The 57,347-nt window shown below is 40.9% G+C and overlaps 1 protein-coding gene across 5 annotated transcripts; it reads right to left on the bottom strand.

Annotated features, from left to right (window-relative positions):
- Nucleotides 1-26,120: 26,120 nt before the first annotated feature.
- Nucleotides 26,121-56,025, bottom strand: LOC139461786 (ETS homologous factor-like). Of its 5 annotated transcripts, none has more exons than XM_071243248.1 (7): nucleotides 55,874-56,024; nucleotides 44,199-44,245; nucleotides 38,206-38,338; nucleotides 30,392-30,520; nucleotides 29,813-30,031; nucleotides 28,155-28,353; nucleotides 26,121-27,574 (listed from the first exon to the last, which is right to left on the bottom strand). In XM_071243248.1, exons 1-7 carry the CDS (start codon nucleotides 55,875-55,877, stop codon nucleotides 27,472-27,474), a joined length of 834 nt encoding a protein of 277 aa, XP_071099349.1. In that variant the 5' UTR covers nucleotides 55,878-56,024; the 3' UTR covers nucleotides 26,121-27,471. The 5 variants fall into 5 exon arrangements, with proteins under 5 accessions (XP_071099349.1, XP_071099346.1, XP_071099348.1 ...); XM_071243245.1 differs by having other exon boundaries at nucleotides 30,392-30,544; nucleotides 55,874-56,021; XM_071243247.1 differs by lacking the exon at nucleotides 55,874-56,024 and adding an exon at nucleotides 48,205-48,327 and having other exon boundaries at nucleotides 30,392-30,544.
- Between the last annotated feature and the right edge of the window lie 1,322 nt (nucleotides 56,026-57,347).

Raw genomic sequence — 57,347 nt, 5'->3', positions numbered from 1 at the left:
GTGCTAGTGGGTTTCACCGAAGTGGTAAACGTCTAAGACCTGCACCACTTCGAGGCTTTCCTCCCGCATTAAGCGGACACGCCGTGATATAATTCGAATATTGTTAAAGGCGGCGTTAAACCCTACTCACTCATTCACTCTCTTACTCACTCTATCCACAGGCCCAGGCAGGCGGTCTTAAAGTAAAAGGTGCAGGCATCGTAGTTGTAGTGGTAGAAGTAGAAGTTGTAGTGGTAGTGGTGGTAACGGTGGTATTAGTAGTAGTAGCAGAAGTTGCAGTAGGAGTAGAGGTAGTGTTAGTAGCAGAAGCAGTAGCAGCAGCGGCTGTGATAGTAGCAGTAGTAGTGGTAGTAGTTCTACTAGAAGTAGTAGTAGTAGTGGTAGAAGTTGTGGTAATGGCAGCACTAGCAGTAGTAGTAGTTGTAGCAGTAGCAGCATCACCAATATTAGTGGTAATAGTAGTAGTAGTAGTTGTAATAGTAGTAGTAGTAGTAGTAGTAGTAGTAGTAGTAGCAGCAGTAGTAGTAATAGTGATAGTTGTAGTGGTTTCGGTGATAGTAGTATAAGTAGCAGTAGTAGAAGTAGTAGTAGTAGTAGTAGTAGTAGTAGTAGTAGTAGTAGTAGTAGTAGTAGAGGTAGTTGTAGTAGTAGTACTGCTACTAGTAGTTGTGCTAGTAGAAGTAGTAGTAATGGTAGCGGTGGTAGTAGTAGAAGAAGAAGAAGGAGTAGTGGTAGTAGCAGTAGTAGTTATCAAGGCTGATATGTCGCTAGCACAAGCGTGATTCCCGTGTGTGTCAAGCGGTATCCAGAGGTGACCCCAATCACTGAAAGTTGTTGTGTGTTGACAGCTGGATTAGAGTTACCTCCCTTACATCAGTTGCCGCCATCGTGTCACCTCTTGCAGGTAGCTGGAGGCCAGTTTTCAGGACATTGGGCTCCTGGTCACAACATCAAGTCAACTATCTGAAACGACATAAACACTGTGTGACCTTGACATGGCCAGGGTTAGAGGTTACACCACCCTCGGAAATGAGCACGTTTATCCTCAGGGTACACATGTGTCATAACAACTCATAAACAACAATGATATGTCTTTGTGCATGTTCACAACTGTCATGGTAATATTCATGATTTTAAATTGTGAAATAAAGCGACAAAGCAGCGTGAGTTGTATACTTCCCAGGGAGTACAGACTGATCCATTGAGCAGGTTAATAATGTCAGCGCTTTGGGTGTGCGCCGCGTGTATGGAGGCAAGTGCGAAAGATGTTAACGTATTATTATCATTAATAGTAGTAGTAGTAGTAGTAGTAGTAGTGGTCGTAGTAGTAGTGGTCGTAGTAGTAGTAGTAGTAGTAGTAGTAATATCACCAGTAGAAGTAGTAGTAGTAGTAGTAGTAGTAGTAGTAGTAGTAGTAGTAGTAGAAGTAGTAGTAATATTACCAGTAGAAGTAGTAGCAGTAGTAGAAGTAGCAGTAGATGTAATAATAGTAGTAGCAGTAGTAGGAGAAGTAGTTGTAGTAGTAGTAGAAGTAGTTGCGGTAGTAGAAGTAGAAGTAGAAATGGTAGAGGTGGTAGTAGTAGAAGAAGAAGAAGAAGAAGTAGTGGTAGCAGCAGTAGCAGTAGCAGCAGTAGTTATCAAGGCAGCTGGTATGTCGCTAGCACAAGCGTGATTCCCGTGTGTGTCAAGCGGTATCCAGAGGTGACCCCAATCACTGAAAGTTGTTGTGTGTTGACAGCCGGATTAGAGTTACCTCCCTTATATCAGTTGCCGCCATCGTGTCACCTCTGCAGGTAGCTGGAGGCAAGTTTTCAGGACATTGGGCTCCTGGTCACAACATCAAGTCAACTATCTGAAACGCCATAAACACTGTGTGACCTTGACATGGCCAGGGTCAGGGGTTACACCACAACCAGAATTGAGCACGTTTATCCTCAGGGTACACATGTGTCATAACAACTCATAAACAACAATGATATGTCTTTGTGTATGTTCACAACTGTCATGGTAATATTCATGATTTTAAATTGTGAAAGTAAAGCGACAAAGCAGCGTGAGTTGTATACTTCCCAGGGAGTACAGACTGATCCATTGAGCGGGGTAATAATGTCAGCGCTTTGGGTACGCGCTGCGTGTATGGAGGCAAGTGCGAAATATGTTAACGTATTATTATCATTAATAGTAGTAGTAGTAGTAGTAGTAGTGGTCGTAGTAGTAGTAGTAGTAGTAGTAGTAGAAGTAGTATAGTAGTAGTAGTAGTAGTAGTAGTAGAAGTAGTATAGTAGTAGTAGTAGTAGTAGTAGTAGTAGTAGTAGTAGTAGTAGTAGTAGTAGTAGTATGTACAGATTAAATTAAAAAATGCAGCAAAGAGGGTTTGGGTGATCCTGGCACAGTCTGGCTGGTTAGGCTCATCATCAGCTCAGGGCCCATCATTCGAGTAGGAAGTGACTGGTCCTGAGCAGCAAACGGAAAGCCTTCTGTTTCACTTTTCAGGCCAGCAGACCTCATCCAAGCGAAGGACTCTTTAGGGTTGCTGATCTTCTCAACACACTGCACATAAACTCGATTTTCAGAAAGCCTCTCCTTGCGCCGATTTGATATGGCACTTCACATGAACACTCATTGCTGTACCGTACCTTAGCTCGTTTACGAAAACTGTGGAATGCCTTGTTTTCATTATGAGTCTTGACATGCTTCACTATAGGATCATTAGAAAATTAATGTGTGCAAAAGTGCACAAAACAATTCTATCATGAAGAGCCTCCACATTAATCAAACCACGCCCTCCCATCATAATTGGTAAATATAAGCGATTGAGGGAAGAGCGAGGGTGGTGGGATCTATTGTCTGACATGATTCTTCGTGTGAGGCTGTCAATACCCTGAATTTCCTGTTTCGTCCAATCAACAACACCAGAAGAATACGAAAGGACGGGCACAGCATATGGTATTATTATTATAATCACCCATCATCATCATCATCATCATCATCATCATCATCATCATCATTATTATTATTATTATTATTATTATTATTTAACGCCACAGTCAGCAATAGTCAAGCTATACAAGGCGACCTGTAAATGATCTACTCTGCAACTGGCAACACTTTAGCATTCCATCCAAAAGGATATGTACCTTTTTTATTTTTCTAAACAGAAAAAAAACTAAAACAAAAAAAATACAGGTATGACAATGAAATTAAAAATCGTTCGTGTGAACAATAATTCATGAAACGGTATCTTGTAATTAAAGTTGAGCGCGTCTCACGCACTGTCTTTATCTGTGTCAATATCAGCGAATATAATTGGGAGTTAATTTAGAACCGTTTGTGCATGATTGGGTAATTTGATTTATTGGGGGTGTTATCCTAAATGGCTTTAATCCGATCGGAAGCATGTCGACCCCTTTGCGCGGATTGTGACCTGTTCTCAGTTGGTTGTTACACACCACCGCACACTGACAAAACAACTGGTTGTTCGCGCCAAACACACGTCTAATTGTGATAGAGCATTGGGTAAACTACGTTATTGATCCCGGTTTGAGGGCTGCAATCAGTCTCATATTGCCGCAGTTTAACATGGATACCCAACACAGTATACTGACGGTATAGCCGACCAGTCCCTATTTGATCAGAACATCCTTCTTCACGACTCTCTACTCTCCCAGAACCATCCTTCTTCACGACTCTCTACTCTCTCAGAACATCCTTCCTTCACGACTCTCTACTCTCCAGGAACATCCTTCGTTCACGACTCTCTACACTCTCAGAACATCCTTCCTTCACGTCTCTCTACTCTCTCAGAACATCCTTCCTTCACGACTCTCTACTCTCTCAGAACATCCTTCCTTCACGACTCTCTACTCTACCAGAACATCATTCCTTCACGTCTCGCTGCTCTCCCAGAACCATCCCACTTCACATCTCGCTACTCAATCAGAGCATCTTTCCTTCACGACTCTCTACTCTCCCAGAACCACCCCTCCTCACAACTCTCTACTCTCCCATAACCATCTCTCTTCACGACTCTCTACTCTCCCCGATTCATCACTCTTCACGATTTTCTACTCTCCCAGAACCATCCCTCCTCACGACTCTATACTCTTCCAGAACATCCCTCTTCACGACTCTCTGCTCTACCAGAACATCCTTCCTTCACGACTCTCTACTCTCCCAGAACCATCCCTCCTCACGACTCTCTACTCTCCCAGAACCATCACTCTTCATGACTCTCTACTCTCCCAGAATATCCTTCCTCCACAACTCTCTACTCTACCAGAACATCCTTCCTCACGACTCTCTTCTCTCACAGAACCATCCCTCCTCACAAGTCTATACTCTCCCAGAACATCCCAGAACATCCCTCTTCACGACTCTCTGCTCTACCAGAACATCCTTCCTTCACGACTCTCTACTCTCCCAGAACCAACTCTCCTCCCAACTCTATAATCTCCCAGAACCATCACTCTTCATGACTCTCTCCCAGAACATCCTTCCTCCACAACTCTCTACTCTACCAGAACATCCTTCCTCACGACTCTCTTCTCTCACAGAACCATCCCTCCTCACAAGTCTATACTCTCCCATAACCATCTCTCTTCACGACTCTTCACGACTCACGATTTTCTACTCTCCCAGAACCATCCCTCCTCACGACTCTATACTCTTCCAGAACATCCCTCTTCACGACTCTCTGCTCTGCCAGAACATCCTTCCTTCACGACTCTCTAGTCTCTCAGAACCATCCCTCTTCACGACTCTCTACTCTCCCATAACCATCTCTCTTCACGACTCTCTACTCTCCCCGATTCATCACCCTTCATGATTTTCTACTCTCCCAGAACCATCCCTCCTCACGACTCTATACTCTCCCAGAACATCCCTCCTCACGACTCTATACTCTCCCAGAACATCCCTCTTCACGACTCTCTGCTCTACCAGAACATCCTTCCTTCACGACTCTCTACTCTCCCAGAACCAACTCTCCTCACAACTCTGTACTCTCCCAGAACCATCACTCTTCATGACTCTCTACTCTCCCAGAACATCCTTCCTCCACAACTCTCTACTCTCCCAGAACATCCTTCCTCACGACTCTCTTCTCTCACAGAACCATCCCTCCTCACAAGTCTATACTCTCCCAGAACATCCTTCTTCACGACTCTATACTCACTCACTCACTCACTCACTCCCTCTTCACGGCTCTCTACACTCCCAAACCATCACTCCTCACAACTCTGTACTCTCCCAGAACCATCCCTCCTCACGACTCCATACTCTCCAAGAACTTCCCTCTTCACGACTCGCTTCCCTGGAAATTTTACCTCCGTGTACAAAGTAACGAAATAACACAAGAATGGAATTAATCTTGATTCTGACAAATACATTCCTTCATTTAGATAGGTTTACACTATTTTTGCTATCAAACTCTTTCCAAAGTTATTCACTGACTTGGTCATATGATAGAGTAACTGTCTTGTTCTTTTGGGGATTCTGGGTAACAATTGACAGCAACCTATGTTTATCGTAAGAGGCCCGGTGGCTGCATAACATCGTACCCAGACGATGCAGAACCATGTTGATTATATCAACCACTGAATTGTATGGTCCAGACTCGATTATTTACAGGTCGTTGAAAAGTAGCTGGAATATAGTTGTGTGTGGCTTTAACTAAAAAAGTGAACACTTGATCTCTTCGGGTTCTTGAATTTATTTGATCTTAGTTTTATTTATGAAATGCTATCTTGAATCTTGTATTTACGTTTATCCACGCTCAACAAGTGTTTATTTCCCCAATACTCTCATTGATCGAGACTAATCGTCTGTCCTGTTAAAACAGATATTACTACTTTATTCGCATAAATAAGGCATTATTACAATTCCGTACTAAAGAAATAATATGCTGTGATCAACGGCCTGTAACGCAAGGAAGTGTCATTTTAGAAACAAAACAATTGTGAACAGGACACCGACTGTCTGTCTCAGTTGTCATCATATGACCTTGACCTTGTTTGACACTGCTTGACACAAAGGCTCGTTCTATCCTGGGGAAGTTTGAAACTTCGCAGAAGATCACTCATGCGTTGATTCTCGGAAATTAGTTGTGTCAAGAAGACGAGGGGGATATCATGGGAAATCCCCTTATCCATGTGTATAACTGTCTGAATCCTCCAACCTAAAAACATGCATTCTTTCCTCAAGTTGTCCGCACAAGATAAAGTACGAAGAAATATTGTCGTGAAGAATATTTCACTCTGAAGTAACTGCAGATGATATATATATTACTGCATTGAAAACGGAAGGGGTTATCATCAGATGATCAATATTGATGCCCTTTTGTGGCAAGACAAATGCAAACTTCACAAATTAAGAGACTAACGTCAACCTTTGTCTGTAAATTGTTCAGCGTCGTAAGATTTATCTGTTTATGGTTGGGTACAGCAAGATTTATCTGTTCATGGTATGGTATTTGCTTTCAAGCTTAATCCATGATATGGCTGGGTATTTTATCAACAGGCTTATGGTTTGGTATTATAACAATAGGCCAATGCAAGCTCTTTCCGCTAATGGTTTGACATTAAATCAACATTTCAACTTTTAGCTTCATCTGTCAATGGTTTGGTATCGTATCAATAGGCCAAGTGCAATGATCTTTATCTGTTAATTGATTGGTACCGAAAGGGACTAACTTTACGCTCGATCTCGTAACCTTATAAAATAATATTTTGTTCCGGAAAAACACAGGGAAAATATTTTTACTCAGGTTTTAGTAAAACTACATTGTTCTCTGGACAAGATACTGGATGTTTTGGAAAAAAAGTTGTGAATAAATGTGTGTTTTAATGTTGATTTGAAAACATATATTGAAATAGTATTATCAGAATCAGCCAAGTGGACATATATTCCCCAGGAAGATAAAAGTGCATTTGAATGCACATTGGTCTGTAAAGTGAGTGAGAGTATGGTTTTACGCCGCGTTTATCAATATTCCAGCAATATCACGGCGGCGGACACCAGAAATGGGCTTCACACATTGTTCCCATGTCGGGAATCGAGCCCGGGCTTCGGTGTGACGACCAAACGCCTTAATTGCAAGGCTACCCGACCGCCCCCTGGTCTGTAAACCTGTGGTTTGTATAATGTGTGATCGTGTGTACACTGTCGGTGTTGGTGGCTCCTCACACATTAAATTAATTTAATAAATAATGGATTTGTATAAAGCATTTTCCAAGTTATTACCACTCAACAGTATTTCTCGGGATCAGTGTGCATTCAATTTTCAGCCCCTCAAGCAGCATGTTAGGCGATATGAAGTTAACAATCACATTACCATCTCATCCTACGGGTGCCCTGAGTTAACAGAAGGATAATTTGAACAGACCGAATTACACACGACCAAAATATTTGCCGGCATGAAACTTTGCCCAGTCTTTGACATTGACCCTGAGACGTGGAGATGTTTGTCCCGGTTTTTTAACTGTAACCTTTTGGTTGTTGTCTGTACATGTGACATGATGCCGTCTTTTTCCGATTCTGAATCAATTTATCTGACAGTGTATTTCCATATCTTATTGACACGGCCTTCCGACTTCTTCTGTTTATTTCCTTCATAACCACCCATCTTCCGTCAAACATTTCATATCCGTCCGTTTTCTAGCTGGTTATCTATATCATGTGCGCGCGTCAAGGTCACAGTTTAAGATTGTGCGCCTGCGCAGTGAGTGTCAAGCGGGAGTACGTGCAAAATCGACCCGCCACCAGATGGCGCTTTGCAGGCGAAATAGGTGACCGTCTCTGCTCCTGTTGCCACTCCATCCGCCACTCAACACTCATGCGCAGCAAATGACCCAAATACAAAGACACTCCCATCAGTCGCGTCAGATGCACTTTCAAGAGGCCATTCAACGTCCAGGATTCCAAAATCTCTGTACGATTGAACGGAGCACTCAGACAAGAACTGTTTTCTGAATCTCGTAAAACGAATGTAATTGGGGAAAGACGAATACAAACAGTAAATACGTGATATTATATAATTGTTTTAGAACGTTTGTGAGCGTCACGACTAATCTACCTTAAAGGGTGTATTGTGAAGGGCAATTTTGCTTTGTTAAGATCGAAATATCCCAATCGAGATGGTAACGAGATTAAGCCGAATGATTTGAGAAGGCTGACATCTGATTGGCTGAATAACTCAAGCATGCTCCATTTAAATCGGGAGGTTCGCTCAGGGTTCTCCGGAAGAAACCCCTGTGGAAGCATCCTCATATCTTCCCACAGCGAGGTTTCAAACATCAGATTTTAATGAGATTGAAACTTAGATTTGCATATTCCAAAAATGCGACCAATGTCCCTTGTCCCATACACATCACAGAATTCATTTTGCAGGCGACATATTTGTCAGATGGGAAACTTTGATAAGGATGAACGTTTCTATCTGCCGGTATATTCTTACCACATCCGTGAAAAAAAGGAGATCTCTCCCGATAAGAATGCAAGTAGGTCTAAAAGCACTCTCCAAACGGAAAATGCATTCGTATTATCGTACGTATGCCAAATATGTCCAGGTTTGTGAACATTCCAGCCATTCAGGGAAACAATCGAGCCACAAAGACTGAGTGGCGGTCGGGTAGCCTAGTGGTTAAAGCGTTCGCTCGTCACGCCGAAGATCCGGGTTCGATTCCCGACATGGGTACAATATGTGAAGCCCATTTCTGGTGTCCCCCGCCGTGATATTGCTGGAATATTGCTAAAAGCGGCGTAAAACCATACTCACTCACTCACTCACTCACTCACTCACAAAGACTGAAATACTTAAAGTGACACGTGACATAAATACGCACGGGGCCCACTACTATAACTACCACAACACAGCGATTGAATTGTTTTACAAAACAAGGTCTTGTCGGCAGAAATATGGCTATGGCTATAAACAGTACAATAGCATAAGCCTCGCTTTGATAAGCGTTTTGACACAACGCTTGCAATAAAATCGAGGGCTACCTTTAAAGTACTCGTTGGGCTTTCGGTTATTGGATAACAGGCATTTAAAATCCGGAATAATCGTCAATAACCAGGCGAAATCGGTCATTCATTGTTTAATGTAAAGTCAGTTGACGCTTACGACGCAGTTATGAACATAATATCTTTTCTGACTTCTCATAGATAAAAAAGGGATATTATCGCAATAATATCTCGCGCGGTAGCAAAAAGCCCATACAAGGGGAATGTCGAAAAGCATGTATCTACTTTTGTTGTACGAGTGATGGTAATCTCAAACTTGGTAAGGGCCATACAGGTGAAAGAGAAGTGGAATCGGCATGCTTTTGCATTATTTCGAGTGGTATCTTAGGTTACTAAGAGATTGACCTGCTGACAAAAAGGAAGTACTTTTGTGTGGTGTTACGTGGCTGCATGCTGATCCACGTGGCTGTATGGTGGCAGGGTGTCACTGTGCTTAACAAACGATACCACCACCTACGGTAGAGTAACATCTCGCCCATAGAGGAGCCGACTCGTATTTGTAGCGTTTACCAGTGAGCATGAGGACACACACGTGAAAGTAGAAACATGAATATATTGGCAGGTGCAAGATGAAATGGGGTTTAACGTTGTGTTCGACATTATTGTACTTATGTACCGACGCCCGCGCGCGTGCGTGCGTGTGTGACTGCTTGTTTTGGTCCCGGACGCATGACGGTTTTTTAGTGCAACCGCACTGAGATACAATGCTGCAGTTGAACATGGATACCACACTGAGACACAGTACCACCTTTAACATCTTTTTGTATGATGCGCCCGCTCCCCTTACAATTAAGCGGATAAATGAGTTATTACTATCCAGATTAACGACTCATTGGTACGCATCGCCTTGTATATGTTATATGCAGGACGCTACCAACCGAAGCCATAGGACAGCAGATTAAATGGGTTAGAACTAAGGGAATTCCACCACATCATGTGTTGTTCAATACATGTTCCAACGAAGACGGCAAACTAGACTGGGAGTTATGTAAGTTTGAGTTTCTGTATGTTAATATCAGGCGAATAGTCATGCAATATGTGACAAACACGCAACGTTGCCTGGTTTGTAGGTGGCGTATTTTCATTTGAACGTTTTCATGTTGAATAATGAGTGAGTGAGTTTGATTTTACGCCACTTTTAGCAATATTCCAGCAATATCACGGCGGGGGACACCAGAAATGGGCTTCACACATTGTGCCCATGTCGGGAATCGAACCCGGATCTTCGGCGTGACGAGTGAACGCATTTACCACAAGGCTACTCGACCACCCTATTGAAAAATGAAAACACCTTTAATGTCATTGTTTTATTTGCCTGAAGGAAGTTCTGATGTAAAACAGCTTTGTGATCATGCCATAATTGTTAGAAATCTCCACTAAATGAAGAGCTTATTGTTATTCCGACTATACCATAAGCTTGCGTTTCTGAATCACTATGAAGTACTGATGACGCTGGGGACACGGGTGGCCCAGTCGTCTAAAGCGACGCAATTCGCTGTGCAGAGTTGCGTCCCTTGGGAACGCCAGAAACCTTCGATAGTGGGTTCGAATCCCGGTTCGCCCCGATTATGTCTCTAGGTTTGTCAGCACCATACCCGTGCTCGTGGGTTTCACCGAAGTGGTAAACGTCTGAGACCTGCATGACTTCGGGCTTTCCTCCAACATTAAGCTGACACGCTGTGATATAACTGGAATAATGTTAAAAGCGGCGTTAAACCCAACTCACTCACTCACTGATGATGCTAGGCGTTAGCGACAAGATAAGCGTACCCTGCCCCACGAGCACTCCTTTGTGAACTTGACCGGGTTTATAATTTACACAAACTGACGTTATTCATATTTTCTGGAGGAGCATTTAGTGCGACCAAGCGTGTGCTACAATATATTATCATTAAATAGCAACTATAATGATAACACTGTGGGATTGTCAGTCTTGGAATCCCGTTGAATAAATATTTCTTTGTGCCACAACTTAGAAATAGGGAAGACATCATGTTAAATAAAGCATGTACAAATACGTTTTATGAAATGAATACATCAGATGTAAAAACAGCAGCCTTACTGAAAACCCCAGTACAAAGATCCTTTTCCTAGGGAATGCATTAATATGTCAGCCGCCATTCATCCTGTGATGTTCATGAATGCATACATGCATTGCTGATCTCAACATTCCATTGCAGTTTGGTTTTAGTGTGTGTTTTGTCGTTTGTGTTACTACACAGAATAACTTACAATGCCATCTCTGTCGTTTCACGCGAAGATCAGGTAAATGTCAGACACTCTAGATGGCAGTCTGCTTGATGGTTTGCTGTTTAACGCCGCGCCAAGCAATAAATGATCCTGTAAATAATTGAGTCTGGTCCAGACAAACCAGTGCTTCATATTATGACCAACCAGTCACGCTTGGTTGGACTTCTCACAATTAACTAGGTCACCGACTCAGACTACCCGATCCCGTTACCCGTCTCTGACGACAAGCATAGTCCCTTAAGTTACCTCGTACGACAAGCTGGAAACCAAATGTAACCCAGTATCCCCGCGGGAACGTCACTACTAACACTGCTGTATGTTATAGGTGGTCGAGGAGAAATGGGGTTCAAGATTATTACACTTATATACTCTTCAAAAAAAGAAACGCTATACTGATATTTTTGGCCATAAAAGCAAACTTAGCGGACCATGAGGTGCAAAATGACGAGGTTTAGTGTGCTCTAGTGTCAGTGACAAATTTCCCGGATCAAAATGAGGACAACAAGGACATGCAAACCATTAGTCGGGAAACGCGTACGAATCGAAAAAACGCACACAGTGCATTGACAAAAGGGCCATGGAGCTGCCCGTACTGCACGTGCAGCAGCACTATGAAGGGTATTAAAGTGCAGGTTTTTTGATTGCCTGGCATCTGCGTCAATCGAACAGTAACAGATCAACAACATGCCAAGATTATCAGAAGTACCAAGAAACAACGTCATAGGCCGCTTGCAGGCTTGGGAATCCCGATCACCTGTAGCCAGGGTTTTCTTTGTAGCGCCCAGCACCATTACAAGGCTATGGGATCGGTTTTAGCAGCAGCGGTCAACACGTAATCGGCCAAGGTCGGGACGACTAAGAGTAACCTGTTCCGCCCAAGATCGCTATATCCGACTGCGCCACCTTACGTGAAAGGACGACCACAGCCACCTCAACCGCATCCCAAATACCCGGACTGCGCAGAATCTCCGAATAGACCGCAGGAAACCGTTTAAGAGCAGCAGGCCAGAAGTCGTCCTGTTCGACGCTTCATATTGAGTCGATAACATCGACAACAGCGACTGCATTGGTGTCGTCAACACAGGGTATGGCGAACAGGTAACTGCGATGGAGAGGTATCGCGTTCAGCGACAAATAAAGATTTCTCCTCCGTCGAGGGGATGGAAGAGCACGGGTCTACAGACGTCGGGGAGAACGTTACGACGGAATGTGCGTACAGGAAGTGGACAGGTTTGGTGAGGTTAGCGTTATGATGTGGACGGCTATCTCTCATCATGACAGGACAGGTTTGGTCCATATCCAGAGCACTCTTACGGCTCAACGAAATTCTCCTACCACACGTCCTCCCAATTGCAGCCAACGGCAACGGTACATTCCAGCAGGACAACGCTCGACCGCATACAGCACGGATCACAAGAGCCTGGCTACACAACAACGTTGATGGTCTCCCCTGGCCCTGCAGATCCCCGGATTTGAACCCGATAGAGCACCTGTAGGATGAATTGGATAGACGGCTACGCCGACGTCAACAATAGCCCCAGACGTTGTAGCAGTTGGCCTTTGCGTTCAGGCCGAGTGGGCTACCATTCCGTAGGATGTGATTCGCATACTCGTCTCTTCCACCGGCAGGAGGTGTCATACGCTAACATACGCGTTATAGATGGTTGTTGACCTTCACCTTGGACTTTTCCGATGTATTGATAACTGAGATGACTACAATCACCAAGTGTTTTCTCCACAACATTTTGGTTCAATACCTTGTACGGTTACTCGTATAAATGCATTTTCCTACCTCACACAAATCTGGCTTTGCTACTCTGTTTTTGAAGAGTATATATATTATAGCAACGTGCGTGTGTGGATGCTTCTACTTGTTTCTTTGTTTGTTGTTTAATGCCACACTCAGCAATATTCCATTTATATGACGGCTGTCTGTAAATAATCAAGTCTGGAACAGACAATCCAGTGATTGATATCATGAGCATCGATCCACGCAATTGGGATCGATGACATGCATCAAACCACCCGATCCCGTTAGTCGTCACCCACGACGAGCATAGTCGCCTCTCACGGCAAGCATGGGTTGCTGAAGACCTTTTCTCTACCCGAATCTTCCCGGGTCGGCTGCTTGAACTAGTAAGTACTAATGCCATTGATTTACCAAGCGATATTTTAACATGGATAAAAAACTGAGCTAACAATCCCTTATTTTATCCCTTAATGCTGAGCTCAGGTGAAAACGAAAAGCGCTTTTGATCTGACGAGGCTGGAACGAATCACCTACCATCCGCTCCCCTGACAGACGTTCTGTCCACTAAACCAAAGAAGCGGTCCTCATCGTTCAGCTCAGGAACGAGTTCATCTCTCCATTGCAGTTTGTCTCCGAGTGATCCCTTTGTCCCGTTCAGCAAAAAACAACATGACATGCGATTAACTACCTCATGTTATGTGTATGTGTATGTTGACAATTCGTTCAAGCAGAGCCTTTTCAATCTACATTTGATCATGTATCTCACTGTTACCACATGCGAAACTATAATGTCATACCATTGACAAAGTTTGTAATGTGTGCCATGAGAAAGGATTGTTCGTCAAGTCGGCGTTTTGTTATACTTCCTGAGGGGATTAGAAACGAAGGGATATACTGTCCCAGCTTTGGGCTTTTTCGGGTTGCCCTAAATCCATGATGAGGTTTCCTATTTCTTCTCCATCTTAACACGACGTTAGGAACAAGATTCTCCTAAATTGGAGCTCGTCTACAATTCGCCTTGCCTTTGCGTCTCTTGTCACCCTTATTATGTTTTTTGCACTGTCAGCACCATACCCGTGCTTGAGGGTTTCACCAAAGTTGCCAACGTCTAAGACCTACATCACTTCGGGCTTTACTCCCCCACCAAGCTGACACACCATGATAAACCGGAATACTGTTCAAAGCAGCCTTAAACCGAACACACTCACTTTTCATCTTAACACAATATTATGAATACGTTTTTTTTTTCTATATTGGTGACTCTGATATCCAAGTCATCTCCAATTCGCAGTGCAGAGTTGCGCCCCTTAGAGGATCAATACTCTTACGGTAGTGAGTTCGAATCCCATATTTGCGTTGATTATGGTTCATTGTCTGTCAGCTGCTACTGGACGAGTTTCACCTCAGTAATTAACGTCTAATTCCTGCATCACTGTGGGCGTTCATCTCCCATTAAGTGATATGATACTGTTGAAGATGACGTTAAACAAATTATTCACCTAATATAATATCGTGATGTTTACCTTACAGTTACGCCTGTCAACGACATGGTTGTGTACAATCCTATACCAGAATCGGGGCGTTCGGGTTGCCTAGTGGTTATAGCGTTCGTTCGTCACGCCGAAGACCCGGGTTCGAATACTGACATGGGTACAATTTGTTTAGACAATTTTTGGTGTCCCCCGCCGTGATATTGGTGGAATATTGGGAAAAGCGGCGTAAAAACCATAGTCATTCACTGACTCACTATCAAAGAATCGTGTTTCAACCTAACAAAAAAAACGAACAATATATTCAAAAACCTGAACCTATTGCATTCCCGACAATACCAACACATACATTTAACCCCAAAAAATCGTTTTGTATTGAGCAATGATTGTTGAACCACATCTTCCTGACCTTTAGCTGCCTTATATGTACCAGGAAGATGTAGCGCACTTGCATATCTCACAGTAAAGTGAGCCAATGAGGCTTTAGGAAGAAGTAGCTATTCAGACAGGATGACACTTGAACACATCACTATGACTGTGTTTTGAGATAACCCATGCGAACAGGTGTCATCTGAAAAGTTCTTTGTAGTTGGCATTTGATTTTTTAATGCTCTTATCTACCTTTCAATGTTCCGTTCATTACTTGTTCACATACATGATATCACAGAAGAAGGATGCCATAACAGGTTAAGAGATAGGAACAAAATCAATGGCATGTTTTAATAATGAAGTGTTTTGACGAGGGACGTCCGGGTAATCTAGTGGATACAGCGTTGATATTGCTTCCCAACGTGGGTACAATGCGTTTCAACTCTTGATATAGGCGGTCATGTTGTTGGTTACAGCGTTCGCCGGTCGGTTAGCCTAGTGGTTAAGGCTTTCGCTCGTCTCGCCGAAGACCCGGGTTTGATTTCCGACATGGGTATAATGTGTGAAGCCCATTTCTGGTATACCCCACCGTGATTTTGCTGGAATATTGCTATAAGCGGCGTAAAACCATACTCACTCACTCACTTACAGTGTTCGCTCGTCACGCCTAAATCCCTGGTTCAATTCCCACATTGCGTGAAGCCTATTTCTGGTAGGACACACCGCGGACATATTGCTAATAGCGACTTACAACATATCTCACTCAAATTTTATGTGTCATTTGGAATGACAAAGAGACACTTTCCAGAGCACAAACACATGCAAAGGCAAGTCAGTTGTTCACCTGAAAAACACAGCAGCATATGGCAAAACTTAATAAAGGGAATTGCGTCCAACAAGTTACCATTATCGTTGAGCATTCCCTCCTCTCAGCGATGATCCAGGACCAAGTTCGAGTTTTTCCAGCTTTGACGAATCCCACTGTCAGATCCTTGTTGTAATTTTTTAGTTATTTGAGGAGTGTGTGGTTTCAAGAGAACATTACTGCTATTTAACTCGTTGCTTTGCACCATCCTAACCAAAAAGAAGTATACTTTATAAATTCATTCTTCAATCGACCCAGCCAACCGAAAACAATATAATCTACCCATGAATATTCGCCCCCGTACATCACTGAACGAGTCATATACCCCTTTCATGTTCAGAATTCTGCCTTCACAAGCGCACCGTAAGCATACTCTTAAGATGCAATGACAATTGTCTCAAGTATCAATAGGATAATATAAGCACTGAGTTAACTGTGGAATAAAGACATGGCACGTCTTCATCAATACACAACTATATCACATGCTGGGATCAGGAGAGTCTTATGTTTAATAAGATTTGAAGTTGAGCAGTTCAGTCTATATCAAATGGTACATGGATAATGACAGTATGGTTCAATGTCGGTTACATGAAAAAGCGAATGCAATTTTAATTTTGATAGTCATTAACTACAGCATACATATACAGTCAACTACCTTTATAACGAACACGCTTACACCGTACTGACCGATAAAACGAACTTTGTTTAAGTCCCGACCATTTGTTGTATATTTGCTGTATGTATGCTTATAACGAACTACGGTTATTACGAACTAAAATAAGTGGTCATTTCGAGTTCTTTATAACCGTAGTTTACTGTATTACCTTTCGAGCAGATGTGGATCAGGACAGTCCATAAAACAATGAGCGAGTGGGTTGGGTTTAACGCCGCTTTTAACAGTATTCCAGTTATATCACGGCGTGTCAGCTTAATGTGGGAGGAAGCCCGAAGTGATGGAGGTTTCAGACGTTTACCACTTTGGTGAAACCCACGAGCACGGGTATGGTGCTGACAAACCTAGAAACATAATCGGGGCGAACCGGGATTCGAACCCACAATCATAGGTTTCTGGCGTGCCTAAGGGACGCAACTCTGCACAGCGAATCGCGTCGCCTTAGACGACTGGGTCGCCCGTTTCCCCTCCATTAAACAAGGACAGCGGGATACTGATTTCATTTTATATAATACACAGTTGTTATGTTTTATCATTTATGTTCGTAGTTTAAATTTCCTCCCCTCAAACCCCGACCCCCAGCCCCCACTGCCCCTATCAATCTTCATCGAGGTCCTTTCTCCTTTCTTAAGTCGAAATGCCATCATTGGTTTGTGAGTGAGTGAATATAGCTTAACGCCGCTTTTTAAACAATATTACAGAAATACATTGATGGTTGACACATGAATTGACCCCTTCAACCAAAGATTGTTGCACATCAATCATTGATCAATGTTTGAGTGAGTGATTTAAGTTTAAGTGAGCAGGCGAGTTTAGTTTAACGCCGTTTAGGACAGTATATCATCGCGCGTCATCTTGATGTGAGAGAAATGTTCCAATGGAAGCAGGTCTTATGATAAGACATACACAACTTACCCACGAGCTCGTGTAAGGGGCTTGCACCTCTTTACAGCAATTGCACCACATTACAACAATTGCACCACTTTACACCAATTGCACCACATTACAACAACTGCACTACATTACAACAACTGCACCACATTACAACAATTGCACCACTTTACAGCAATTGCACCACATTACAACAATTGCACCTCTTTACAACATTTGCACCACATTACCGCAGTTGCACCACTTTACAGCAATTGCACCACATTACCGCAGTTGCACTACATTACCGCAGTTGCATCACTTTACAGCAAATGCACCACGTTACCGCAGTTGCACCACTTTACAGCAAATGCACCACGTTACCGCAGTTGCACCACTTTACAGCAAATGCACCACATGACAGCGAATCGCGCCGCATCAGGCGACTCGGTCACCCGCGCCACCACACGTAATGCAATAAAGGCTGGGTACAAGAGACTATAAACTTTATACCACGTATAAGAGACTCTGTATGTATTGTGTATACCAATCAGTCGCGTCGATTACTTCAGGACACGAAGATATGTAGACGATAAAAGCGGTGTTTGCATTTCATGCATGCCTCTGTGTATTGTTATATCAACCCTATCTGTCTCAATACAGCACAAGACTAAAACATTTAGGTATATGTAAACACGATAATCAAAGACATGTGTTGCCGGGTGTGTTTACATGCAAATCTGCAAACACCAGCGTTGATGTGGGCTTATGTAATCACCCTGAACTCAAAGTCCAAAGAGGTTTCGTGTCATGTGTAAATACATTCAAAGGTATTGGATTGGCCCTTTGTTCCTGCGGGCGAACGGTAGGCAACTGGTTAAAGCGTTCTGTCGCTTCGCCGAAGGTCAGGGTTCGATTTCGCACATGAGTAAAATGTGTGAAACCCATTTCTGGTGTCACCTGCCGAGATATTGCTGGAATATTACAAAAGCGGCGTAACACGACAATCATTCTACGGAAGCCTTTCAGGGCCGTTTTTTTTGTCTTGAAATTTCAATATACTAAGTTGAAATTTCAAGATAATAAGTTGAAATTTCAAGAAAAGAAGAAAACAATGTTCATAAAAGGCTTCCGTATCATTCACTTTATTCCTGACTTCTTTAGTAGGAAACCTCTCATAATGGTCGATTACTGCTGGTAAATTATTGGGACGTTACTTCATATATAGGAATGAATATGAATACTGAAGCTTGGCATGATGCAGAATGTAACACTGGAATAGATAAATACTCATTATCAGATCAGTTAAGAACAACGGGAGATGTCAGCTTCTTGAGTCAGCATGGCTTTGCTCGTAATAAATACAGAGAAATTTGTCGCGAGAAATGTTTTTATCACCACGCGTCTTTAGCTGTAAATCTACTTGATACATTTAATCGCAGAAACTGGGAAATGTTTGCTCTGACGTGAACTCCTTAAGTCACGTTCCCCAGCTTCGTGTATAAGCAGAAATCAGTGGGTTGACATTATAAAAATATTTTGAATATTCGGAATAATTTACTGAACCGCAAAAGAAACATCACCATGGATAGATATATGAGAAGCCTTTTTTATCCAAACACTGTAAACATACTTTGAGACATTAAAAAGATGATATTTGGCAAAACTGATCACAAAGGTGGAAATTAAAGTGTGTGATGTTCTTGTGAAACACAACACTAGTCTCTGAGCAAATGTCATCACAAGTCAGTATCTCGTGTGTCCGCCATGTGCATTGATGACTGCCGTGCAACGTCATTACATGGAATGGATGAGGCGGTTGATGAAGGCCATAGGCACTTGAGCCCACACTCTGATGAACGCTTGATGCAGGTCAGCTGCAGTTATCGGCCTTGGTCGGACGTCATTCAGTTGTCTTTGAATCTCGTCCCAGGGGTGCTCAATGGGATTTAAATCGGGACTGAGGGCAGGCCACTGCATGGTTCTGATGCCATTCTGCTGAAGGAAGTCTCTTGTTGCTCTCGCATTGTGGGCAGGGGCGTTATCATGCTGAAACTCGTGGTTGCGGCGAAGTGCCAAAGAGGTATGGCGTGTGTCAAGACTTGATCAACGTACCGATGTTCTTGAAGACCGCAGGGTCGACCCTCTGTGCAAGACCAATTCCACTCCACACCATGATTCTCGGACCACCCCAGTCTCTCTCAACAACACAAGCATCCGAATAACGTTCCCCACGGCGGCGTCAGACTCTCAGTCTGGCATCTGCTGTTGAGATACAGTAACGGCTCTCGTCTGAGAAGAGGACTCTTCTCCACTGCTGGTGGCGCCAATGCTGGTGCTGTGTTGCCCACTGAAGACGGTCCCCGGCGATGACGTGGTGTCAGAACGGGTCCTCGGTGTGGCCTGTGACAGTGGAGGTGTCTGCTCGTCAATCGTCTACGCACGGTGTCCGCTCTAATGTGTCGTTGGTGTGTCCCCATGGTCTGTCGATCAGTTTCCGCAGCAGTAATATAACAATCTCTTGAAGATGTTGTCGCACAATCTGACGACCCTGACGTCGGGTTGTGACCCGTGGTCTTCCACTACGTGGTCGGTGATCTGTAGTGTTGGTGGTCTGGTACCGTTGCTGGGGCCTGTATATGGTCCTTACGTGGACTTGAAATGCATTGGCTACTTGCCGGGCGGTTTGTCCAGCTTGCAACGGTCCAAAGGCTTGATATCGCTGATTTCCTGTCAATCTTCGCATGTGGTAGCAATTCAATATCGAATGAATGTTATCCGATCATGGCCGATTTTTACAGGGCAAGAAATTTGGGAACGCATGTGCATTTCAATTTGCACGGAACTCACGTGCATCGGGTTTTATTGTCATCTGCTTTGTTTTTTATCATCAAATTTCATTTTTCCGGACAAGGTAATGTTAACTTTTAGAAACCTTTAGCTCTATGAGCAAAATATTTGTCTAAACATGCACTCTTATTTATATCTCACCAACAACTGTTTACCTTTGATGTACCACATGTGACTTAATATCAAGTTTATACTACTTTATAACATATATACTAGTGCTTGTTCGAATCTTGATGGGGAGAGATATTTCTATAGGCTCTGCCTGTTTAGCAATCCCTTTTCACTGTACCAAGTGGAAATAAATATCGTTTGAAAAAAAAGAGACGTGGATGTTGTTTCGTTTATGGGGCATTACATATTCCAAGATATATCTGTTCCTATTGATGATGACATTAATAATATCCTAAAATAAAGAAATATAAGAGAAGAAATAGTTCTGTCTGCTTTAAAATGTGGTAAAACCGCTGGACCGGATGGACTCTGGAAATTAGGACACAGGGACTTATAATAATGTGTATAATTACTACTATATTTACCAGTTCTTTAAATAGCATTTTTAATTCTGGTGATTTTCCATCGCATTGATCTTACAGTATAATTTTCCCGCCTCATAAGAAAAACAATACAAATGATGTAAATAACTAATGGGGAATTTCTTTCATGGTCATCTGTGGTAAACATATTTACGTGTGTTTAAAATAACCGACTGAAAGGATTTTATCGATTTAATCTGTTCAACAAACTGCGAGTGTCAAACGGTATTTTGTACCGGGTATTCTAGTACTGACACTATTTTTACACAACAATCACCAATCCAGAAATATTTATGAAAATCCATTATTTATTTATAGATTTTCATAACGATTTTGATTCTAATGAATTATTATACCATTTGTGGTATATGTTAGCTCAACAAGATATTAAAGGAAAATGCTGAATATAATTTATGATATGTATTCAAGACAACAGCAGCTGTTAACATGCCAAATGTTAGCATTTCTAAATATTTGTATTGTTTAAGTGGAATAAAATCGATGCCCCGCATATTTACAGGCTATAAACAGTGAGAAATATTGGAAAGATTACCACACGTTGTTTAGGATATGGTACAATGTGTGAAGCACATTTTTCGGTATTCCCCCGTTGGATTTTGCTGGATATTATTAACAGCGGCGTAAAACCATGCTCACCAACTCACTCACCCAAAGTAAGACCTGCATCGGTTCGTGCTTTCCTTTCATATGAAGCTGACATGTCAAAATTCTGCTTATCTAAGGGGCGTGTACAATTCGATAAAATACGCAATAAATGAAAGTGTCAAAAGCATTTCTATAATCAAAAGCAGTCTCTCTTATGTCACAAGCATGTGTTTATGAATCACCATATAATTGTGATCATACCAGACGTTCGCAAATAGGTGAGCGTATCCTGGTCCACCGCTGGCAGCCATCACAAACACAAGCAAAGGCATTTCAATTGTTCAACTGATAATAAACAACAAGACGGTAATATAAGTCAAAATAGGGAATTCCATCGAACAACATTATTGTCACTGACAAATTTGGATATGTCTCCCAATGGATACCATGTGTGTGTGTGTGTGTGTGTGTGTGTGTGTGTGTGTGTGTGTGTGTGTGGCCATTTGTACTAGTCCGGACTAATGCTGTTTTATAGTGCTAGCCCACTGACATACCATGCCGCATGAATAACCCACTCAGATACAGTACACTGACTCCGAGGCGACCAGTCCTTGTTTTAACCCCTTAACGCTAGGGTAACAACAAGTACCATCTTTTAACGACTTTTGGTCCGCGGCTCTCCGGCGGACGTTCTACCACTACATCACGGTCACCTCTAAAAAACAGGCATCTAAAAAACGATTGAACAATTAAATGGCTGTGTTTCGGAATCTTAATTTAGCACTGCTGAATATATTGAATTCTACCATGAGTTTGGTAAATATACGATTTCGATTGGTCAACCAGAGGTCTCAAATCACAATAAACCACCTCTGATGGAAACGGAAGCTAATATTTTCAGAATAGTACTTCATTAAGTGTCATTGTCGTTAGGCATATTTAAATAATCACATGTACCATTATATGCTACATAATGCAATAATTACTACTATATTCAAAGGATGTGTGGCAATATTTGCATTCAGAAAACACGATAGAAATCTGCAAGGAGAATGTATTTCAAGCTTTGAGGACGACAGAGAACTTGCTATTTGGCGCTTTTCTTTGTACGACTGAAACGTCAAATCTTTTGCATCACAATGAGAGATATGACGTCATAATAGAGCGAAACCTTTGGAAGGTTTTCTTAGATTTCATTAGGGTGCCCACCTCATGCTGGCTAAATTTAACATTTGAAACGTCACACTGCGCGTTCGGTTCCAAATTATATATATCGCGGTTATATCTACAGGTAACCTGGCTCCACATTGCAAACATACTATGTTTGTCTCCTAAATAACAGTTTCTAAGTGAAGCGGGGATACAGGTGTAAAATCAAACACGGGAACATATGGTACAAGTCAAAACAGGGAATTGCATCAGACATCATTTTTGTGACTGATGCGTTACGTTTGGAAAGGTCCTCCATTATGTCTACCACAAAACTCTTTGAAAACTTTACTCAGTCCTTGAATGTTGTAATCCTGTTTAAACAGCTTTTGAGAAAGAGTGATACGAAGCTCTTTGAAATGTTCGTAGAAAGAGCAGTACAGTTATAATGATAGCTGTATTTACGTGTGAGTATGTCCTCTCTTGATAAATAAATTGAGAAACCCGTGCCCATTGATAAATAATCTCTAGACAGCTCACGAATCCATTCACAACTAAAGCTGATGCGAATGTCTAATCGAGAATACTATTATACCGAATGTATATTCCATCAAACCCGGAAATTACATTGACATAACATTTGTTTGTCTTTCACTCATGTCTGAACCGAATGTCACGTTGTCTATTTGAATCTGCAGATAAATGTGTTCGTGTTGACCAAGGGTGTTCAAAGTCGTGAATCTCTAAATGGTAGTGTGTGATATACCTCCTTGTGTTATTGAAACTGTCGTAAAGTACAAAAACTTATGATAAAAATATGACCCTTTCTTTGTCGATATATACACGCTTCAAGAGAGAGAGAGAGTGAGTATGGTTTTACGCCGCCTTTAGAAATATTCCAGCAATATTACGGCGGGGGACACCAGAAATGGGCTTCACATATTGTACCCATGTCGGGAATCGAACCCGGGTCTTCGGCGTGACGAGCGAACGCTTTAACCGCTAGGCTACCCGACTGCCCTTATACACGCTTAAAAAAAAAAGAAACGCACAGGTAGTATGTAGTTCATTGAACCTGACAGTCCGGTATATAAATAGGATATATGTTATTGCCCAAACGCAGCCATTGTCGATTTGCAATGTCTTAAACGGCATTGTTGTTACACTTGTTAAAAAAGGTCATGGAGGAAAACAGTGAAGCAAAATGCACGTGCAAGTTATGGTATTCGTAACTCGTGGTAGTGGCTATAAACAGGCAAGCATAAGCCAATAATTTGTCAATTTAATAGTCAACATTTTTCAAGTTCGAAAACTCGGAGACTCAGTGCTGCCGATCGGAACATCGCCATAGGACGTATCCAAAGAGGGGAATTTGTTCTTCTGTTCCACGCCACTTCAATGTCCTCAACAGCACCATTTGCCACCTTTGTGACCGATACACAGAGTTCAATTCCACTGCAGACCATCCGAGAACCGGCCGACCAAGAGTTACCACCTCTGCAAAGGATCGCTACATTCTACTGTTCCATCTACATCATACCAATGGACGTCGAGATCTCCAGATCTCAACCCAATCGAACACCTCTGGGATGAACTCGATTGTCGTGCACGTCAACGTCAGAACATGCCACAGACACTCCCACGACTGGCCTACGCGTTTCAAGCAGAATGACGCAGAATTCCTCAGGACAGAATTCGTACATGTATCCAGGCAGTGCCGAGGAGATGTAGAGCCGTGATTGCTGCTCGGGGCGGTCACATGAGATACTGAGTTCAGCGCAATCTTGTGGCCTTATGTGACAAGTTGTCAATGCTCCAGTACAACGACAACATATGACTATCGAGCTCCAAAACTTCGCATTTGTATCTATGATATTAAATCAAATATATCGACTTATCAGGTACAATAAATTTACTAAACATCTACCTGTGCGTGTTTTGTTTTGTTTTAAGAGTGTAGATATACAAAGACGTACATGTAGTTATTTGAATTACATATAGATAGTATTGAGTTTTGTTTATCTCCGCGATGAAACATTCGTTATACAGTTAAACAATTATATCATGGCGTGCCAGCTTGATGTGTGAAAAAAATTGAAATGATGAAGCCTGAGACGTTTACAACTTTGATGAAACCCACGGATATCCTGGAGACAACCCCACTTTGTAATCAAGGCGAATCAGGGATTCGAACCCATTAACCCAAGTCTTATCTCCTTAACAAAACATAAAGGTGACATGTCTAGTTGTGTTCATTCCCCATTAAGCCATTCATCAAAACAAAAACACGGTACGCTGGCAACCGCATACCTTGGTGATTAGGTGTGTAATCATTTGGATTAATCCTTACCCTCATTGCTTTTCAATGTCATACAGATAGGAGCATGCGTGGTCTGTGCAAAGTTGCGTCCCTTAGGCGTTCACGAAACCTGTGATCGGGGACTCGAATCCTGGTCCGCCCCGATTATCTTTTTCAAGTTTTTCAGCACCATAACAGATTTTACTAAAGTGGTAAATGTGGTAAGACATCACTTCGGGGTTTTCGTCAACATTAAGCTGACAAACCGTAATATAATTGAAATACTGTTCAAAACGGATTTCAAACCAAAACTCACTCACTCAGACAAAAAAAGTTACATGATCGTCTTTACTTTGGCTATTGGATAATCAGAGAGTAACAAGAATTACTGATGACCTGGATCCATGGAGCTCAATGGAGGTAAGTCCCGAGCATTGGCAAGTGGCTTACAGCATAGGTCAGACAACTCGCCATTCCCAGCATCGAGTACGTGATTCTGCATACTTCTCACTGTCATTTAAGAAACAGAATAAGAAAAATCGTATAAAATTCCACCCAGCAGAGAATCGTTACTTACGTCAATCTTTTGGTCAGATGACATAATGTGATCAATTGGTGACGTCATTAACAATATATGACGTCATGACAATATATGACGTGACATCGTGTTAAAAAAACTGACGGATCACCACTGGGAATATCCACAGGCGCCAATATCGGACAGTTATATCATTTTCCTTTCTTGTTCCAGGTTGATATAGTACACGCGGTTGGTATTGGATAAATACGTGAAAGGTTGAATGTCACTTTATAAGCCTTGCAGAAGGTGCACAAGAACTTGTCTCCTATGTTATGGACAAGTGCATGTTTGAGACCAGATCCCCAGGTTGATGATGCAGATCGACACTGATGACAACAATGCATCAACAATCTTCTACCCTGTGCGGTTCCATAACCGCTACGATGCGGGTTAGAATTGGTCATCAGCAACCCGTGATTGTCGTAAAATGGCAACTATGCTTGTCGTAAGAGGCGACTAACGGGATCGGGTGCATGTCATCGTATTCCAGTTTCGTAGATCGCTGCTAATGATGTCTATCGCCGGATTGTCTGGTCTAGACTCGATTATTTCAAAACCGCCCTCATATGGACGGAATAATGCTGACTGCGGCGTTAAACAGCAAACAAACAAACAAACAAAAAAGAACACGTCATCGTATCCAAATTGCCTTGATCCGTGCTCATGATGTTAATCACTAGATTGTCTGGTAAAGACTTGATTATTCACATACCGCCGTCAAATCGCTGGAATATTGCTGAGTACGGCGTTAAACAAACAAACAAACCTTCCAGAGCATATGCAGTATAAAAAAACTCGAGAAATGATTAACGGTAATAAAACAATAAATTTATTTTCAAGACAAATGTACAAAACAGTCTCATTTCGAGCAAGTGTCGTTTGCATAGGAAAAGGTTGAGCAAATTCATAGATACTCTATAAATACCGGTTGTACGGGTAGGAATGCTTCTACGACCACACCATACCCAGGAAACATGAGGCACTTTGATGATATAATATCTAGATTCCCAAAGAGATCGGGATCTCACAGAGATTGAGCTCTCCTGGAGATATAATCTAAGCATCTTAAGTGCAGTGCTGCCTTGACAATATCGGAAACATTCGTTTAAATCCGGTAAACTTACGGAAGTTGGCGAATAGTGTCGAATGCAAGAGGCAATGCTGAATCTATGTGATATATTGAAACTCGTACCAAATACACTGAAACTTCTTTAATCCAAACCCGTTAATTCGAATCCCTCTTCAAACGCACCTCCCAAATACTCAAAGAACACCACTATATAAGAGTAATTCGTATTCCGGAAACGTGTTAAACCAGACGATATAACTTAAAAAGGTTTCAATGTATATACACATAAAAAAGGTTTTGATTCATGGTATCATAAGGCACTTTTGATTCAAGTTCCCATCGACATTATTGCTATATGGACAAAACAGTGCACTAACCACTGTTTCTTTCAGATATGCAATTGTATTCAAAGCACCAACAGGAAATTACTTGTTCTAAACAACATCCCGGCAATCAAACCGCAATGCCCGCGTTGTCACAAGACTTTCCGTTCTTCTTGAAACGCGTTAGCTCAAAATTGTCTGACAAAGTGACATATACTAACAGTTATCAGATCTTAACGGCATGACAGAATTATATATTTCGTAATAACAATGATAACGGGATCCAATGAAATGAATGTATATGACAACATGAGACAGTTTGTAAATACTTATATCAACAAAGTTTTGCTATGTGCATGCCAGAAGATGTACTTTCCATAGATATCGAACTTTGGTTTTGGTGTGCATATGGTGATTGGTATGACAATAAAATGAATATATTAAACTATGAAAATATGAAAATATGTCTGACAGTGCGTTATGTACAGAGTGTGGAAAATGGAAGAATAAAATGGAATGAGCTCTCAACAATCATCCGCCTTGGACATGTACTGTAAAGCCGTGCTGTCAGCATTTGAAAGTTACTGTCCGCGATTGACTGAGGAACGTCGTGAACTAACACCCGCCTTTCAAACACAGAGCATCATGGGATTACCCACTAGCTAGTCACATGTCACATCCATCCAATGAAAAACGTTCCTCATGACTGAATGACGAGAATGGCGTCGAGGTTCTTGACTGTTTATGAATTCACACGAACGTGTCATGAAATAGTCACTGCCAACCAGTCGATTTGGGTCCGAACCGGAAGCAAAGTTTTTTAGGGTAGCCACTATTCTTAGGCAGGTCGATGAAATAACCTTCTTTTCTTGAATACCTGAAGAAATGAAAGAAAATTGATGTTAAATAAAAATTACACCATATATATATTTATATCATGCCTCATCGCGGTATTGTTGAAAAACTCCTTGCCCACTCAGTAATTAAAGACTCTTCCGATCGAATATGCATGGTCATATATACTGTCAAAAGAACACCAGATTCTTCAATATTTCTATGTTTAGTCTGCCATCACAATCTTTAACTTTGTTTCAGATGTATACATCAAATCGGCCTGGAAATTTAACATATTGGCTATAAGTGAGTGGATCCAATTTTAGGCCGCTTTTGGCACCATTCCGGCCATATGGTACCAAATTTGAGACGAACACTTTTGATGATTTTGTGGCAAAACTACACATTAACGTGTTCATATCGAGACTATTATTCAAAATAGTATTGATAACCCTACAACCCTAAACAATCGTTTCCATTTCGTTTCTATTGCCCAAACAGCAAAAGCGAAATAAGGTTCCACTCGAAGCGCCCGTTTAATCGCCCCATCTATCAATGACTTAGACGAGAGTTCCATGGAATAGTAATGTAAATTGCCAGTTTTCTAACTATCAGGTGCATACCTCATGGACCTGCTCATCTTCTCATATGTCATCTCCTTCTTATTCTTCTTTTTCTGACCCCAAAGAGTTGCAACTTCCGAGGATTTGACAACTCTGAAGACGCCCTCGTCCCTGTTCTCCCACTGGATGATGCTACCGTTGAATTTGGGATCCTTGAGAAGGTCTCGGATGAACTCCCATAAGTGAAGGACTTTGGATGCTGCAAGGAAATAACACATTGGTAATACTTGCTTAATTTAATTCCTAATTTTACGACCTCGAAAAAGCTTTCGCTATCATCGTAATCTGTCATGGGGTCAGCAATATTGCAGCTTTATAATGACGGCTTGTAAATCATTGAACGAGTGATTGACACCATGAGCGACGTTCCGTGCTGTCGGAGAATGGTGACACACTATCAGTCAAATCACATCGTGCAACCAGATCCTCAACTCAGCTTCAGCAGCTGGGAAGAAATTGCTCAGGAATCCCAGCAAGGATGTAGTAACTCGGAACTCATCACGTAAGAATTTGAAGATACATTCCCAACAATATCAAACTAATATCGTTTTGACAAGTGAGTTATCATGCCCTGCAGACTGATATGAGGTTATCATGATTGTGCAGACCATGCACCTTGCAAACGAGATATACGGAATGCATTGACCCAATTCATCCTGAATCCCGGGTTATTGATTGGAACGTCCACATGAGACTGAAGAGACAGTTTACCCATTATTCAATAATACAGACATTTGCTAATCAGGACGAGTTCACCTGGAACAGTACCGTCCGGATTAATGGTGTTCCACTGTATATTACAAATAATACAGAATTGATATCTGAACTGTGCAAAACATGACGTATCCGAACAAACTAGGTTCTACTTTAATATGATATGTTACAGATAGCATTGTAACCTCTGACAGGCTTGAATCAGGTATGTCACAAGGTGGATGACTGCAGTCAAAGTATTTTGCATAGTGGCGGAGATCAGTGGTGACAGCTTCCGCTCGTCAGGCCGAAGGCCTTGGTTCGATTCCCCACATAGGCATAAAACGTAGAGCCCGCTTTTGGCATCATGGTGTCATCCTGTATCAAGCGCATCTCGTTGGAATATTACTAAAACGGCGTAAAACCATACTCACTCACTTATGTAAAACGGTGTGATCTAAGCAGGGTTACATTCACAACAGTTCGGTGTTTAGATAGAAGAACAACTTTAAGTTTACTTCCGGGTATAATAAGGTCATATCAAGGACCGGAATTCCTCCTTGTGTTGCTTTCAGATAACAGCACGAATTACAAATATTTCAACGTATGTTGATTGTGCCTGAAAAATATCTATAACATTATCTTCTTACCCTTAAAGTTTTCATAAAGTTTTCTTTAATGATTCAAATTATTACAAGAAGGGTAGAACAAAGTGTACACTTCCATTTGGCTACACGGTTGAAACTGACATCCATCTTAGCTGATTTGCATTGGCATATTAAATTTCAAAATGACACTTACGAATGTAAACTTTATAAAATGTTTATATGACTGCACAACGTTCTAATGTGAAATTTAACAAAACGTCACATACATGATTATTCATAGACGTAACACATGCACGTAGCCCACAGCCACAACACGTGGTATCACAACAATTTCCACAGATATTTATGTCAACTCACTCTGGCCCTTTTTTCGTCCCGGCTTTTTCTTCTGTGGTGGCCTCGCAGGGTCATGACTTGGCATGTCAGACGCGAAGACTTGACTTAGAGGGGGGCACTGAAAGAGCTCCTCTGGCTTGTAGAGGGGTTCGCTGTAGAAGTTGCTTTCGTCTTTGATGCTCATCATACTGGCCGTGTTATCATAGGACTCGCTGTAGCAACTACCGGGATCACTATAATCTGTGGAGGACAGACGGTAAGGCCTTACTTAAAGCTGCTGATATTCCACCCAGAAAGGTCTGAACCAGTTTCCTGTACATTTGTAAATACATCAACAAGGAAGTGTTTTATTGTTGATAAAATGTAACGACACGACAAAGCAGATGCGTGACCCAGTTAAGGTAAGGGTATTTCAATCGGTATCCACTCAAACTACATAGTCAACATTTACTTAATACAAAGGTGTCTATCATGCACTTTCTTATATGTATCGTGAGAAGTGTTAAATATTTACACAGACGCATGTGTACATATGAACTGTTATTCTGTATAAATGTTCTGGATAGTGACAATGAATACGATTATATGTAGGCTGCCTACCAGAACCGCTGTCATCAACACCATCTGAACCCAAGTCAGCTCGTTCAGACATTAATTCAGATTGGGGCAGCTGAGACATGTCTTCAACGTCTGTCCAAGAGAGATGGGCAAGGGGTGTGTAGTCGGTTCCTTCAAAACCACCAAAAAGTTCTTCTGCAATACAGGACAAGCGGATGAGAAGACATGGTTCATACATTCATCATGTTTGCTGCATTCTTGGTTCATGCAAGGGTCATATATAATCACACATACTCCGTACGCGGTTCATACGTGATTCATGATTGGTGAATATCTTGAACAATCATGACCATTCGTATATATTTAATATTAAACATACATTATCATTCAAACATAATCATATGTGGTTCATACATGGTTTAGGCATGACCTATAACTTAAGGTCAGCCATGAACCACCCATGTATCCTCAGTCCTCCCATCGACCCGTGAAGATCAGGGGTAGAATAGGTCTTCAGCAACCCATGCTTGCCGTAAAAGGCAACTGCTTGTCGTAAGAGGCGACTAACGGAATCGCCGTCATATAGCTGGAATATTGAGAAGTGCGGCGTTAAAAAATATAGAAACAACAACAAAAACAATCCTGTGATACATTTTGTGATCTATAGTCTTTATTTTGGTTTGTTGGTTTGTTGTTTAACGCCGCACTCAGCAATATCCCATCTATATGACGGCGATCTATAAATAATCGAGTCTGGACCACACAATCCGGAGATTGATATCATGAGCATAGATCTACGCAATTTGGATACAATGACATGCATCAACCAAGTCAGCGAGCCTGACCACCGTTAGTCGCCTCTCGACATGCATGGGTACCTGAAGACCAATTCTAACCCGGGGTCTTCACGGGTCGATTTATAGCCAATGTATTTTGATTTTACATATCGTCCTTTAGTTGTGTCTCGTGCACAAGAAGCTGTTTTCACATGTGTCCTTTATGAATGGCAAGTTTATCAATAAATGCATTTCGGTTGTGTTTCCGCCTTCTGACACTCATCCTCATTTAATGTGAGTTGTTGGGTTGAGTGCCATATTTTCACACGCAAACAACTTTAAATAATAGCAACGTTAGAAACATGTCGAATCAGTTCCCTTTATAAAATATGCAATAGGTTAAAGCCAAGCACAAATAAATAGATGGATTCAATTTGATTCACGTGATCGTTAACATTTATTTTAAAGGAATTCCGAATGTTTTTAAACACAATAATTAACAACAGCATAGCTATGTCATCGAGCCTGAAAAAAATCGTAATTGAAATTTTGTTTTGTTTGTTTGTTTGTTGCTTAACGCCGCACTCAATAATATTCCAGCTATATGACTTCGGTCTGTAAATAATCTAGTCTGGACCAGACAATTCAGTGGTGTCATTAAAAGCATGAAAACATGCAGAGTATCGGGTTATAATGACACCAGACCAGTCACGGATCCTGACCATCGATCCAGTTTATTTGACAAGGGTAGCTAACGGGAGCTACTTCTACCCTGAACTACCAACACGTAACTTCAAAAGAAACACAGGCGTTGTGGCGGTCCTAAATATATGCCCACACAGGAAAGTAAGCCAATCCAATAAATGCATTATATACTTTAACCTTACACGCACAAATACCTTAAACTGTCGTCCACAAGGTAATATCGGTATCACAGAAATGCTTTAGTTCCCTTGCCCTGAACGAAGGTAGTTGATCCTCATTGCAACGTTAACAAAGAGAGAGCATACCGCGAGGAACTATACGTGGAAGGTAAATGATTTCGATCATGAGATAAGAACATAAGTATCGATTATCTACTGCTAGAGTAACGTTTGCACAGAGAAAACCACACAGTTTTTTTAAACGGAGCATATATCTAATATATCTAAGAGTAACATTGAGGCAACCCGATGAATTATATAGACTCATTACACATCTTTGATAGGGGGATGTACACATATAGAGAAAGTCCCTAACAGGTTCCTCCTTCCCCTTTACAAACTTCGAAGACAAAACGTGATACAACTTGAAAACGTTTTGGTCGAACCTTCACAACATACCTGCCGACAAATCAGCACAGTAAATCTGTGTATGAACTCTTTTGTAACGTTGGTAAGATAGATGTTTGAAAGAAGGTAAACACAGCACAGAGTCGGGCAAGTAGTTTTGACAAGCTGTGGGTGTTAACGCAGAGGCTGTTGTGCAGGGGTTTCCATAATAAGCTTGCAAGAAACATATTACTTCGAAATAAAATGACATAAGTTTTACCTTGTATTCCAATTAATATTCACGATGTTGATACACTATTCCTTCCGTGTGATAGTCCCGATGTGTAATGAAACTTGTAGCATGGATCACATGAGGAACCAGAAACAGTTGGACAGAAACAAAGGCCATATTGTTTAAATTGTGTCACACAACTTTTCCTCAAACAAGCAACAAGGAAGTGAAAACAAATACAAGGATTTTCCTCCTCTAGGGTTCTTCTTGTACCCGGCAAATTTATGAAATTACCCCTTGAGTGGACACGAGATAGGACGCTCTTGAGTGAAACTCCCAAGCAGGAAATTATTTTCTTCAAGAATGAAAATAACGTAATGACTTGTCTAAATTACAACTGTAAAACTTCATTTCAGTGCTCTGGGGTCACTGTTCAATTCATTTTTTGCTTTAAATTAAAAAAGAGGAGTGAAAAGGGCCGACATACCCACGTAGTTCACATCACGAGAGGTGGATTGGAGTTTTCTGTTTAATGCTTGACAAAGATTCTAAATTCGATTGTGTTATATACAATGAGTAACGCCAGAATTGATAGAAGCTTATCTGGGAGTAACTCCACGATGTGTCACTATTTCATGAGTAACGTTCTAATACAACACGACTAATGATGATTTATATTAAGGTGATTGTTTGTTTTCGAGTGCAACATAAGCCATATGGGTGATAAGGTTTCGTGACGAGGAATGAAACACTCAGTGTTAAATGATTGAATCGTCACGAAGTAAGGACAATGTCTACACGTCTTGAAACATTTCCTTGGCGGTTTGTTGGACTGTAAAAATACCTCTGTGACAATTGATTAAATAACAAACTCTGAGCTTTCTTGCTATTCTGGAGGGAGGGAGGGGTGTCTAGAACAAAAATTGTGATGGAAAAATATAGTTTGGTTTATATAGCTCAGGTTTTGTAAATCCCAATCGATCATTGCTTAATGTTATGCAATGGTGTGTTGTTAGTCCCAAATTAGTTTCTTTTAAAGCAAAATATATGTATGTCTGAGAAAAATAATCTCACACAATAACCTCCTCCTTATTGTTTATGGACATCTTAAAACCAAAATGAATATACGTATAAAAGTCCTTATGGTTTAATACATATTTTATCTATTTTCATTTTTTTCATGCGGTTATTGTTTGTCATCTTTGGAGATGCTTTGTGTCCATATGCATCCCAATAAATATCAGCAACAAGTTGAGTCATCACTAATGATGACAACGAATCAGGGCAGTATTTGCTTGCCCCGATATAAAAAACTATGCAATTAAATTTCATGTGCCTAAGTCATGAATGTCGTGCCAATAAATCGATACCCTCAAATTTATGGGATCAGCCAGCTTATCAAGGCGACAAAGAAATCCACGATTTATTAGATTTATCGTGTGAACATAGACATGTGATTTTGTGTGACGTGTGTTCAAGCACATATTATACCTACCGGTGATTTGAGGACAAGCTATTCAATGTTCATATACATGATTTATGTTTTGTTATGTTTCTTTTTTTTATCCGGTGAAGGTACAAACGAAAATAAATACTTTTAAATGTGCATTTCTTGTGATGCTTTGTTACACTATGAAGAGTTCTTGATTGTGACTCAGATACATATTGATATTAATACGCTTGCAGACACCTGTTAATATATTTCCATATGAAAAAGCAAGTGTTATTGAAACTGGTATTCCTTATTTGTTTTCTGATTAAACACATTTGTTTTTGTTCAAAATTTAGTATATTCATAATGAAATGGTCATAGTTATAAGCCTACCCTCTCAAATCCTCCCCATTCTTCTTCTGGGGTAGCCTAGTGGTTAAAGCATTCGCTCACAATGCCGAATATCCGGGTTCGATTCCCCACATTGGTACAATGTGTGAAACCCATTTGTGGTGTCCCCCGCCAGAATATTGCTGCAATTACTTTTCAAAGTGTCACAACTCACTCACTCACCCTGCTTCTTCACAGCATATGTGACTCAGTATTTGCGACCATCTGGAGGAACATACACTGTTCTTGTTCCTTCTTTTCGGCATATAAGGGTGGCATCTTGGACAATTTTTTTAACATTTGATCAAAGTTTCATGTAGATACATGATCGTTCCGGTAACATTAAATACATCGATGCTTGTCTAAGATTGATGACGTTTGTAGTTGTGTACAAATTGATATGAAAATGTACACAGAAAATCATTTACGTGTAATTTTATGATATATAAGTCAGTGATATAGGTTAAACTCGCTTTGATTTATATTCCAGTTATAAGTAAATGTGGGGAAAACCCAAATTTGAACCTATGATCAGCGGATCTCTAACTGATGGTGGTTCATAAGCACATGCATTTGCTAGGAATCGTACAATGGACTACTTCTACAGATATTTCTCAACAGACTGATCTTCGTCGCTTTTATTCAAAATCCTGCTTATTCTGTTTCGGATTTCGACCCAAAGAGGTTTCACTGAGTCGTTAATATACCCCATAAACCTTTTTGTTAACGAACTGAGAATTTTTAGAATTAATTGTGAGTGAATATGTGAATGTTGTAAAATGCCGCATGTATCAGCTTTCACGCTTTGTCACGGTGGCTGGTAAATGATCGAGTCTGGACCAGGTAAAGCAGTGACAGAAAACATAATAAACTATTCGCGGAACACGATAAGACTCAATCTGCCAAGTCACAATCCGATCACCTTCTTACCCCCTGAATATATAAAATATGACATCATATATTATATTTCAGAGTGCACATATCTACCGGCCTGAAAGAAGCTCCTTCCAGACAGACTGCACTGTACGGGCATTTCGTGTGACTGCTTAAATTGCAGATTGGATCAAAGTATCCATAGCGTCTATTGTTCGTTTGTAGTATTCAATTTCCAACACACATCGTAAAACCCAAGGACGAACACAGCCAATCATAGAAGACGATTGAAAAATGCACAATGTTTGCTTGTTCTACTTAACTTCCTGAATCAGTTTTCTCTGTGTATGTATGTATGTATGTATGTATGTATGTATGTATGTATGTATGTATGTGTGTGTGTGTGTGTGTGTGTGTGTGTGTGTGTATGTATGTGTGTGTGTGTGTGTGTGTGTGTGTGTGTGTGTGTGTGTGTGTGTGTGTGTGTGTGTGTGTGTGTGTGTGTGTGTGTGTGTGTGTGTGTGTGTGTGTATGTATGTATGTATGTATGTATGTATGTATGTATGTATGTATGTATGTATGTATGTATGTATGAGTTATTCGAATGTTTAGATGCATAAATTATGCAGGAGAAATATACCCGAGATATTTATTATTTAGGGTGAGGTTATATGCATGAGGACCTTACTAAATCACGCACAGGGCTGCAAACACGAAAACAGGAACACATATTAATATTGTACGTGATTGTGTGACGTGTATGTCCGATTGTGTTTACAAATTGGACAATGTGGGTTTTCCACGAAGTTCCATATTCTACACGCCACTGGACTGGGCGTGTAGATGTATAAAAATAAAATATGATATGTTACAGTATTAATTCCCTTAAAAGATCTTTCGTATTAAAGCAGTTGTGATCTTACAAATATCCTGTCTCTTGTAATAATCGTCCGGTCCCTAATTCATAAACCCAATGAATATAAATGATACATGGATTAGTGATATTTCATATATCCGTTGTCCATACATCCCGAGATTACTTTTATCGATTACTGAAACATTTTGAGCTTGACATTATCATAATGCAATATACGTGCATGTAAAGTGGAGGGTTTAAACTTGACATCGAGGTATACACAACGACGGCAAACGAAACGACATTCCTTAAGGAACAAGGTAACCGGGGGCTTTCAGTGACCGTTATAACGATGTGCAAGAGCTGTTTCACATAGTCGTTAGGTAAACAGCATGCACTGCGCCTGTCCTACTGGTGATTATATTCACCCGCTTACACCCCGTGTGATAATTAAGGGTATGTGAGGTACCCTCTATTGTGCTGCGATATCTTCCTGGTTCGACTTTATTTGTAGTCTTTCACGAATTGGTGTCAACGCTACCTGAATCGACATCAATACTTATGGAAGCACTTGGAAACTGTGTGTGTAACACTGTGAATTATTACTTACGGGTTATCATATCAATTATAAGCCAGTGTCGTATATTGCGTGTACGTGTACGTGTTTATCATGATAATATTCCTAAAAAAAACCGGTGTAAACGCCTTCCGTACCTGTCACTTCACGCATCAATGATTTATCTCCACAGGAACCTACACAAACCATTCATCAGCGGTCAATGCGCATGCATTCATATAGCATTCACAGCTCAATGGGGAAAATGCAAATCAAGATATGTTCATATATGCATGACGTTACGTTTCTGTCTCGCCAGATCAGTATGTCGTGGCTCACGAGACATCGATGTCAATATCGTGTCCTATACAAGAAGACAAGACTGTGGTAGCAGTGTGCTTATGTAAGAATGAAATAATTTATGGTATATGCGACCTCTGTTTATTGCCATGCAGCGTGGTCAAGAGTCCATATCCACTGTCAGGCCCATCCATAAATGAACAACCTCAGTGACAAAGCCGATAAGACCTCAAGACCTTTCCGCATTGACCTTCCGTGCAGCCTCTGTGATATCACAGATATATGTGACCGCACGGTTTGCACCGGCCCCATCTGATATAACTGTAACGACATTGCGTGCACATGTGAAACTTGCACGCAAATGCACAAGAAGAAAATATTGGTCACACGGGTGTGCATAGTTGATAATAGAGATTATATTTATAGGATATTAATAGTAGTAGCGATCACATATCAGACTCGTTACTGGTCTCAATGTCGTTTACTATGTACCATGTACTAAGGTGAAGGTCATCGCGGGATTAACGATTAACGATTTACGTTTTTACACAATCCTGTTCAGTTTAAATAGAAACTTTCTCAGAGACATGCCTTCTGTATTTCGTATGTAAGTGTGTATTACATGACACTTGTTATTTCTCCACTAAATATACGTCGTGATATCAATATATATATGTATCCGCCCTGAGCCTTTCTCCCATCATTTGACCCATCTGGTGATGATACTTCACGCGAGGGACACTTCCGGATATACAACAGTTTCATTGAATTGAGTGTACAGGAAACTGTTCATCGAAACACTTCAACTGTCAGTGTACTCTAGCGAATTTATACACCAAGCTGTCAGACAAATATTCAAAATCTACTTTTCCAGGTAAAACCATAGCAATCTATCAACCTTTTTTGACGTGACTGAACAATTATCATCCATTGTTCAAATCAGATGCATAAATATACTGAATAATACGTTAGAAATACCGTTAATCTAACATTTATGTTAATAGTTATATACATATATGCATACACATGACAAGTACAAACATACTACCGAGTGTGTCATAGATCGCGTTAAAAAAACTCAACCATGGTCCATTGCTCAATATAATATCGAAATGACACGTTTGAACCGTTGATTTAACACTTCAGTTAATAGACGTGGATGTGCATACACGTGTTACATGCAATACTTACCATCAAGTGTGTTGTGGACGTCAGTGTTCATAAAGTCATTCTCTTTGAGGTACTCCATTCTGTAATACTCTGGATGCGGGTTTGGGTGATACTGATGATAGTTGAGGTATTGTTCAGATGGGTACTGAGTGATCTGAAACAGGACCGTCCAAAGTAGGAAGACTTTGTGTATGCCACAACCACTGGCTGCCAGTGTTATGAGCCAGCGCTACACAGTTCATATTATCTTATCAACACAAGGAGGAAGTTCGCCTGCTAGGCCAGCCAAACCAGTGCACACTGTATGGTACATGTATGGGGGCCTGGAGTATGATGTCATAGTATACATAGGCTAGGGTTTCTCAACACACGTTCATGAACGGTCATGAATTGAAGTGAAACCATGATACAACGTATAATATTGTCTGGCTTGTGAGAAGGTGTTGGGCTCCAGTTCATGTTCTATTTGGGGAATTTAAATCGGGTGTGTGTATTTGTGTCTTTGTGTCTTTGTGTGTGTGTGTGTGTGTGTGTGTGTGTGTGTGCACGCGTGTGTGTGTGTGTGTGCACGCGTGTGTGTGTGTGTGCTTGTATCAGTCCAGACTAACGTCAGTTTATAGTGCGTGCTAGTCCACTGAGATACCATCACAACGCTGTGCTTCTACGAAATAATCTTAATCTTCTACGAAATAGTCTTAGACGAAGAGTAGGATCATTTAGAAATGCCAATTCATGTTCGATTAAACTGCATTTACATAGTTATCGAGTCACAAAAGGCCGGCGGATATAACGCGACACGTGGCATAATTATGAGAAACAAGTCCATTTGTGCATGCGTCATAGGTACAGCATCCTGGTTAACCGTGTCGAGCGAAACAGACAATTAATTAAATAAACATTGTGCTTCACTTTAATAAATTGCACCCCCTTAACCCCTCCCCCTCCTCCATGGGGATTCCTCGAGCAGAGTGGGTTCGCAATGTCCCATCATAAAAATCAGGTCACTAGTTGTTCATCCTGCTATCAACCACTGGTTGGCCTTGTTCATACATTTACTAGTGCGGTTGTAGCAGGCCGTGGAATCATCCCACAGATGACATCCTTACCATGTCAGTTTGCTGACGGGATTAACCTCTTTGGTCATGTGGACAAGGCGTCCGCCTCTGATCAGAAGGTCCGTGGTTCGAATCCCATCACGGGACTATGAAATTTTATGGCCACTACACGGTGAACAAACATATGCACTCACACATAAACATGGTTTTAACATGCATTTTATACTTTGCTTTGCATTTTGTAGAGTAATCTGAAATTCATTTACGTCTAACTATGATATCACAACGAGTTTCATATTTGCCAGAATGTGTTCGTTCTCCACTTTAACATTGTCGTTCTGAACAAAATGCCTTACCGGGGCTGAGCACTCATTCCAGAGGTTATGTCAAACCAGTGTGTTCCATGTAATTGTTTTCTGGGCTATGTATAGCTGGTGTAAGAGTATCTGATTTGGGGCTACACAATCAGGAAGTTCTATCACTTTACAACCTATTGTCGTGACGGTCAGAAAAAAAAAACCGTCAACGCCAGAGAATAACCATCTTCGACTATCCACCGAAACAGATTCCATTGGACATAACCCTTAAGACGAAATATGAAAGGGACACTTAAAATCAGAAATGACACCCGGTTTCGCGAAAATGCTGAGCATTAAAAATTTTCCTATCCTGCCTACAGCACCTTCCACTCACACAATTTGCATAAGCAGTATTTGTTTCGTTAAATCTTGGTGTCATCGCTCATATTCAGTGATCCATTCTCTTATTTTTTCATCGCTATTTTGTCTTTCACGCCATGAAGATAATCGAGACTGGTTATTCTCTGGTGTTGCCTGACACCTCACAGCAGTACTCCTGCCAGGCGACGAATGAGTATGGTTTTATGCCGCTTTTAGAAATATTCAAGGAGGACACCAGAAATGGGCTTCAAACATTGTACCCATGTCGGAAATCGAACCCTTGTCTTCGGCGTGACGAGGAAACGTTTTAACCACTAGGCTACCCGACCGCCCCGCCACGCGATGACGGCCTGTAAGCAAACCAAACAATTAGATATGACCCTATTTTCTCAAGAGCATAGACAGACGGGTAGCGTCCAGGTGGCAGGCCCTGTCTGGTGTCGTGTTGTGGAATATTACAACCGACATCTCGACCCTTGCATCGATCTTGCATAAATTCAGCCTGCAGTTGGTAATCGAGCTTCAACTGAAGTCATCCATCATTTCTATAAAACTTGGTATGGTGGACCCATTTGTGTTTTTTTCCGATATTCGATACCCAAATACAGCCTATTCTATTATATGGCTCTGAGGTGTGGGGTACAAACAGATTTGAAAAGATTATAACTGTCATTTTAATTGCTTGCAAGAAATTTCTCAACGTTGGACCCAAAACACCTAATGTGATTGTAAATTGAGAACGTGGGTGATATCCGTTATATATTAATGCACTCTGTCGTTGTATAAAATACCAGCTTAAACGTATCTAAATGCACAATGATAGAATTCCTAAGAAAGCCTGTGATGTGCCTGTGTACTATGGTAAATGTGGATACCAAACCCATGCACCTACTGTACGCACGTTATTGTTTTCACACGGATTTGTATTTGTATGGATTGCTCAGTGTGTTGGAGATAAATTTCCTTTTCTTAGACAGTATTAAAAGGTTGCAATTGATATGTATCATCAATCAAGGAATAGCATTATTGAACAAAACATATTTGTGAAGAGTTTAAAAGCCTAATCGAACCTGACCATTCTAACAGATAGAAAACAACGTAAGACGTTGATAAGACTGAGAGCGGGGTTGTTAGGGTCGAAAGTTAACGAGGGAGATGGTTGGGGTTTGATTTAAGTTTATGTTCTCTTTGTAATCTCGGGATAGAAGATAAATATAATTTTATCTTAACATGTAACTCCTATAAGAACATAAGACACCTCTATCTGCCTTAAATGTATTACCATAATCCGAATATCTACAAATTTAGAATGCTTCTGTCTTCGAACGGTGTGAGGTTATTAAGAAACTTATCTAAATATTTATGTTAAAGTTATGAAGTAAGACAAAGTTTTGCAAACACTAGAATATATACTATGATATAAGTTACTTATGAATTCATGTACCATCGCAATATGTATGTATGCACTGTATATGGGCCAGTGGCCTTCAATGGAATAAAAGACTTGACTTGAGTATTAACCATATGGGGATTCCATCACAGGTTCCCTGTATTCCGTGTGTGTGCCGTAAGAGCCGAAATAAGAGAGCCGTGTGGTTTGGGGCCCAACCGCGGGACTGCATGGCTTAGATTCGATCACTCACTCACTCACTCACTCACTCACTCACTTACTCACTCACTCACTCACTCACTCTGCGGGAAGCTGACAATGCTCACTGTCACGTTGAAACGGAGTAATTGTGTTGCAGAAACATCTGGCTACTTCTGCCTGATCATACCTACCTCGTCCTACTCCTGAAGACATATCGGCCTACTCCTTTCTCCTCTTGGCTACCCCTTCTGAAACGTTCCGCTAACAGCTAATCCTTCTGCTACGATCTGTGTACCCCTTCTAACATGAACTACATCACCCTCCCTACCCCTACTGATACGATCTGTGAACCCCTTCTAACATGAACTACATCACCCTCCCTACCCCTACTGATACGATCTGTGTACCCCTTCTAACATGAACTACATGACACTCCCTACCCCTACTGATACGATCTGTGTACCCCTTCTAACATGAACTACATCACCCTCCCTACCCCTACTGATACTATCTGTGTACCCCTTCTAATATGAACTACATGACACTCCCTACCCCTACTGATACTATCTGTGTACCCCTTCTAACATGAATTACATGACACTCCCTACCCCTACTGATACTATCTGTGTACCCCTTCTAACATGAACTACATGACACCCCCTACCCCTACTGATACTATCTGTGTACCCCTTCTAACATGAACTACATGACCCTCCATACCCCTACTGATACTATCTGTGTACCCCTTCTAACATGAATTACATGACACTCCCTACCCCTACTGATACTATCTGTGTACCCCTTCTAACATGAACTACATCACCCTCCCTACCCCTACTGATACTATCTGTGTACCCCTTCTAACATGAACTACATGACACCCCCTACCCCTACTGATACGATCTGTGTACCCCTTCTAACATGAACTACATGACCCTCCATACCTCTACTGATACGATCTGTGTACCCCTTCTAAAATGAACTACATGACCCTCCCTACCCCTAGTGATACTATCTCCCAACCCTTTCTCATACGATCTCCCTACCCCTTCTGATATGAACTACATACCCCTTCCCACCTCTTCTGATACGATCTGCATACCCCTTCTGGTGCGATCGCTCCGTCAGTATCAAGAGAACGTTGCAAATAATTGAAGAGCCCGTCCATTGTTCATGACATCACAGGAAGCTTAAGGCGACGCCCTTCCAAAAATACTTAAATCAATTTAGAACAATAGGCAAGAATCATATTTTCTGTTTTGTAATGTTCCAGTTATATTAATTTAGTCATGTTATGTAAGTTTGTGAATTGCAGATTGTTAAGAGAAACAAATCGCTGCTGTGGTAGCGATGGTAATTAACTTCTTTCCCCGTTGTGTGAACATGATGCAAAGAGTAAGATAATAGAAAACTATTTAAATCAGAGTAAATGATAAGTAAATGATACAGATCATATTTCCCTCCATCAACCATCCATCAACCATCCACCAACAATCCTTCAACCACCCATCAACCATCCATCCATCCAACATCCATGTATCCAACTACACGCCTACCTATTAGCTCCAGTTGTATTTAGTGTAATTGAAGAACAGACTTTAGACATACACTAGACATAAGGTATAATACCGTGCAAGAACCAAGGTAACTGTTAGAAGCGAGTGAGACACCACCATCATATACGAATCATATTCTAGTCAAGGACAACATAAACAATTTGTTTCCTTGAAATCAAAGTGGGAGGTTAGGTTTTCCTCGTTTGTGAGAGATTATGTTTTCCAACCACCAATCACAGTTAGTTCCGCAAGGGTGGAAAACGGAAGTTTCCTTGTGGAGATAAGTAACCACGTGATATGTCACGTGACAAGTCAGACAACATGCCAGTAGGTTCTATCAGCTGTGAGGAAAATATCCATATTTGGAAAGAATCATTTCAGTGACACTCGCGTTGATACACCATCGTAAATAACACTAGGACAATTGCTAATTTTATAAAAGGCAAATGAATATGTACATATTTCGTTTGGTTTCATAAAAATCATTTGACAACTTTAAAGGTCATATACTTATGCGTGTATTTATATTTTAGCATAGTTTGCACATTAGTTTATAGTGTTTCAAAATAAAGGATTTGAAAGCGAAACGAAATAAACAGCGGCAATAAATGACTAGATACACAATAGTTCACAAATCCATCCAGGAAAGTTTCAGAGTTGTACCTCAATATTTCAATACAAACATAGTGAATGGAAGTCTAGAAAGTTTCCTGAAGAGAACACGATTGAAAGGCGCAGATTACATGCCTTTCCTTTCCAAAATTCAATAAACGGATAAAACCTGTAGGGTAAAAAAAGGCACAATGACACATGAGGATAAAGCGCGTGTTGAGGGGTGATTTACTAGTGCATGTAATCCTACGTTGGGTAATTCGTGGATGTAAATTGATTATCTACTTACCTACTTGATAATTAGTTATCATGTAATCTGTATTCTTTTTCCAATTTAACGGATAATCAAACGAAAACAAACATGCTTTTCGAAGAGCAACCGAAAGAAAAATGCTATAATTTGATCTGTTTAAATAAATGTCGAACACAGTAAAAGTTGGAAATAAAGATGTGGTTGATTGAAAACAATAAGGAGCAATTATGTCTGAATATTCCTGGAATAATTTAAATGTGTACTTACAGCGTTGTAAATGGAATTCGGGAGGGAGGCAGCCATGTTTGTAGAACCTGCAGCAGAATAAATGAAAATATCTGACCTGAGAACATTTATAACACATTATAACAAACTCCAAAGATAAGAAACATAATGTATATTGTTGGGACGTATTGGTTTTTGAGCGTTGTTGTTTACAGTGTAGCTCAAATTATTTCCCAATACTGATAACGTCAGCCGATACCCCAACCCAACCCCTTCTACTGGTGCCTATGCACAAATACACAACTTCTGACAACAAAGGGTATTGATGACAAATTTCCTCACTCAACTTTATTGATGATAAGTCTATTTCTGTTTCTTTGTTGCTGAACTCCGCACGCTAAAATATTACTATATGATCACGCCCTGTAAATAAATGAATTCCGACCGACCAAAACTAGTGATTGATATGATGAGCAACGATCCGTGGGGACACAATGACATGCCATCAACCTGGTCACTAATCCTGACCATCCATTTTTTTAACCAAAAGCACATATTGCCGGGAATAATGCTAACCTGGAATCACCAAGGGGTAGTCCACTTCATCATATGATGAAGAAAGTGTCAAAGATAATATTGTTAAAGTACCAGTCGTTCATATTGGCTATTTGATACAAATAGGTGTTTGCTTATATTTATGGGAGATTCGCCAGAAGGATTTTCAGACTAACTGCGAATAGCTCACAACATGAGTATCCGGTATACTCGGAAGTCTTCGGCGAAGTAGAGTCAACATATTAACATATTATTGAGAGCATCTTCAGGAACAACAGCTTACAAAGGAACAACACCTTCTACGCGTAGTCAAACCACAGCTTCACGTATGAAGCAGGATATTTTGATTCATATACTGCGTATTACTTTCACCGTGCAGAGTATGATTCAAGATACAGTACTTATACACTATGATGCAAGATACGTTAACTATACAGTATGATGCAAGATACAGTACTTATACAGTATGATGCAAGATACGTTAACTATACAGTATGATGCAAGATACAGTACTTATACAGTGTGATGCAAGATACAGTACTTATACAGTATGATGCAAGATACAGTTCTTATACAGTATGATGCAAGATACGTTAACTATACAGTATGATGCAAGATACAGTATTTATACAGTGTGATGCAAGATACAGTACTTATACAGTATGATAAAAGATACAGTACTTATACAGTATGATGCAAAATACGGTACTTATACAGTATGATGCAAAATACAATACTGATACAGTATGATGCAAGATACGTTAACTATACAGTATGATGCAAGATATACAGTACTAATACAGTATGATGCAAGATACAGTACTTATACAGTATGATGCAAGATACGTTAACTGTACAGTATGATGCAAGATACAGTACTTATACAGTGTGATGCAAGATACAGTACTTATTCAGTATGATGCAGGATACAGTACTTATACAATATGATGCAAGATACAGTACTTATACAGTATGATGCAAGATACAGTACTTATACACTATGATGCAAGATACAGTACTTATACAGTATGATGTAAGATACAGTCTTATACAGTGTGATACAAGACACAGTACAAAGTATTATGCAAGATACAGTACTTATACAGTATGATGCAAGATACAGTAATTATACAGTATGATGCAAGATATGTTAACTATACAGTATGATGCAAGATACAGTACTTATACAGTATGATGCAAGATACAGTACGTATACAGTATGATGCAAGATAAGTCATATACACTGTGATACAAGATACAGTACCAAAGTATTATGCAAGATAAAGTTCTTACACAGTATGATGCAAGATACAGTACTTATTCAGTATGATGCAAGATACAGTTCTTATACAGTATGATGCAAGATATAGTACGTATACAGTATGATGCAAGCTACAGTACCAAAGTATGATGATTGATAAAGTAAGTATACAATATGATGCAAAATACAGTAATTACTATGTATGATGAATGGTAAAGTAAGTATACAGTATGACGAATGGTAAAATAAGTATACAATATGTCGAATGGTAAAGTAAGTATACAGTATGACGAATGGTAAAGTAAGTATACAGTATGACGAATGGTAAAGTATACAATATGACGAGTGAGTGAGTGAGTGATTGAGTATGGTTTTACGCCTCTGTAGCAATATTCCAGCGATATCACGGCGGGGGACACCAGATATGGGCTTCACACAATGTACCCATGTCGGGAATCGAACCCAGGACTTCGGCGTGACGAGCGAACACTTTAACCACTAGGCTACCCGACCGCCTAGTAAAGTAAGTTTACAGTTTGACGAATGATAAAATAAGTATACAGTATGACGAATGGTAAAGTAAGTATACAGCATGACGAATGGTAAAGTAAGTATACAGTAAGTACATCGATAATAATGAATAAAAATGTAATGATACATATAATGATGCAAGATGAAGTAAATAAACAGAGTATGATGCAAGATAAAGTATATACACATAATAGTGAATATACAGGAATAAGGCAAGGCAAAGTGTTCTTTTATTGATCAGATCGTGTCTTTGAAATGAAGTCATGCGATGTGTCACAGCTCAACTGATCATCATGACATATATCGAATTATTTTTAGTTGTTAAACACCATAGTGATAAAATGATGGGTTTCTAGTGTCATAATGCTCCTTTACGACAATTCCAAACTAACAGAATAATATATACTTACATGCACGTTGGTGTTGAACAACAAATATGATATGATATGATCTCGAGTTACAATTTCGTACACTCCCACCCAGTGCGGATTTAATTACAAACTGAACGTTTCCAGGGAAAGAAAGAAACGGGAAAATAGACAGTACGCTCCTATGCACAATTAAGTGTCATCTGATGAATGCTAGCGTTGGTTTAGCTCCGAATACTTTGGGAACGATCGTTTCCTATTCTGGCGTGCGGTTGGGAATATTGTTAGAGATGGAATGAATTCAACCCACCATGCATAGTTCTTAGAACATTAAATGAACACTTGTCAAAGTTTATTACAAATCTGAAGTATTTGGCAAGTATTTTGTTTCATATGGACAAGTTACACATGTCTTATAATATCATATTGTTAAACCCTAAACCTATTAATTAAAGTCTGTGTCACGTCTATTTAAATTGAAGTTGTAACAAAATAAACCGCCAAGATTACATTTGTTCTCTTGATTGTACAGGAACTACTAATTAATGCATGTCGCTTAACGAGGGATCAAGAAGTAAAGATGGTCTTTCTTTTTATAGAGCCTATTGTAAAACGATAGTACATTGAACGGAACGTGTTATCTACAGTAAAGAACAATCTCATGTGAAGTAAGCAAAGTCTGTTTTCGTGGTTGGAGAAAAAAATGCTTTTGTCAGTCATGAATTCGCTTTACCATGGCTATTTACATTTTGATATTATTACGTAATTGATGTTTATTCGTAATTCGATGTTTCTTTCACAAACTTGCCATGAACTCATGGTTTGATACAAAGAGTCATAATATAATGTTCGTACACGCTTTGTGTCAGAATTTTTTAATTATGAGCTAGAAAATATCATGTATGCAAAGGAATATGGTTACAAGTTCCTCCTTTATGTGAAGCAATGTCTATAAATTAAGGTCAATAACACAACTAAAACACAATGAGACAGAAATAGGCCACTCGGGTATTACAAAACATAGTAAATAGAGGGATCTGTTAACTCGGAACGCATCCCAACCAATAAACTGCTCCATGGAGGTCTTCCTGGAATTAAGTGAAATGGAGCATGACAGGCATATGATACCACTCCAAGGTCGTCCTCATTGTGGTATCATATTCCCATTCAAATTAATTCCACGGAAGATGTTCATCGTCACCGCCGGCATATGTTCCATGAACATAACAGTGAAGGGAACATTTGAAGAACACAGTTAGTAAGCAAAGGGTCACAAAAGACAAAGAATGAACACGAAATGAAACATTATTCCTAAAAAATAACAACTCCTTACCTTGACGACAAATGAGTATTCGTGGTCCAAATTCAGTAATCGCGATGAATCTGTGAGACTGAATTAATCAGATTTGTTGAAAGTTCTAAAGAACAATGACCAAAAGTGTTCCCACTGCTGCATTTATCTAGACGATCCAGTGGTTGGTTATTAATGACATGGCCTGTATCAGACCAGCGACTTCAGCATCTGCATCCGGAACGGATGGAGAAGTTTCGCTGATATCATAACATACGGTGGATCTACACCAGCGAGTCTCATCGTCAGTCTTGCGACGACTCTGCGGGAAGGATCGACTGTTATCATGAATAATCAAGTTAAAGTTAGATTAGTCTCGAACTATATTGGTAAGACAATAATTATTCATCGGTCTCGAAGATTTCTTGATAATTAGGTTTCACTGTATATAATATTTAGAATTCAAACAGCTGGGTTTTCAAATATTGAAATATTCATTCAAGTTCAGAAACACTAGAACAAAAAATAAAATGTTATGAAATGCTTACACTAATATTAGTGAGTTATCTATATACAGTGAATTGCGGCGCCTTAGTCGACTGGACACCCGCCTCTCCCTAAAAGTAGTTCATCCATTTTTGTAAGGCTTATACAAATAACCTTTACGTCAAACGGTGTTCGATTGGAGATGAAATTACATTTAAAACAATAGTTAGGTTTTTTATTTAATTCGTTATATTTTGGCAACATCCGACACATTACGGCCACGGTTAATATATATATATATATATATATATATATATATATATATATATATATATATATATATATATATATATATATATATATATGTCCTATTTTACGATGACACAGACATGCTAAGTGATTTCCTTCCTGACTGACTCCCACTTACGAGACAAACAGAACTTTCTAGGAATATAGTTTGTCCTGTAAAATATGCATCACATCATAACACCGATGATAACACCGATGTCCTGTTCAAAATGGCGTCCAGCTCACACTGCAACCACGCGCAAGTAACAACTCGTTTATTCGCTGGTTCAGATAGGCATGTCTGCGTGTGCGAGGTGGTAGTACACGATATAATTGCGATAAAATCTTCCCCGCAGGCAGAAATGTTACATGTGACTGAATGTCACACATTATTGAACCATATATTATTTTATTGGTAAAGCATCTTAGTTGTAGGTCTGTCATCATTAGAGTATGTGAGTGTCGACCTTTGGGTGTTCCTGATAAACTGTTGATGAAATTGCGCGTACGTTACTGTCACTGAAACTGTCCACTGTACATGGACACTTAATATATTTACACAAACGCATTTAGAAGTTGGAGGACTTAGTAAGGGTAAGACTTATGGACTAACAACTTCTTTATTACAATTAGGAGCGACGTTTCGCTGTGGCTCTAACTCCGCTACCAAGCAAGTGAAGCACAAGCAAGGACTTTCTCTGCCAGAACTCACACCGAAACGTCGCTCCTAATTGTAATAAAGAAGTTGTTCACAAACGTAGTGTCAATTTGTCGATTAGGCTACAGAAAAATTATTTTTTCGACCCTTTTTAGTGACAGTTGATTGGATTGGGAGAGACGGTGGGGTTGGGGTAGGGATGGGGGTGGTGATGGTTTGGTGGGGTATGGGTAGGGCTTAACAGAACATTAAAGTCATGAATGGCGTTTGTGTTTGGGAGGAGGAAAGTTTGTTTAGAAAATATGCCCCATGAGGAAACATTGACGCGTTATTTCGTTCACATTGGATGAATGAAGGGTGGCGGAAAAGTGTTGAGCTAACTTAAGGGCGTGGCTCCGGGCGGGGATAGCGGCATGGGAGAGATACCATTGGGCGACTCAGACATTTTCTGACCATTCCTATGCATGGATGCATGTCTGTAGCTGTTTGGACGAATGCGCTTTGGAATCCAAGCAGATATGCTATAGGGTGGGGCGGTGGTGAGGTGGGGACGCTGGGGAGGGTTGGGCGGTGATGAGGTGGGGACGGTAGTGAGGATGGGGCGGTGGTGAGATTGGGACTGTGTGGTGAGGGTGGGACGGTGGTGAGGGTGGGGCGATGGTGAGGGTGGGACGGTGGTGAGGGTGGGGCGGTGGTGAGATTGGGACTGTGTGGTGAGATTGGGACTGTGTGGTGAGGGTGGGGCGATGGTGAGGGTGGGACGGTGGTGAGGATGGGGCGGTGGTGAGATTGGGACTGTGTGGTGAGGGTGGGACGGTGGTGAGGGTGGGGCGATGGTGAGGGTGGGACGGTGGTGAGGATGGGGCGGTGGTGAGATTGGGACTGTGTGGTGAGGGTGGGACGGTGGTGAGGGTGGGGCGATGGTGAGGGTGGGACGGTGGTGAGGGTGGGGCGATGGTGAGGATGGGGCGGTGGTGAGATTGGGACTGTGTGGTGAAGGTGGGACGGTGGTGAGGGTCGGACGGTGGTGAGGGTGGGACGTGGGGAGGGTAGGACGGTGGTGAGGGTGGGACGGTGGTGAGGGTGGGGCAAATGTGAGGTGGGGACGGTGGTGAGGGTGGGGCGGTGGTGAGGTGGGGAAGCTGTGGAGGGTGGGACGGTGGTGAGGGTGGGACGTGGGGAGGGTGGGACGGTGGTGAGGTGGGGGTGGTAGGGATTCGTAGACGGAACAATTCCGGGTAAGTTATGTTTGCTGATCTAGACGATTGCTAACTTCCTCTTTGGAGCCAGTGCCTGTCGTGGGGTCACGCATATCTAATAAAACGTCTGTCACAACTCCGATCTGGTTTTCCCCCAAGCCATAGCGGGACATAGCGTGATAAAATATATTAACACGATGCAATTTATTTCCGTTGTGACACAATGAGATAGCATCAGGCACGTTATTCTGGAGATATTTGGGCGTAAACGCCTGTTTACATTATTCCAATCACATCGAATCAACAATAAACCATACCTATGCTTAAGATCGGCACGGTTTTCAAACAGGAATGACTTAGGCGATGAATAAAGCCTTAGGACAGAGAATGGACTTCTTAACCTCATTCTAGAACAAACATCAAAAGTTAAGGACAGACCTGTTGAATAACTTTATAAACTTTAGAAATATAAATGAGTTTGGTTTGATGCTGCTTTTAGAATTGCCAGCAATAATACTGTAAGGTACTTCAGAAAAGGGCTTCATCCCTTGTACAAAGTGGGGATCGAACTCAGGCCTTCGCACGAACGAAGTATGAGGTTCGAATGACCGCGGAGTAGCAAGACGACCCCTAAACTGTTAAGGGATCCCTGTCGGTCAAGACACATGATTTCGCGACGGGCTATGGGCCTGGGAGACAACAAGATATCTCGGTCAGCCGGGGGAATGCAACAGACTGGTGAGGAAACCAACTTAGGGAAAACCGAATAGCCACCTTACTACTAAACTCATACTAAAGATGTAAGTACCAAAATAAAGCGCTGAACATAAGCTATCCCACGGTATCGAGATGACAAAAATGGCCATTAATACATGAGAAATATCTACCCGTACTAGATAATCGCGTTACTGCGTGAACATCAAAGTGACAAATACATTTCCAATACACGAATACGTTTGCATACATTTACGAGATAACATATTTCAAGTCAATACCTGATAAAAGTATGCAATTAAACCGCTAGCGAATACAATTTTCTATCAATGAATGTAAAGACACCGGAGTACGACGACCGCCGAACTTTCCCGAATGGTGATGGAAGCCGAAGATAAAGGGAAGACCGTGACTAGACTGATTTAAGACCCGGTGACAGTGGGTACCCGGTAGGATGAGATGATAGTACTGTGACAGTTAACCTAGCGCCTCACAGCTTGGTTGCTGAGAATAATAATTTATATCCATTGACTGGTTATTCTTATTCTTTATTAAACAGGTAGGGAGGTGTGTAAATTGGTAGGTACGTGATGGGGTTAGTTTCATGTGTGAGTGAGTTTTGTTTAACGCCGCTTTTATCAGACTGTTGCTTGTTTCTGTCATATCACGCCGCGTCAGTTTCATGTTGGAGGAAGTCGTGTAGGCCTCGGGTGTGGTGCTGACAAACCTAGAAACATAACCAGATCGGGGTTTGAACCCACGACCATAGGTTTCTTGCTCTTATAAGGGACGCAACTCTGCACAGCGAGTTCAGTGCCTGAAACGACGGGGCAACTCGTGCCTCCACTCAATATGGAACGACAACATATAAAAGACATTATTCAGATCCTACGATTCGTTATTCTGGATCCGTTTCCGGAACCGTCCGGTTTAACGAGGTTTTATTTTAGATATATATTTACTGTCCTCAAATGACGGATAGTAGAGCGTAAATAAGCCATACATAGATCACATAGAATGTGCACTGACAGTCAAGGCCGATGAGGCATAATAGATCTCAAACATTCGCTTGTGAAACGTCAACCACCACCTGTGCATTCAGGAAAATACAACATTATATCTGTTTGTTGGCTGTGCAGTTACGCAGTGTCAGATAAGCCCTGGACACGTGGGGCTCTTTGCGCGTAGTTTCCCATATAACAGTGGGTTGTCACGCAATGTGCAAAAGAGGAATCTGGCGCCTATACAAAAATGTTCTTTGTCTAGGCGCTCATTTTCCAAAGCTGCGATTTGGTCTCAAGGCCGATTGCGTCTGTATGCTATTATCCTTACAAAACTAAACAATTATTTATTGGGTTATCATGTGCATATGGTTGGTTGAGTGAACATGCATATGGTATACGCAGGTAAGTATAATGCGTGAATTACAAACGTTCAGTTTAGATTAAACGGGAGACCATGTTAGGGATCAACTACAGTCGAACCCCGTTATCTCGAACCTAGAGTGACCGTCTTGTAGCTTTGATATATCCGGACATTCGAGATAACGAGTTAAGAATATCCAGACAGATCAAGTATGTATTTGATATTTTGGTGGGAGAGGGTAATTTCGATGCAGGTTTTAAAATACAACAGTCACCCAAAGCAGTCACCCAAAACATATTGCGCAAAATACTTGAATCGAACTTGCTCGTTCCTCCAGTTTACCCTCGCCTTGTCCGTACCTAAAACTTGTTTTGAAGACAACAAACCCTTGTAAAGAAATTGTACATGTGTTTGAAAAGAATAATATTTTAGTTGTTTATTTTGTCATTACACCAAAACACATAATTAGACATTAGTCACAAGCGTTACTTGTGTCTGATGATGTTGCTTGAAGTATTAAAGCGGAACCCTTAAGCCGCAGAAGTTTTGGGAGTTTTGTGCCTGAGTAGGATACACATATCTATTGGGAGATTGTGTGTAATAGACTTGGCTATTTGGCTATTCTTATTACACTGTAGACAGCCTCCGTGGTCTAGTGGTAGAGCGTCCGCCCGGAGAGCGGCCGCGTCATACCAAAAGACGTTTAAATATGGTACTTGTTGTTACCCTGTCTCGCGCTCGGCATTAAGGGGCTAAAACAAGGAATGGTCGGCTCGGAGTCAGTATACTGTGTCTGAGTGGGGTATTCATGTTAAACTGCGGCATGGTATCTCAGTGAGCTAGCACTATAAATCGCCATCAGTCCGGACTAGTACAAGCAGCCACACAAACACATACACGTACATGCACGTCGCTATATAAGTGCAATAATCTTTGACGCGACGTTAAATCCAATTTCACCTCACCTCACCTTATTACACTGTAGTGCTAAGCGACAGTGGAAGTTGCGTGCCAGTAATGGTTTATATTTGGTAATTAAAGCTCTGCACAAGCGCCTTTGAGTATTAAGTGTTGGTGAAATAGAGCCGATGATTCATTTCACCGAGCCTCCACTCATGCTGAGTATGAAGGTATTGTTTTATGCTGCTTTGACCGCATCCCAGCCAAATCAGATAGGGCGGTGGATACCAGAAATGGTTTGGAATTTTACCATTGTGGGAATCAAACCCGATCGTTCGACGTGATGAGTCAACCCTTTAAACGCTAGGCTATCAACCAAAAAACGCGAATATAGGGTACATCATTTATAATATGCGAACATAACTGTACAAATTTCAACATCACTCTGTGTTCCTGGCCGTCTTACTCAAAGAAGAACACCACCAGCAACATAAGTGTGTATTAAACATTCATCATGCAGTCAAGGTTTTATAAATTGGAATTTGCTTTTTTAGCTTCTCGAGGAAATAATGTATATAATATGAAATGTGTATGCTTGTTCACGTAACAAAGATTGCCCTGGAGAACTACCTGTCTAAATCGTAATACTTTGCCGGATGTACGAGAATTGCATTTCCACGAAATTACATGGGCTAAATGTAAAGCCCGTCAACCGAGATGTTCAGACAGCCATGTAACATGACATACCATCCATTAACTGCACCTGTTTTGTCAACAGTGTGTGTGTGCTTGGGGGAGGGGAGGGGGGGGGGGGGGTAGGTTGTAGGTAGTCTATATATATATATATACCTTACGATGATACTACTGCTACTGCTGCTGCTACTACTACTACCACTACCACTACTACTACTAATATAATAATATCTGCTTTCATTTATTTTAATCTGTACATAATAATAATAATAATAATAATAATAATAATAATAATAATAATACCGCTTCTATTTTGAAAGAAACGTATTCATCGTGCACACTGTTACTAATACCCATGTCACCGGATCCATGTATGTTTAATTCACAGCTCTGGGGAGAGATATCGGGCTCATATAGGAATTAGTGGTCGATAGTGTGAGCGTCTATAACAAACATTCAGTCGTCATTGTGGAAAACCATTTCATATTACAGTCACTCTGGGGACAAGCATGAACAACGATGGAGCTAGTCTAGCCTGATACCCTCAATAGTGAGGGTTTGCGTCAACTTCCATAACCGCAGACACATGCGATAACATCTGGACACTTAAAATGACATATGAGAACGGAAAACAGTAATTTCACGAGCTCTTAAGAAAACCATAATCACAATGTCAAAAGCTTTCTCAAATAACAGATCACTTGTCAGTTGCACACCTGCACAAAACAAATCTATCGTTCGCAATGGTATTTACATGTTTATAACATCAAAACAACATAATGATCGGTTTCATAAGATGGTTAGACCCTGTCGTTCAACGGTGTACTGGATCTAGGGCAAACATCATAATGTGTTGTCTTCACAGTATCCAGTTCCGTTGCCTGTACTTAAAATGCACGCTCGACTGGCTTTCTAAATAACCAGATAACGCGCATCAGACCGACTCGTCTGTTGTGAAAGAGGAAATATACTCTCTACTCCAGATCGTAGACAGTGATGAAGATATCTTTCATTTAGGTTTATGCATAAGACGTTGATTCGCTTAACGATGCATGTGTCTGTTTGTGCCAGTATGTACGTGCATCTCCGTATATATTTCACGAGAAACTTGTATTAAAGAATCTTTCGCTCCAAAACAATGACGTTTATTAAGACATTTGATATATTTGAACATATCTTGAGTTATATATATCAATAAGTTCATAACTATATTTGTTTATTGGAACGGAACAGCATTCAAACTCAATCTGTAGTGAAAATATATCGGAAAAGTGCCATGCTGGAGAAGCACCGATACAAGGTACCCTTATAGCCATTCCGCGATCACACCCCGTTCAATGGTTAGATATGGACAAACCGCATGAAACGAACGCTTCAAATATATTCAAAGAAAGTAAATACTACTTACTCATATTTTGTATGTGAGATGCACTGCAGATGCTGATGATAGTAACTGTTTACTTCTGCACCGGTTGCAGTAGCAGACGACAGGCTCACTTCCGTTATAAGGAGCAGCAGACGACACTACAAACTGATGGTATGCTCTTTCCAAGTCAGTGACGGAGATCGTTGATCCAGAATTTGTTAGTCTTTATAAAGCGTGGGAAAGGCAAATTTAAACAAAAACGAGGCTGACAATTCCAGATTATTAATTAGTAGGAAAACATGCATGTATAACGCGGGGAATTTCCCATTATTCGATCTCCATTGTAGAAGACGAGTAATGATTGGCCCCTCAACCTTGTGTTTACCTCCTCCTAACTAGGTCATGATTTTTAGCGTTCGGTGTGCAAAGCTTTCCTAATTTCTCTATTTTTGTTCTACTTCCTGGATATATCAGGTTGACAGTGACAGGTGATATTCACATCGTCGGCCGGGGATAAGAGACTCGACCTCGGGTGCTATCTTTTCCCAGGAGGGCATCTTCAATACAGCGATTGATGCTTTAAGTATCATTATGTGTGAGTGCATGCACAAAAGAAAATCGAGTTATCGAGTTTGCATTGCTTGACGAGATAAGAATAACAACAACACTAATAATAATAATAATAATAATAATGATAACAATAATAATAATGCAGCAAAAGTACATTGCATACATACACATGTTGGTTTTAAACATTATTGGGAAAGTAACTCTGGCTTATGATTTCATACTGAACCTTTCATCAGCTGATATAAGAACCATTTGAGTTCAGGAGTGAGTGAATGAGTTTTACACCGCTTTGAAGTGTATCTCAGGTGTATGACGGCGTGTCAGCTTGATGTGGGAGGTAAGTCCGAGGTTATTAGATGTTTACCAACATGATGAAACCCACGTGCACGGGTGTAATGCCGACAAACCTAGAAACATATTCAGGGCGAATCTGGGATTCGAGCTTACGATCAAAGATTTCTGGCACGCCTGACACAGGCAACTATAATTGCCCTAAGCTGGACGACTGGCACACCGCACACTCTTTGAGATAAGGAAGTGGTTTGTGGTACCAGGACATTTTATTCAATGTTGCTCTGGAAAACACCGCGTCTTTGGCAATAGTTCATATTCAGAAGTTTTTGTTTCCAAAATCTGGGGCAATGAATTATTGCGTTGCTATATTCGGGAAAATGGTTACGAAAGGTAGAATACCCTACGGTAATTGCCATTATGGAATTATTTATAGACCTTGTCCACTAACACGCAACACATTGGGTGAGTGGGTCTGGGCTGTACCCACAGGGAACACTGCTACTAAAGCTACGTCAGGAGAGACATCAAGAATGGGTTTCACATTCATCCCAATGTTGGAAATCGAACCCCATCTTGAAGGTGACGAGTAAAAAACTTCAACACTTGGCTCGCCATCACCGTCGTCTTCATACAAGTGTCAATGACATTTTGA

Source organism: Haliotis cracherodii, unplaced genomic scaffold, assembly GCF_022045235.1.
Source record: "Haliotis cracherodii isolate W230 unplaced genomic scaffold, xgHalCrac1.p SCAF_15, whole genome shotgun sequence".
Taxonomy (NCBI): domain Eukaryota; kingdom Metazoa; phylum Mollusca; class Gastropoda; order Lepetellida; family Haliotidae; genus Haliotis; species Haliotis cracherodii.
The sequence above is the reverse complement of the archived record's forward strand: the minus strand, read 5'-3'. Positions and strand labels throughout refer to the sequence as shown.

What these genes read in the sequence shown, in the direction of transcription:
- LOC139461786 (XM_071243245.1), bottom strand. An exon ending in CGAATTCCATTTACAACGCT is followed by an intron (nt 38,339 to 44,198) that starts GTAAGTACACAT and finishes GTCCTGTTTCAG; the next exon opens with ATCACTCAGTACCCATCTGA. An exon ending in GGGACGAAAAAAGGGCCAGA is followed by an intron (nt 28,354 to 29,812) that starts GTGAGTTGACAT and finishes ATTTCCTTGCAG; the next exon opens with CATCCAAAGTCCTTCACTTA.